At 44.0% G+C, this 72089-nt stretch overlaps 1 protein-coding gene across 1 annotated transcript; it reads right to left on the minus strand.

Annotated features, from left to right (window-relative positions):
- Positions 1-7672: 7672 nt before the first annotated feature.
- Positions 7673-32657, minus strand: LOC115458924 (neuromedin-U receptor 1-like). Its single transcript, XM_030188778.1, is given in 5 exon segments — positions 7673-8223; positions 24988-25671; positions 25674-25721; positions 25724-25922; positions 32610-32657. Coding segments are annotated over 4 exon segments (1308 nt in total). The 5' UTR covers positions 25905-25922; positions 32610-32657; the 3' UTR covers positions 7673-7828.
- Positions 32658-72089: the final 39432 nt, after the last annotated feature.

Raw genomic sequence — 72089 nt, forward strand, 5'->3', positions numbered from 1 at the left:
CATTAAGAAAAGACAAATAATAGCATCATTTGCACAGTCATTCATTGGGCCGAGCAGGAGCCAATTTGCGATATCGCCCTGCATTTTACAAAATATGCATGTACATGCTTAGAGTACGACCACATATTTACTCCTCCTATGGAAAAGTTGTACATTTGTGCACTACTAAGGGTATTTGTGTCACTGGTCTGGGAGACTGAGCCCTTAGGCCCCAGCCAGGCAGCTGTTAGGTGAAAGGAGTCCCGACTGGCACAGGCAAGTCACCCCTGGAAGCGAGGAGGTGCTGAGTGGCCCTGAAAAGAGGTTGCTAAGGGGTAGAGCCAGGGCCCTTGGGGGCAGGTCTGGCGAATCAAGACCTGGGTGGAGCTGGAAGCAGGACATAGAGCAAGACTGGAGGCAAGGACATTAGTCAAGACTGGAAAGAGGACACTGAGCAGGGCTGGAGACAAGACACTGAACAGGTCTGGAAACAAGAAGTAGGTCAGGATTGGAGGCAGGTCGCTGTACAGGAGCAATATATTGCAAAGGCAGTAAATGCGGAGCCCTGTCACCCTAAAATGGGGCGGGAAGACCTGACGTCGGCAGGGAGCGCCCAGCCCGTCTTCCGCCGCAGGACTTCGAAGGCTCCACTGGCGCACGCATGCGTGCCTAGAACCGCCGATGGGAGGATCTGCCGCTCCAAAGTATCAGAGGCTGTATCATTGTCAGTCCCCGTGTCGGGCCTAGGACCTGTCCCCACCTCGCCTGCGGGTAAGTCAGACTGTGGGTGCAGGGCATGGCCCAGGGCCGTGACAATTTGTAGGAGTTTAGTTTATTTTATGAAAGGGTTTTTCACAAGTCACAAGAAATTAATTTTCAAAAAACTGGAAAGTGGAGCATGCCGGCTGCACAGGTATTTAGCTCATTGTCCCAAACCAGCCACCATAGACTTACTGGCTGTAGCCCTGGGTAAAGAAAAAGGTCTTCAGTGCCAGATTTGAACTTGTAAGTGGAAAACTCAGTACACAGATGCAGTGACGACAAATTCTGGACTGAAGTCCTTAAATGGGTGAATCCAGACCAGGAGGTAATCTTCAAATCAATAACCACTGCAATTTATCATTCAACGTTCTCTTTTGTAAAGGCTCATAAGCATCATTATACGAAATTAACCCCTATCCTCCTCCCATATGCAATGTTTAGCTATTGCAAACTTTGATGTGACATTTATGCAAAAGTAGATAATGAACTGCATAATTATGTAAACCAGCTCATTGCCTTTATTCACATATGCCAAAATAATGTGCATTAAAATGCATGAATGTCAACATAAAGCTGAACTACACCTTAGGGAGATTTTCTTAAGCTTTTTTTATGATAATGGGCACATTAATATGAAAAATCTAAAGTATGTTATTTATTTATTAGGATTTATTTACCACCTTTTTGAAAGAATTTACTCAAGGCGGTGTACAGTAAGAATAAATCAAACATATGCAATAGACAATTACAGCAGTAAAAATATTCAAATAATGATACAAAGTATGGCATAGTGTGTACTCTGAGCTTATTTGCCTGTGATTACTGTCATCAGACGTTAATTGATCAGGATTAGACAATAGCAGGCTGAGATCCCACTGCTGCTCCTTGTGATCTTGGGCAAGTCACTTCATCCTCCATTGCCTCAAGTACAAACTTTTACGGGGGGGGGGGGGGGGGGGGGGGACGACGACACGACAGGGAAATACCTGCTGCTGTACCTGAATATAACATTCCTTGAGTTATTAATGAAAGATTGACGATCAAGCTTCCTTCCGCAAACTACTAAAGACTCACCTGTTTGAACAAACTTACGGAAAGAGCCAACTCACATAGAGTCCATACTCACTATTCATCAATGCAATTTACATCCACTTTGATCCCTCATCCCGCACCCCAGCCTATCACGCACTTATCCACGGAACTATGGACACCATATGTCTTTGTCTAACACTACCCTCTAGCTTCCCATTGTCCCCTCCCAATTTTCTATGTTGATGTCCCCTTGTCATATTCCAAATTTGATATTTGAATGTCTCGTATATCTTTGCACAATGTAATCCATAACCAAATTGTAACAAATGTATTTCTATTATTCATATGCTATTGTAAGCCACACTGAGCCCGCAAAAAGGTGGGAAAATGTGGGATACAAATGCAATAAATAATAAATAAATAAATAAAGGGAAAGGGATGGGATTTGACATACTGCCTTTCTGTAGTTACAATCAAAGCACTTTACATATTATATACAAGCACTTATTTTGTACTGGGCAATGGAGGGTTAAGTGACTTGCCCAGAGTCACAAGGAGCGGCAGTGGAAACTGAACCCAGTTCCCCTCAGGAGGGTAGCCAGATAGCAGATTTTGGGTGGGCCTAGTCAAGAAGTGGGTGGGCACCAAGTGTTCTCCTCCCCCCCCCCCCCCCCCCCCCCCCAATGCGATGAGGCCAGTATCAGCAGCTTAGGAAGCTTAGACTGCTGAAGTGGAAAGCAGTGTTTTCAGCACCATCAGGGGGAGGTCTTCAGCTGGCGGAGCTTGGGATCCCCACTAGCTAGCACTAAATATGTGCTCCTGTTAGGTGGGCCTGAGCCCTAAGTGGATGGGCCCTGGCCCACCTTTGGCTACGCCACTGGTTCCCCTGGTTCTCAAGTCACTGCACTAATCATTAGGCTAATTCCAAGATCCCCTTCTCCTAGGCTTATATGAAAGGTATTTCATTCATTCCTCTCATCTGCAGGTGGGGCTGGAATTTTTAAGTGTGGAAAATCTTTCTATACGCTCTTAATGTGTATGTTACAGAAGGCCACAGGTACATGATGATACCCTTAAGCTTCTTTTTAGGTCATTTAAGAACATAAGTATTGCCAAACTGAGACAGACCGAAGGTCCATCAAGCCCAGCACCTTTTTCCAACAGTGGCCAATCCAGGTTACAAGTACCTGGCAAGATCCCAAAACAGTACAATACATTTTATGCTGTTTATCCTAGAAATAAACAGTGGATTTTCCCCAAGTCCATTTTAATAACGGCTTAAGAACTTTTCTTTTAGGGAGCTAGCTAAACCTTCTTTAAACCCCGCTAAGCTAACTGTTTTTACTACATTCTCTGACAACAAATTCCAGAGTTTAATTACATGTTGAGTGAAGAAACATTTTCTCTGATTCATATTAAATTTACTACTTTGTAGCTTCATTCCATGCCCCCTAGTCCTAGTATTTTTGGAAAGAGTAAACAAACGATTCACGTCTACCCGTTCCACTCCACTCATTATTTTATAGACCTCTATCATATCTCCCTTCAGCCTTTTTTTCTCCAAGCTGAAGAGCAAGTTAATGCGAGCAAGTGTGTTAAGCCTCGGGAAGTAAAGGTAACATTCCTGCCAGTTGCAAATGTCCATGATTATACAGTGGCGTACCAAGGGGGGGGCGGTGGGGGCGGTCCGCCCCGGGTGCACGCCGCTGAGGGAGGGGGGTGCCGCGCGCCTGTCGGCTCTTCGTTTTCATGCTTCCTTTGCCCCGGAACAGGTTACTTCCTGTTCCGGGGCAGAGGGAGCATGAAAACGAAGAGCCGGCAGGTGCGCGGCCCCCCCCCCCAGCGGCGTGCACCCGGGGGGGGTTCTTTCGCCGGGGGATCGGGGGTTCTTTCGATGAGGGGGGGTGTCGCGCTGTTCCAGGGGGGGGCGGGGCGCATCGGCGATCCGCCCCGGGTGTCAGCCCCCCTAGGAACGCCACTGCCATGATACCATGAAATCTCCCACGAAATGCTCCGTCTGCCACCTTCACATCCCTTATTCTCCTCCTTTACCTCCACACTTTCGTTAGATTGATTTTTACGAGCTGGTTATATTTCTGGTCATGTCAACTTTTGTGAGGTGGGGAGGAGGGGGGCGGAGTGTTAACTCCCAAAAGCCCATCAACAAATGTATTAAATCAATTCAATCAAAAGATAGTTCTGTATATTTGTTTTGGGGGGCACCAAAGGAGGAATGTAATAAGGGGATTTGGGTGGGGGGGGGCTATGCAGGATATTATTCTGGGGGTATGGGAGGGTACTTTGAGATTGCATAATTTTCTGAGGCAGAGTAGACGACTGTTCCCTACTGCTGAGGGCCTGTTGTGTTGAGTTTTTAGGAAGGGCACCAATTGCCCAGACAGATGTATAATGTGATAACAGACCATAAGCAATTGCTCTGCAAGAAGACAGCGATGTCACTAATATTATAGTGTGCAAAGAAAACGCTGTATCTTCTTTTTCCCAAGCTGCCAGTGGAGAGTACACAGCCCCTGAAGCTGCTGCCCTAGGCAATTGCCTAGTGTGTGTAATGCTTACGTAGGCTCTGGCATAAGACACACAGAACTGAAAAAGTCATCAGTACATCATTTTACCAGTAGAGAGGGCAGAGAATTTCCAAATAACCCATTAACTCAGGTACATGGCTTTGAAAATTACCATCATGAATAAATAAATACACACACACACAGTTCAATGGGCTAGATTCAGTAAATGACGCTCTGAAAATAAAAATCGGCACTGAACAGTATTCTATATAGGTGCTCCGGGATGGGCCTTCCCCCCCCCTTTAAAGTGCAAGAATCCATGCCCAAACTTTTACAGCATTTGAAACTGGGTATGAATCCCACGGTGCCCGTTGAACGTGGATCCCCTGAATTCTATAACACTGTGCACATTTTAAGGCAACGCCCCTGACCCGCCCATTGTTACACTTCCATTTCAGATCCGCGTGGAAACGCTTAGGCAGTATCTTATAACAGGGTGAATTAGCGCAGTTCCACGCGGATCTGCCGGTTTTATGCCATTTCCACTCCTCGCTTCTATTAAACGCTTTTCCGCGCCAAAATAGCACATAACGCTAGGCACAATATATACAGTTCCCCAGAATATGTCTAATTTGAGACGGCCTCTACTTCAGGAAGCACGTGAAAGCCTGGCTCTTCCCCCCAACCCTTTAATAGATGTGGCGACTGACTATCCACTCAGTCCGCACCTGCTACACATACAACAGTTCCTCATATCTTGTTTAACTACACATAGAACTTGCCTTGAGTTACAGCCTGACGAAATTTCCACTTCGCATTTGGCACTGAATGCAAGGCCGATACAGAACCTCCTCTTCCCCATGATCACTTTCCACTCTGTGCCCCCCCCCCTCCCTGTGATCACTCTACACCCGGGGCCTCCCACCTACCACCACCCAAAGGCACTCCCTATGCCTACCTTTAAACCTCCTGGTGACCTATTGGGTCTTCAGGGCAGCAGTCGCTTTTGCCCCCGTGGGCTGCAGGTCCCGGCAGCCATTTTGAGACTGGAAACAGCATAAGTCCAACATGTGCTGAACCCTTCAACAGTAACAAATGTAGACAGATTCACATGACAGCTGTCTGGAGCCAGAAAAGCACCAGGTTTGGGCTGGGTATACACCTTGCAATTCTGCTGAAGGGTGTGGTATAATTACACGGGAGAGGAATGAGGTTCTGCCCTGTCAAGAAAGATACTCCCACTCTCCAGGAGTCAAATCTCTTTATCAAGTGTATGTATATAATCTCAAAAAGAGAACAACATTTTAAATACTGTACAAAATGCAGCACTTCACAGTGATCCCACAGATTCACCCACAATCCTGACAACACGTAAATCCTGAAAGCCATGTTACATCATTTCAGCACTAAGACATTCATCCTCTCCTGTTTATCCCGCAGTCAGATTTCTGCCCCTTTGACAGTGCTGGGGCTGTCTTCATGCAATGGGAGACTAGAAGGTGATGCAGTCACAGATCTCAGGTCTGGGACAGTGTCCCTATTTCCATGCTCGCTCTTGACTTGAAGTGATTTAGGATTTCTGCAGGCAATCAGTCCTCATCTATTTTTCCAGGAAGCTTCTCAGACCCCCTGCTGCACAAGCTAACCCCACCCGCCTGATCTCCAAGTTGCACATGCAGAAAAACTGTGAAAATCCTCTCCTCTCCTTCAGCTTTACTAATTCTCATCTGCTCTACAAGTAAAACCATTTCAAGCTTTTTAACTTAATGAAGTGTTGTTACAGAAACTGGATTATTACCACAAATGAGTCTATGCATGCTGAAGGCTAAAGCTAGGACTGGGTTAGTTTATATTGAAAAGGTGGAACCACTTACTCATCCTACTGAGATTGCAACGGGCTGAGGGACACCAAGCAGCTCCACTTTGTTCAGGACAGGATTAGACACTCCTGGTTTTCACCCACTGCAGACAAAGCATTGCACATATCCATTTCTTAAGGAAATCAGAATTATGAGTCCATGCAGACTTAGCCATAAAACCAGGAAGGGAGCGCTTTGATTTGAAACAAATAAACCCATTGGTGATCCTGTGCTGAGGGCTAAAAAAGCAGGAGGACAAAGCATTGGGAGGGGAGGTAAAAAGCAAGAAGCATGATACCCAGAATGCACTGGGGGGGAGATTGAAAGCAGGAGGATAAGGTTCAGAATGCACTGGGGTGGGGTGGGGAGAAGACCAAGAATGCACTGGGGGGGGGGGGTGTAGAGACCAAGAATGCATTGGGAGAAGAGATTGAATGCAGGAGGATAAGGCTCAGAATGCATTGGGGTGGGGTGGGGTGGGGTGGGGAGAAGACCAAGAATGCACTGGGGGGGAGATAGAAAGCAGGAGGAGATAAGGCTCAGAATGCACTGGGGGGAGGGGGGAGGAGACCAAGAATGCATTGGGAGAAGAGATTGAATGCAGGAGGATAAGGCTCAGAATGCACTGGGGTGGGTGGGGAGAAGACCAAGAATGCACTGGGAGGGGAGATTGAAAGCAGGAGGAGATAAGGCTCAGAATGCACTGGGGGGAGGGGGGAGGAGACCAAGAATGCATTGGGAGGAGAGATTGAAAGCAGGAGGATAAGGCTCAGAATGCACTGGGAGGGGGGAGGGGACGGGAGGAGTCCAAGAATGCATTGGGAGAAGAGATTGAATGCAGGAGGATAAGGCTCAGAATGCACTGGGGTGGGGTGGGGTGGGGAGAAGACCAAGAATGCACTGGGAGGGGAGATAGAAAGCAGGAGGAGATAAGGCTCAGAATGCACTGGGGGGAGGGGGGAGGAGACCAAGAATGCATTGGGAGAAGAGATTGAATGCAGGAGGATAAGGCTCAGAATGCACTGGGGTGGGTGGGGAGAAGACCAAGAATGCACTGGGAGGGGAGATTGAAAGCAGGAGGAGATAAGGCTCAGAATGCACTGGGGGGAGGGGGGAGGAGACCAAGAATGCATTGGGAGGAGAGACTGAAAGCAGGAGGATAAGGCTCAGAATGCACTGGGGAGGGGGAGGGGACGGGAGGAGTCCAAGAATGCATTGGGAGGGGAGATAGAAAGCAGGAGGAGATAAGGCTCAGAATGCACTGGGGGGGAGGGGGGAGGAGACCAAGAATGCATTGGGAGGAGAGATTGAAAGCAGGAGGATAAGGCTCAGAATGCACTGGGGGGGAGAGGAGGGGAGGAGTCCAAGAATGCATTGGGAGGGGAGATAGAAAGCAGGAGGAGATAAGGCTCAGAATGCACTGGGGGGGGGGGGGGGAGGAGACCAAGAATGCATTGGGAGGAGAGATTGAAAGCAGGAGGATGAGGCCCAGAATGCACAGGGTGGTAGGGTGGGGTGTGGGTATTAGAAAATAGGAGGCCAATACCAAGAATGCGCTAGAAGGGGAGGTAGAGAAGTCACACTTGGGTAACACCTCATGATATCAAGAAGGTTAGATGCCAGTGATATCCCTGCAATGATCAGTTTATCTGGTGTCTTGGAGCCCAGATGTTAGGAAAAGGAAGTTTCAATTTCTTCTACATTCTCACACTCCAGGTACACCTCGTACTCTTCCACATCGGAGAGGGGCAAGCCGTTGTTGGGCTGCTCAGAGACGGTGCTGCGTGTAGTGATCCTGGTCACGCTGGAGGAATACTTCCGGGACGTTGACCTCTTTACCCGGCCACGGCACATCACTTCCTTGAACATCTCTCGGAAGCGTGTGGACATCAGGTTGTAGAGAACAGGATTAACAGCCGAGCTCAGGTAGAAGAAGACGCCGGAGATGACATGCACAAAGCCGAATATCTCGTGCTCCTCGCCTGTCCATGTGTCGATAAAGCTCCACATGAGACGATCTGTGTGGAACGGAGCCCAGCAGATCCCAAACATCACCACAAGGATAACTGAAAGTACAGGCACAACACAACGTTAGTGTAATAGTGTAACAACAATTCTCCAAACACGGAGTCGAAGACTCCCTCAAAACCAACCACCCCTCCGGGACTCCTGTTCCCCAAAACTGCCACACGTAGCTTCGCTCTGTGTTCTGCCATCAGATTTGATGTTTGTCATTAATTAGTGAAGTCGTAAGGAAACAGAATACAAACTGGGCTTATAACTCCAGTATCATTGTGCAGCAAGTGGAAAAAAAATGATCAGAAGGAGATTAGGGGACATTATAACACAGTAGCATCTCTAGACAGAAATATCTGAGGCGGCAAGCTATGTACTGGAAGGGTGGGGGTGGGGAGCTAACCAAAGTGCCATTTCCATACAAGGTCCCCCAAGGATATCTATGGATAAAGAACTCCCTCCCAATTAAGCTGAGTAAAATTAGCATTATCATCGATAGCACACACTTAGAATCCTAGTTCATACATATATGTGACCTCATGTCATATTATTGTTTAATGCTTATTTTTACCCATATGAAATAAAATCATTCATTATGTTTTTCTATGTGGAGAGAAGTACATAAGTACATAAGTAGTGCCATACTGGGAAAGACCAAAGGTCCATCTAGCCCATCCTGTCACCGACAGTGGCCAATCCAGGTCAAGGGCACCTGGCACGCTCCCCAAACGTAAAAACATTCCAGACAAGTTATACCTAAAAATGAGGAATTTTCCAGTCCATTTAATAGCGGTCTATGGACTTGTCCTTTAGGAATCTATCTAACCCCTTTTTAAACTCCGTCAAGCTAACCGCCGTACCACGTTCTCCGGCAATGAATTCCAGAGTCTAATTACACGTTGGGTGAAGAAAAATTTTCTCCGATTCGTTTTAAATTTACCACACTGTAGCTTCAACTCATGCCCTCTAGTCCTAGTATTTTTGGATAGCGTGAACAGTCGCTTCACATCCACCCGATCCATTCCACTCATTATTTATACACTTCTATCATATCTCCCCTCAGCCGTCTCTTCTCCAAGCTGAAAAGCCCTAGCCTTCTCAGCCTCTCTTCATAGGAAAGTCGTCCCATCCCCACTATCATTTTCGTCGCCCTTCGCTGTACCTTTTCCAATTCTACTATGTATTCTATAGAGGAATGGACAGAAGTTCAATATAGAACCTGCACCCACTCCACATTCCCTCAACAATGAAGATAATAAACTCAATATAGAACCTGCATTGGATCCACATTCCTTCAACAGTGAAACTAAGATTCTCAGTATTTTGATTTTGCTGGACGTCCATTTTCGGTGTTAAAATATTCAATCATTCTGACTTCAAAGGTCTTACGTTCTTGTATGGTTTTAAAGTTACCTTTGAGGATTCTCACTGTGAAATCACTGGTACAGTGTCCTGGTCCTGTAAAATGTTGACCAACAGGCGTGGGAACCCTGCTGGCACCAGTATTGTTCATAAGATGTCTATGTAAATTGAATCTTGTCTTAAGCATCTGTTTCTCCAATATAGCATCCTTCGTTACATTTTTTACACTGAATGATATTTCACAGGACCCCAAAGTCATCCACAAAGGAAAGATATTCAACATAAAGGATCTTTCACTTGCTCATCTTCCAATGTGGTATATATCATTCAGTGTAAAAAATGTAACGAAGGATGCTATATTGGAGAAACAGGCCTGTTGGTCAACATTTTACAGGACCAGGACACTGTACCAGTGATTTCACACTGAGAATCCTCAAAGGTAACTTTAAAACCATACAAGAACGTAAGACCTTTGAAGTCAGAATGATTGAATATTTTAACACCCAACAGAAAGGACTTAACAAGGATCTGGGGTTCCTAGCCCATTATAAACCATAAAGCTGTATGTCTCTGTTGATCACCCTCCCCTCACCTATCCACACCCACCCTGTTAGAATATCAATGATATGCTTTGATGTCCCCATGCATACCTCCTACCCACCCCCATCCTCCCACCCTGTCAGACTGTCACAGTAATGCTTGAATGTTTTCACTTATAAACACTGTCAGCTAGCACATTTGCTTATTTCCGATCTGAGGAAGAAGGGCAACCTTCGAAAGCTAATCAAGAAATGTATTAAGTTATGTCCAATAAAAAAGGTATCATCTTATTTTCTTTTCCATGTTTTATTTTGTTTGATTTCTATTGACTCCCTTTTGTACAACACCCTCTTTCTATTTTCACTCCTCTGACAAGTATATTCTCTCTCGTTTTCTCTCACCCCTTCCATCCAGGATGTCCTCTTTCCCTCACCTCCATCCAGCATCTCTCCCTGACACCCTACTCCCCTCTCATATCCAGCATTCCTCTGTGTCCTTCTCTCCTTTCCATATCAGCATCTCCCCTATATCCCTACTCCTCTCATGTCCAGCATTCTCCAGCATCTCTCCTGTCTTCCTACTCACCCCATGTCCAGCATCCTCCAATATTCCTTCTTCCTTCCAACCTGGTCTAGCGTCATCTCTTCCCCCCTCTTCCAAGCCAGCATTTGCCCTTACTCAACAACCCCTTTAGAGTCATGTCCCTTTCCATCCAGCTGGACACGGGGGGGGGGGGGGGGGAGGAATTAAAAAACAGCTGTGCCTCGCCAGAGCCCATTACAATGAATTGGATATCAAAGATGGATTCAGGCCTTTCCTTCCCTCATTCTGCACTCTGTCACGGGGGTCACCTCTTCAGAGGTGATGATGAAGGCTCCGGCTATCATGAGAACCCAGTCTTGTGTGAGAAGGAAAAAAATCCTACAATTGGAGAGCTCCAGCCCCACATTCATCCTTTGTCTGTTCCATTAGGAAATGAAGGTTTCATAATTAAATCTCAATCCATTATTTCATTTTAATTTTACACTTGATTTTAACTGGTATATTTGTTATTGATTTATTAAATGAAAGTTTTAGTGCTGGTCAAAAAGTATTGGATTGACATGGAAAAGCTACGTTAATTCAGAGAAAGGAAAAAACACACAGGCACAGACACACACCAGGACAAGTACAGAACCAGCCAGCTGCCTGCTCATTTATTGTTAATGAGTTTTCTCAGCTGCAGTTTATATTTCCCTCTGTCCTGTCTATTTTAATGGCATTCCCTTTCTTACTTTTATATGTAGCATTTGGAATTTAAATTTTAAATCTCTCCTTCTCTCTCCCCTCCTTTCCCTTTCCCCCTTCGTGCAGGTTCAGTTTTGCAGTGGAGGAATCGTGTGTTGGCCTTACTGAGGTGACATCAAAACTTTAATATAATTTAGTTTTATTTATTGGGATTTATTAACTGCCTTTATGAAGAAATTCACCCAAGGCAGTGTACAGCAGGTACAGTTTAACATAAAACTTACAATTTTGTTAACAGCATAACAATAGTAAAAAACCAAGAATAATATAAATACAATAAATGAGGTAAAGTTGAAAACAGTAAATTGAAACCTAATAATAGAAGTACCATGAAACAGTATCCAAAATATTCACATTTAACAGCTCTGGAATTCAAATTCCAGCGATATAATACAATGTTAGTATAATACTAATGATACACCTAATAAGCATTATAATATTCAGCTAACATAGATACGATGCTAAAGATTTTCTACATATATAACTGAAGGTGCAAGATCAGATATGATGGGAACAAGATGGGTGGTACAGAGTCAGTTGGGATAATTGATGGTTAGTTAAAGTCAAGGCATGTTCATTGTACAGTTAAGGAAGGGATAAGGAACTGATCTAGGTTACAGTGTGTGTTGCAAGTTAGTCCAGGTGGAGAATAAGTGTATAGTCAGTCACCCTATGTATTAAAGGCTTGGGAGAAGAGCCAGGCTTTTACCTGCTTCCTGAAGTAGAGGTAGTCTCGAGTTATACATAGCCCCTCTAGGAGCAAATCCCAGAGCGTGGGGGCTACTCCTGAGAAAGCTCACTGGTGGATATCACATTTCTTGTCATAATATCAGAGAGGATTTCAGAACATTTTGAGGGATCTGCTTTATGTTGAGATGGTGTCTGATCAGGGGTAAATTATGAGACACACTGCCTTATGAGGGATCATTAAATTCAGCTGAATTGTTTACATAATTGTGTATGTGGTTGAAGTGATTGAGTTTAAAATATGTAAAGAGTCACCCAAGATACAGAAATCCATTTTTAGGAGCATATGAAGGCATTACTTGTCAGTTAGCCAGAAACCCTTCACCACTATGCCAAATTTATAGCGCTGAATGCACTGTGACTGTGAGACCACCGCAGAGCACAGGCACGAGCAGGGCTGCTTCTATACACTGAGACTGGACTCAGTCAGGTGCTGGAGGAGATGAGAGAGCACAGGACTAGGAGGGAATAGAGTTTTAATGAGAAGTAGCCTTTCTCCCACAACAATATATATAATTCAGTTACTTATCTAAATTCATAGAGCATAAAATCAATCTTAAGACGAAAATCTTGGATTGAACTGGCTCCCAGGAGACTGTAGGCCACATGGCGCATATTACACGTGAAACAATTACCTTATAAAAATTACAGCCGTACTCCCTGTCGCACTGCCAAGTCGTGCTTCTTCTTGTACTTCCACTGCGAGGTTTTATCCTTCGGTCCAGTCCACTTCAGTCACCAGCCCAGGCAGAGGATGTTGTGCATATGAGTTTACAATATCCTTTCTGGCAAAAATAGTCCCGCATCAACACACCCCCCCCCCCCCAATCAGGATTCCCTCCCTGAGCCTAAATCAAGGCCTCAAAGATCCAAGAATTCAAGTAGTGGTTTACAGGACCAAAACTAGCTGAGACACCTAAATTCTGCCTGCAGGAGGGGGAACTATTTACCCATCTTCCATCAAAACGATTCCTTCAGCTGTGCAAAGCAAGAGACTCTAATCAGAGGCATAGCTGGTGGGGGGGGGGGGGAGGCACAAGAGGAGTGGCCACTCCTGAAAATGGATTGTGAATGTGGATCGGCCTTCAGCCTGGCACCGGCACCGGCACCTATTCCCCCCCCCCCCCCCCCCCAATACCCTGCTACGCTTCTGATTTCAATACTCCCTTCTGTCTTCACTAGGGGCTGGCAATTACTGAACCTGAAGTCGACAGTAAGGAGTGAGGAAGCAAAAAAAGAGGAAACCAAAGCCAATCCAATAATTCAAGTCTTTATTGCCTCAAAAATGATGTAAGCCAATTGCCAAAAGCCGTTGACACAGCCATGTTTCGGAAGACGTGCCTTCGTCAGGAGCCTTATCTTATTGACCACATAAACAAAAGTCTAAGAATGATGACTGATACAAATGTAATACACATAGGAGAAAGCTACTTCAGGCGGCTCTACCAAGCTTCAAGCTAGGTTAGCGGCAAGCCGTGGGTGGAGTCATGGTGGAACGGCAACTTATCTAGTTGGTGCTGATATTTAGTCTGGTAAACGGCTACGTACACAGATGTCCCAACTTTATGCCCCCAGTTAACCAGGCACCAGTCTGAATATCAGCCGGTACCCAGTTAATTTCCAGGTCAGCGGACATATCCAAACATTCCATGCCAAGAGTCGCACATGCCCCAGTACTGAAAATCTGGAGTTAGGTCAGCCTGTGACTGGAAGCGGCTCCTCATCCACATTCCACCATGGGCTAAATATCACCCTTAACGTGTTGCCATTTTAGTCCCCTGACCTAAGCCTCCTGCAACCCATAAATCCTCTGTACATACAAAAAAAAAAGAAGGAAAGCACAGATTTGCAACTTGTTACTGTTTTTCATGGTCATCAAGATCATGAGGTGTGTTTTGAAAAAGGTGATACCACCCGTTTTCGAGGGTCTGTCTGACAGTCCAGCCATCTATCAGTACGCACAGCTTTCTTTGTGCCTAGGGAGATATTAGGAAGAGAGGAGGAACCAGCAGTAGTAGAAGCAGCAGAGGACGTGTCACTACGGCCTCGCTTGCTGTATGCATTTCTGTCACTACTCTGAAAGAGAAGGAACTGCATGTTCTTCAAAATTGTTTTTCTTGGAGTATTAAACACTCAAGTACTGGATATACTGTTGGAAGACTCCTGAAGAAGGTGCTACGTCGCCGAAACACGGCTGTGTTGAGTCGACCTGTTATAATAAACATTATACCTTTTTCAAATATACGTCTCCCTTATTGATTGGAAAGAGCCTATCTTCCCCCACTCTTCTCTTTTTTCAACTAGCAGGGCTAGACCCAAAGCTGAAAAAAGAGGAAGAGACGGACCCACAGCGGCACAATTTGGAAATCAAGTGATGGTGGGACTCTAGGCCCCTGCTGGCAGGAGACAAAAATGCAGGACCTGTGATGTCACAACTTGGGTTACTTCCTGTTCCGGGACAGAGAGAGCAGTGAACCAGCGTGGAGCCGACACACCCCAGCAACGTGCAGTCGGGGCGGATTGGCCCTCCCGCCCCTCCTGCCCCTCCCTCGCTGCAGGTATGCGCTCCGGGGGGGGAGGTATGCGCTCCGGGGGGGGGGGGGGGTGCGCTCCAGCGGGAGGAGGGTGCGCTGTGCTGCACCCAGGGGGGGTGCGCAGCGGCGACCCACCCCGGGTGTCAGCTCCCCTCACTACGGCTCTGCGCACTCTGAATTCAAGCATGTGACTTACAGAATACAGATTAAGGGTGGCAATTATAGCCAATAATTGGGTGTTAATGCCAATCAAGTATATTGAATTAATTTACATGCACATCTGACCTTATTCTATAACTTGTGTTTGCAAATTTGCACACTAGTCGGAAATGTGAGCGGGCAAGTTATAGAATTTGGGGTCACACCCCTTCGTATGCGACTTTGCAAGAGACTGCGGGCAGAGCTGTTTGAGATAAGTCTTCTTTTTATTGTTTGTGTTTTTTTAATAGAAAGTGAAGGATGTGTAAATTTGAACCAGTAGAAGTTGTGTCGGGGTCACGGACGTTATGGCCCACTTGCTGATGCAAATAAATGTTTGCGGCAGCAACTGGGAATAACAATACATTGAAGGCAAAAAGTAGGTATACGAATTGGATTGAATGATGTTAGAATTGGTGTGTTAAATGCACGGTCAGTTAGAAATAAAATGACACTGATAAATGATTTGATTATAGAAAGAAAATGATGTGCTTTGTGTGACAAAGTCGTGGTTACTGAAATCAGACTTGGTAATTGTAAGACAATGTTGTCCAAAAGGTTTTGAATGTGGAAGTTATAAGAGAGAGAGAGTGGTATAGTGATTTTCTGTAGAAAAACTGTGTGTTTTAAACGAGTTCTGACAGAATCTACTGAATATACAGATTTATTGGCGGTAAAAAATGAATCATGTGTCTTGCATAAGTTATTGCAAGATTGCTCTCCAGTTTTGGAATTCTCATCTTATTTAGATACAGAATTGTCTAAAATGTGTAGTCTTGGAGTGGAACGGGTAGACATGAAGCGTCTGTTTATGCTTTCCAAAAATACTAGGACTAGGGTGCATGCGATGAACCTACAAAGTAGTAAATTAAAAACGAATGGGAGAAACTATTTCTTCACTCAACGTGTAATTAAACTCTGGAATTCGTTGCCAGAGAATGTGGTAAAGGCGGTTAGCTTAGCAGAGTTTAAAAAAAGGTTTGGATGGCTTCCTAAAGGGAAAGTCCATAGACCATTATTAAATTGGACTTGGGGAAAATCCACTATTTCTAGGATAAGCAGTATAAAATGTTTTGTACTTTTTTGAGATCTTGCCAGGTATTTGTGACCTGGATTGGCCATTGTTGGAAACAGGATGCTGGGCTTGATAGACCTTTGGTCTGTCCCAGTATGACAGTACTTATGTAATGTTCCATTTGACAATACTTTGTATTGTAAGCACCAACCCGACCAGATTGGTTGACAATTTTACATAATAAACAAATAGTAAATGGGATTACACATCGAGCAAGACACATGTTAGATCTTGTATTTTTATTTCAAGATTTAATTTATTAGTGGCTATTCCAGAAATTAGGGAAGTTGGCTTGACAAATCATCATTTATTAACTTTCAAAAGACATTACTTTGCATGAGAAATATGAAAGTGTGATAAGGTCTCCGTTTGAATTATGCCTTTTGAAAAAAAAAAAGGGAGAAAAGATTATTGATTACAGATGTTTAACTCAGATGATTGATGTTTGGAACACATCTTTGTCGACTTCATTAGACATTATAGCACCTGAGAGAAGTGTGGTATTAAAACAAAGAAATTTAAAAGATAGGTGGCTTAATTCAGCACTGAAAAGTGTACGAAGTGATGTGAGAAAAGCTGAATGGAGTTAGAAGTTACAGGACAGAGATGATCGTGATTGTTCTTTATAAGTACATAAGTAATGCCATACTGGGAAAAGACCAAGGGTCCATCGAGCCCAGCATCTTGTCCACGACAGCGGCCAATCCAGGCCAAGGGCACCTGGCAAGCTTCCCAAACGTACAAACATTCTATACATGTTATTCCTGGGATTTGGGATTTTTCCAAGTCCGTTTAGTAGCGGTTTATGGACTTGTCCTTTAGGAAACCGTCCAACCCCTTTTTAAACTCTGCTAAGCTAACCACCTTCACATTTTCCGGCAATGAATTCCAGAGTTTAATTACACGTTGGGTGAAGAAAAAGTTTCTCCGATTTGTTTTAAATTTACTACACTGTAGTTTAATCGCATGCCCCCTAGTCCTAGTATTTTTGGAAAGCGTGAACAGACGCTTCACATCCACCTGTTCCACTCCTCCACTCATTATTTATATACCTCTATCATGTCTCCCCTCAGCCGTCTCTTCTCCAAGCTGAATAGCCCTAGCCTCCTTAATCTTTCTTCATAGGGAAGTCGTCCCATCCCGCTATCATTTTAGTCGCCCTTCGCTGTACCTTTTCCAATTCTACTATCTTTCTTGAGATGCGGCGACCAGAATTGAACACAATACTCAAGGTGCGGTCACACCATGGAGTGATACAATGGCATTATAACATCCTCACACCTGTTTTCCATACCTTTCCTAATAATACCCAACATTCTATTCGCTTTCCTAGCCGCAGCAGCACACTGAGCAGAAGGTTTCAGTGTGTTATCGACGACGACACTTTGTTGAAATTGAATGAGTTTAGGATCATTTGTGAACAAACTAAGAATCAGTATTATCAGGATAAGATCAAACTGGCTTTAAATCATCCTAAAGAATTATTCAATACAGTAAATGTTTTAGTAAATGGTGAAAGTAATGGCGTTAACAAGGAGAATTTAATGCCTCCGGTTTATGGTGATTGGTTATCTAAGAAGTTGTAAGAAAAGGATTTAAAGGAGATTCTTTTGCAGAATGATCCTGAATCACAAGGGTCCAATTGTCTTTGGAGTGAATTTACTGTGGCCGCTGTCGGTGACAGGGTGCTGGGCTCGATGGACCCTTAGTCTGTCCCAGCATTGCGATGCTTATGTACTTATGATAATGGATTCGGAAAGAGAAAAACTACTCAGTCAGTTTCTGATCCTTGTTCTTCAGTTTTACTTCGTTCTGTGTTAGTTTCTCCGTTGACTAAAATTGAGAACAAGTCATTAATTGAGGGAGAGATGCCAGAGAATCTAAAAGTAGCAACTGTAAAGCCCTTTACTAAAAAAGGGAGTAGGGGATTTCAATGATCCAAAATGTTATAGACCAATTTCAGTATTGCCATTTTTGGCAAAAAGAGAAACTTGTATTGAAACAAGCAAATATTGAATGATTTTCAATATAGTTTCAGAGAAAATCTTAGTGTGGAGTTTTTACTCCTATCATTGATTAATGAGTTGAGGCTTGGAATAGAACACAAGAACTCTTATCTACTCTTCTGTCCGTTATTAATCAGAATCTATCCTCAGGGCAATTTCCAGAAATTTGGAAACGTACAACAGTCCGTCCCATATTAAAGAAACCTACATTGGACCCCCCCCCAATCTGCAGTCATTACCATCCTGTGACCAATCTCTGTTTTGTGCCAAAAATACTTGAAAAAAATAGTCTTTGATCAGCCGAGAAAACGTTAGCCCTTCACCCGAGACAATCCGGTTTCAGAAAACATTTCAGTACTGAAACAATTATGACAGCCCTCATCAGTGAACTCCACACACACTTTGAACGTCACAAAGTTGTTCTTGCAGTTTCTCTTGATCTGTCCCCAGCTTTCGACCTTGTGAATCATTCTTTGCTACTTTCTCATCTTGCGGCTCTCGGTCTATCAGGCACAGTTATATCATGGTCCACTTCATTTCTGTCTCACCAGTCTTTTCAGGTAAATATCTCCGATTCCATCTCTGCTAATAGGAATTGCATTGTGGTGTCCCTCCAGGTTCTATCCTCTTACCCTTCTTTTCAATCTTTTCCTTAGCCCATTAGTTCCTTTGATTCAATCTTTTGGCATTTCAGTCCATGTTTACGTGAACGATATTCTTTTGCTTTTCCCTACATTCCCACTATCCCTTTCTCTAACACCTTTGCAAACTTGTCTAGATTCAGTTGCCTTGTGGTTAGTACTGACAAAACAGTTGCTTGCTGGTTCTCTGGTGCTTTAACACCACCATCTACAATTATCCAGCTGTTCGGAGCTCTTATCACCCCTGTACCCAGCTTTCGTTACTTAGGTGTCATTCTTGACTTGTTCTTGTCTTTCTTTCCACAAATTTCTTATCTATCAAAGGTTAGTTTTGTAAATTTCCAGAAACAACGGGCCATCCGCCATTTCTTTGAAATTCATCAGCTACGTGCACTCATATTGTCTTTTTTCACGTCCAATCTGGATTACTGCAACATCATTTACGCAGGCTTACTACATCCCTAAAGAAATGACAAACCCTTCAAAATACAGCAATTCATTTACTTTGCCTACATGCCATTATGATCATACGTCACCATTATTAAACCATTGTTTGCCGGTTCACCAACGTATTATCTGTAAGGTTGCCACTCTAACTTTTAAAGCTTTTCGTGTAGGATCACCTGACTATCTTTTTTTTTCCCCTTACTATCCTATACTCTACAGCTAGAGTCTTCCGTTCAGTCAACAATCATCGTCTGATTCTCCCAAGTCCGAAATTTGCCTACTTAGAATCCACCAGAACTGGTCTTTTTTTCTCTCGCCCCACATCTGGAATAATCTCCCACTGTCCCTCCGTAGTACCACCTCCTTTAAGCAGTTCAAAGTTGAACTTAAGACATGGTTATTTTTGCAGGCTTTTGGAGTACCAGTTGCTTAAGGTGTGTCTCTGTTATATTTTTATGGTGTTTGCCCTGTCTCAATACGCTGTCTTTCTGCACCTAATGTTTATGTCTTAACTCTGTGTGAACGTTTGAATTTTTCTATCAGAAAATGTAGTTCTTTTCTATTTGTATTTTGCAGTATGTACAGTGCTTAGTCCTGAATTGTCAGTCAAAAACGATATAGAAAGCATGAATTACTTTAAACTATAAGATTGGATTTGTTTTAGTTACACTGGATATTGCTTCAGCCTTTGATGCTGTAAATTACAGATTATTGTTTAAAAAACGAGTTTGGAATTGGTGGCCAAGTGTTTGCAATGGTTTCAATCTTATTTCAGAATAATCATTCTTGGTGAAAGTAGGTAGTTCATTGTCTCAAGGGTATACAGATAAATCACAGTGCTCCTCAAGGTTCAGCCTATCTCTTTGTTATTCAATGTTTGTATATCATCTCTAGGTGAGGTTTTTCAAAGGCTACGTGGTCATTCTTATGTTGCTAATAAAATTCAGTTTTTTCTTTCCCATTCCTGAGAATTCTGAGAAAATTGAAGAGAAATAGTTACATATAGTAGCATAGTAAATGATGGCAGATTAAAGACCTGTATGGTCCATCCAGTCTGCCCAATAAGATAAACTCATTTACCTGGTATGTGATACTTTATGGATGTATCTCAGATTGGATGGAATCTCACGATTTATTGTAGAATTTTTTTGAAGACTGAATTTATGTATTGCTGGAAAAAAAAATCTCGATTCTTCATTGCCTACAGTTTTAAAACATCGAGGAATGAATTTACATATGAGGTCGTGATTCGAAATTTGGGTGTAATGTTAGATCATAATTTAAGCATGCAATCTCAAATAGATCATGTTATTTCTACTGCTTTTTTTCAGTTACGAGTATTGATACCACTAAAAGATTTTCCTATAGTTTTGAGAAGTCTAGCACTTCTCCAATTAGATTATTGCAATTCACTTTATTGGGTCTGAACTCAACTAAAATACAAGCTTTACAGGTTGTCAGAATGCAGCAGCTCGTTTGATTATGGATGTAAAAGGATTTGATCATGTTCTCCACTCTGTTTATATTGGCTACCAGTGAGATTTCATATACAATATTAAATTTTGACTTCGATCCATCAACATATATATGGTAAGACTCCATAATATTTTGTGGCTTCTTTGCTCGTGTATGAACCACAGATTTACGTTCTATAGTAAAGAGATAGCTACAAGTGTCTGTAGTTTATCAGAAACAAGGAATTGTGTGTTTTCAATAGCTGAAGGTTATTTGTGGAATCATCTGCAAGGTTATTTAAGACTTTGTGCAGATTATTAGAAATTTAAGGTAATCAATAGAAAAAAAACAAAATAAAACATGGAAACGAAAATAAGATGATACCTTTTTTATTGGATATAACTTAATACATTTCTTGATTAGCTTTCGAAGGTTGTCCTTCTTAGAAATTTAAGAAAATTGTATTTTGTAAAAGCGTATATGGATGGAAGAAGATTAGTCTATCTTAGCAGCTCTTCCTGCATGTAAACAATGTTTTAGTTTTATGAGATTGTTTGTTATTGTCTGATGGATTTGTTTTTCTATTGTGAATTTTTTTATTGTAACCCACTTTGATTTTAAAGCAGGATATAAATTTATGAAATTAATAAAATAAATTTATAGGTGTGTGTATGTGTATAATGGATGAATGGGTGGGTATAATGTGTGTGTGAATGTGAGAGTATGCATGTGTAAATATATATATGTGTGTGTGTGTGCAGGTGTGGGTATACCCCCGGATTAAATGTTACATGCGCAAATATGTTGTATTCTGGATTTGTGTGTACAACTTAGTTAACAAGCCAATCAGCGCCGATAATTGCCACTTAACAAGTATTGGCATTAACCCTTTAGTGTCCAATGTTCCTGTAATAAGCCGCATGGGAACAGATTGATGGGAACATTGGACACTAAAGGGTTAATTAGAAATTATGCGCAGAACTGTCTAAACGCATTCTATAACGTGATGCATGTAAATTCTAAGCCTCATAGTTGAAAGGAGGCGTAGCCATAGGCATGGAATGAGCGGGTCGTGGGCATTTCTAAAATCTATGCGTGTTATAGAACACACCCAGTCTGCGCCTAATTTAGACATCAGCATAAGTACCCATGACTAAATTTAGTTGTTCAGAAAGGCACTCGCCGTATTCTATAAACTGTGCGGAAATTTAGGCCTATTCTATAAAGGATGTCTACATTTAGGCATATTTCATTTTGACACTGATTTTTTTTTAGGCATGATACATAGATTCTAGTCCATAATGTATGTATCTATGAATGTGTATGTAAATGTGTGTCTATATGTGTGTGAGTACAAGGGTATCATGTGTGGGTGTAGATACATGAGAACATAAGAGTAGCCATACTGGGTCAGACCAATGGTCCATGAAGCCCAGCATCCTGTTTTCCAAACAGTGGTCAAGCCAGGTCACAAGTACTACTACTACTATTACTACTATTTAGCATTTCTATAGTGCTACAAGGCGTACACAGCGCTGCACAAACATAGAAGAAAGACAGTCCCTGCTCAAAGAGCTTACAATCTAATAGACAAAAAATAAAGTAAGCAAATCAAATCAATTAATGTGAATGGGAAGGAAGAGAGGAGGGTAGGTGGAGGCGAGTGGTTACAAGTGGTTACGAGTCAAAAGCAATGTTAAAGAGGTGGGCTTTCAGTCTAGATTTAAAGGTGGCCAAGGATGGGGCAAGACGTAGGGGCTCAGGAAGTTTATTCCAGGCATACGGTGCAGCGAGACAGAAGGCGCGAAGTCTGGAGTTGGTAGTAGTGGAGAAGGGAACAGATAAGAAGGATTTATCCATGAAGCGGAGTGCACGGGAAGGGGTGTAGGGAAGGACGAGTGTGGAGAGATACTAGGGAGCAGCAGAGTGAGTACATTTATAGGTTAGTAGAAGAAGTTTGAATAGGATGCGAAAACGGATAGGGAGCCAGTGAAGGGTCTTGAGGAGAGGGGTAGTATGAGTAAAGCGACCCTGGCGGAAGACGAGACGGGCAGCAGAGTTTTGAACCGACTGGAGAGGGGAGAGGTGACTAAGTGGGAGGCCAGCAAGAAGCAGATTGCAGTAGTCTAAACGAGAGGTGACAAGGGTGTGGATGAGGGTTTTGGTAGAGTGCTCGGAAAGAAAGGGGCAGATTTTACGGATGTTGGAAAGAAAGAAACGACAGGTCTTGGCAATCTGCTGGATATGAGCAGAGAAGGAGAGAGAAGAGTCAAAGATGACCCCAAGGTTTCGAGCTGAGGAGACAGGGAGAATGAGAAAGCCATCAACAGAAATAGAAAACGGGGGGAGCGGGGAGGTGGGTTTGGGGGGGAAAATGAGAAGCTCGGTTTTGGTCATATTTAATTTCAGGTGGCGTTGAGACATCCAGACAGCAATGTCAGACAAGCACGCTAAAACTTTGGTTTGGATGCAAGGTGAGATATCAGGGGTAGAAAGGTAGATTTGGGAGTCATCAGCATAGAGATGGTAGGAAAAGCCATGGGATGAGATTAATGAACCAAGGGAAGAAGTGTAGATAGAAAAGAAACCCAAATCGTGGCAACATTCCATGTAGAACCCCAAAGAATAGCAAGATTCCGGAATCCTAAACAGTGACAACATTCCATGCAGAATCTGAGTAGCAACATTCCATACTACAAATCCCAGAGCAAGCAGTTGCTTTCCATGTCTGTCTCAATAGCAGACTAAGGACCTTTCTTCCAGGAACTTGTCCAAATTTTGTTAAACCCAGATACCCTAACCACGGTTACCACATCCTTCGGCAGAGTTCCAGCTATTCATTGAGTGAAAAAATATTTCCTCCTATTTGTTTTAAAAGTATTTCCATGCAACTTCCTCGAGTGTCTCCTAGTCTTTGTACTTTTGCAATGAATAAAAATATCAATGTACTTCTACTCGTTCTACACCACTTAGGATTTTGCAGATCTCAATCATATCTCCCATCAGCCATCTCTTTTCAAAGCTGAACAGTCCTAATCTCTTTACCTTTCCTCATGAGAGGAGTTCCATCGCTCTTCTTTGAACCTTTTCTAATTTCGCTATGTTTTTTGAGATACGGTGACCAGAACTCAATGCAGTACTCAAGGTGCGGTTGCACCATGGAGCGATACAGAGGCATTACAGTATTTTCAGTCTTATACATCATCCTTTTCCTAATAATTCCTAGCATCCTGTTTGCATTTTTGGCTGCCGCTGCACACGGAACAGAAGATTTCAGAATATTATCTACAACGATACCTAGATCTTCTTCATGAGAGCTGCACATGGGTGTGTATATGTGTGATTTATACCAGTAATACCTTGGTTTTCGTTGACTTCGGTTATCGTTGGTTTCGGTTTTCATCGATTTTTTCTGCGAAAAATTTGTCTCGGATTTCATCGGTTGCCTTGGATTTAGTCGGCTTGCCCACACATGATCTCGCTGCTAATTTTGCGAAAACAAAGGGCGACCCGTGCGTTCTCCTGCTCAGTGTGGCGTTGTTTCTTATTTTGTGAGCATCACCTCACTAATCTAGCCAAACAATTCCATGTTAAATGTTCATTGGATTTACATGATTCATATGGAAATAATTGCCTCGGTTTTCGTCGGTTTTGGATTTCGCCGATTGTTTTCGGACGGATTAATCGACGAAAACCGAGGGTAGCACTGTATGGTGCTTGAAAAATCAGCGCCGAAAATATTCCCACCTAGGCATATTCTGTATACCCCACCTACATTTAGGCGTGGTTCTTTATAAAATACACCTAGTGGCCAAGCCTGCGCCTAATTCTATGTGCGTCTATTTATGCCAGGTAAAACTTGGAGTAAAACACCGGGTGTCTAAGTCAGGCGCAGAGCAGGTGTATCCTATAACCGTATGCGTAGATTTTTGGAACGCCCACAGCCTGCCCATTCCACGCTCATGGCCATGCCCCCTTTTTGACAGCACGCATTAGAAGTTAAGCGCACCACTTTAAAGAATACACTTAGCGAGTTGCGCACATCAATTCTAATTAAAGCCAATTAGTGTCAATAATTGCTTGTTAAGTGGAAATTATCAGCGCTGATCAGCTTGTTAAGCAATTAAATTGTGCGCACTAATGCAGAATATGACCAGATTTGCACACACAATTTCGGTCATGCTATATAGAATTTGGAGGATAATGTGTAGTGTGAGTGTGTGTATCTGTGTGGGCTTAATATGTGCATGAGTCTTGAGTGAATTCCTTCAGAAAGGCAGTAAATAAATTCTAATAAATAAATAAATGTGTGGATGAGTGTGTGTAGCACGTATGTGTGGTATATAATGTGAGTGTTGCACTTTTCTGTACAATTCGTATTCATGCTGACTGATTTATTGCAAATCATTTCACCAGCATGCCTTTTCTAAGTTCAGCCTGATCCTGAGAGCCTTAGCTGGTGACGGCTTTTCCTAGCCCCCCCCCCCCCCCCGCCAAGAAGCCCTCAGAGCTACAGACTTACATAACATCTTAGTGACCTGCCGTCTTCTGCCCTTCTCCTGCTGGATGCGGACAGTCTGGTAGTTGTCACCTTCTCCACTGGTTTTGGCCTCCAGCACCTGCAGCAGCTTCTCCTTCTTCAGTTGCAGGCCAATGAGCAGGTAGAGGACACTGATGGTCCCCATTGGCAGGAAGAAGAAGAGGATGGTGGTGATTTGAATTAGAAGATTGTACATCCAACGTGGTTTCACTAGGGTACAGGTGGTAGAATCTGGGACCACACCCCTGCCAGGTACATCCAGGTGGGTGATGCCAATAAGGGTGGTATTAGGAATGGAGCAAAGAACAGAGATCATCCAAATAGTAAGGGTGACCCTCTTGGCATGGTTTCTAGTCACCACGTATTTGGCCTTGAGTGGGTGGACAACGGCAATGTAGCGCTCCACACTCAAAGCCGTTACGTTCAAAATGGAGGCAAAACAAACGGTCTCAAAGAGTAAAGTTTTAAAGTAGCAGCCCCCAGCCCCAAAGAGAAATGGGTAATTACTCCACAGTTCATACAACTCCAAGGGCATCCCCAAAAGCAGAACCAGCAGATCAGACACTGCTAGACTAAACAAGTAATAATTCGTTGGTGTCCTCATGATCTTGTGTCTGATGATCACAATACACGTCAAAGTGTTTCCAACGGCCCCCACTACAAAATGATAAGGTAGATGACACAAATTGGAGTGAAGAAGTTGGATCGCCTAGGCCTAGGTATTTGAACTGCAGCTCCTCTATGGTAAGATTAAAATCCTCAGGTTCTGGAAAATCATAACCAACGCCAAGGTCTTGTTGGCTTCTGTTGCACTGGTCTTGATAGCCCTGCCTGTGTGTGAGCTCTCTCTGGTGAAGTAAAATTTCCGTACTCGAAGAGTTGGTAAACGAGTGCATCATTTTCACTAGTTATCCAAGCTGCAAAGAGAAGAGGGTGGATTCCATTAGAAAGATGTATCTATGAGCGCATTACTGTCACCCTCCAATTGCAAAGTCACTCCAGCATCACCTCCACCATAGCTCTATTCTATCAATGCTAATTAGAGCAACGTCAACACACTGTCACAATAACTATCGGCACATAGGTAATCCGTGTTTGCCGGTCTCTTTTTAATATATAATTAACAAGATATTGAACTTCCTGTTCCCAATGTAATTACTGTCCCCACCACCCTGGATAATGTGAATCTACCTATCATCACAGTAATGACGATGAACTCCACGAGACACTCGGCCACTCCTGTCACCAACGGCCAACATAGTGTCTATAGACGAAAGGTGCCCAAAATATTTTCTCCTCTTTTGCCAGCTTTTGTCCCTTCAGCCCACTTGAATAGTTTTTTCCTTTTCCCACGCTTTTGCCCCCTGAATATTTTATTCATCTTTCCTAGCTTTAATCCTCCCTGCCCCACAAATATTTTCTCCTCTATGTTTCCCTGCCTCGATGCCCTGGAATATTCTTTGCTTTCAACAACCTCCCAACCCCCCCCCACCCCTCCGCACCACCACCCCAATGGTCCAACATATCTCCTTCTTCCTTCCCTTCCCTCCCCTCCCTAATGGTCCAACATGTCTCCTTCCTCCTTCCCTTCCCCATGGTTCAGCGACCATGTCTCCCTCCCCCCCATCCAACATTTCTCCTCTCTCCCAATGGACCAGCATTTGCTTTCCTTCCACGTCTCCCCCCCCCCCAATGACCCTACATCTCTGAGTCCTGTTCCCTCCTCAGGTGGCAAACTGGCATCTCCTTGGCCTTTCAAGGCCCCCCCACCCCGCCCCCATGTACCTATTTAAAAGTTTTTTTTTAATGCTTGGAGCGGCCGTGGTGGCTAGCAGTGATGCATACTCACTCTCATGTACTTCCCAGTCTTCCCTTTTTCAGTTCCCGCCTATGTGGAAACAGGAAGTTATCAGAATGAAGACTGCCGGCCGCAACTCCAAGCTTAAAAAAAAAATCTTAAAAGGTACACCCGGGGTGGTGGGGAGCTTGAGAGGCCAAGGGAGATGACAGATCACTGGGGAGTGGCATCACTGCAACTGAGAGGGAGCTGGGAGGAGATCCAAAACCAGACTGGTTTTTAATCTGTGCAATGCTAGGTAAGCTTCCTCTGTCTCTGGGGAATCTTGGCCAGCTTAGCCTATGGGCTGGTGACGTTACAGACCCTGGTGTTTGGTACCCTGGGCCAGAGCCTCACCTGGTTCACAGGTTAAGCCAGCCCTGAAATAAACTATCATTCACCATTTTCAGGATGCCAACGTCAGCAGTAGACCCTATACAAGGATGACCCCTGTGGAGCCCTGAGTCACAAGACTAAGAAAATAGTCAACTCTTCATAAAGGCACTTAATACACAGATTGATAGTAAATTTAGAAGAGGCATTACATACACATGAATGCATTTGACAAGGATGATTTCAGGGGAAAATCATTTGGGCAAACCTTAGCAATTTGGGCTAAATTCAGTACATGGCACCCAAGATTTGCATGCTGAAAAAAATGTGTGTGAAGCAACTATTCCATAAACAGTGTCCAACTTAGACCACCATTTATAGAATCGCTTCTAGCGCTGGGATCCACGCACCAGCTGAAACCTGGTGTAAATCAGGGCTGCTGGGCAGGGGGGCAGGGGGCCCTGGCTGGCAAGCTTCTTCCTGCCTGCCTGCTTCCAGGTCTGTCTCTCCTCTCCTGCTCCTGTGTGCCGTGGGACCCGAATGATTGTATTAATCTGATACCCCGGGTTGATGCAGTCATCCAGGTCCTGCAGCACACAGAAGCAGGAGATGACAGACCGAGGGAGGAGTAGTCAGACACAGGAAGGTAAGAGGGCAGGCAGGGGTGGCAGTTTGAATGTGGGTGGTGGCCCGAGGGGGGGGGGGCGCAGTGTGGCAGCCCAGGTGGGGGGAGGCGGTCAGCAGTCCTGACCCGGGCATAAATCCTCGTGCGTAAATTAAGCACAGATCTGCTGTATTATATGACACTGCGTGCAAACTGTAGAAACACTCCTGACCTGCTTATGCCCCTCCCATGGCCATGCCCCCTTTTCAGATCCGCACTTACAAGCATACACGTGCACCGTTTTAGATTCCAGACTAGGAAGATGCACGCGTAAATGCTATGTGTTGCCTCTAATTGGTTGCTAGCAGCAAAATTACTGGCGCTGTTTGGCTCGTTATTCCATTAAATTGTTCCTGCAATTCTGAGTGCCATTTGTAGAATTTGGGGGTTGATGTGTATTCCATATTTTCTAATTGAATTACACCAATTCATCAGTCTTTACACCTGCTCAGAGGTGCGCATGATGGTCAGCTAACTGCTCGCTTTGGACCTGGGGCTTGGAGGAGGGAGCGTGTGTACCCCCACCAGCCAAAAACTGCAGGTTGACTTTGGCTCCTCAACTGGGCTGCCTCAAACATGCATTTTTGCACGCTCAGCTGCTTACATGGATAAACACTGCTCTTGCACACATGAGGCTCCTGCATGTAAACGTGCCGTGTCATAAATAGCTGTTCCCACTCTGTGCTGCCACTTACACATGTCTTTCCTGTCCTCTTATGTATGTTTTACAAAAGACTTCACATTGCATTGTGAAACCCAACCTCGCACATCCCTGTTCTCGACCCAGAGGACCTGTACAAAACTGGGATTTCAATTTGTGATGTATAAGAGTTACAGCTCATCAGCAGATTACAATACAACATTTGAAATAAGAAAAATCCACATTTAAGCTGTAAATCCAACATACACAACTCGAAAACCAAACATGTTCTTACACAGGAACAGGAATGCAGTATCACATTTATCCTATACAAATCTTGCTACAGTGTTACCCAGGATTATTGCAACATTGTACGAAATGCAGATCATCCAAGCAGGAAATCCACACTACAATGCACCAAACCCGGAACATTGCCATAAAAACACTGCACTAGTGTACCTCAAATCTTTTTTAACCAATAAATCTAACCTAGATTGTAAGCCCTATGGGGACAGTGAAATACGTGGAATAGGCTGTTATTTGCAACCGCATGGGAAATGTCAGTGTTTTTGGCATGTCATTAATGAATGTACATGAGCCAAAAAAACACGTGTTTTTTCATTTGTAGATAATGGTGCATTCTCTTTCAAAACTTGTGCACAACTTGGAGAGAAGACACACTTTTCCCGGTATTGCATCCTTTCAGATCATTGTGCATGCATGAGCCACTGCACATGGGAAAAGAGCGAGTCCTCTTTTGAAAGGTGTGCACTCAACAACTTTACTCCATGACAAAAACAAAATGGTCCAATGAAAGTGAAGGAAACAAACAACCCCTTAAATCAGTGGTTCCCAAACCTGGTCCTGGAGGCACCCCAGCCAGTCAAGTTTTCAGTATATCCACAATGAATATTCATGAGATAGATTTGCATGCAGTGGAAGCAGTGCATGCAAATCTCTCTCATGAATATTCGTTATGGGAATCCTGAAAACCTGACTGGCTGGGGTGCCTCCAGGACCAGGTTTGGGAACCACTGCTTTAAATGACATGAGAAAGCTCAAGCTTGCCCGTCCTGTATTTGACTATATCTTGCCTTGTAAACTCTTCGTTCTGTGTTATGTCTGCTGTGGTGATCTCTGTTTCTTGTCCTGTGCTGTCATCTCTGTTACTAATGTTGTTCCTGCTTGTCTCACCCCCATTTTCTTTTTAACATATGCAAACCTCTTAGATTTTCAATGCATAGAAAGGTATATCAAATAAACTGGACCTACCAGTAAAAGGCTGTGAGCTAAATCTTTAATAAATGCCTTTACCCACTTCTAGCGCCATGAAACTGTAGAGAAATCTTTTCACCCTCATGAATACGATGAATCTCTCTTCCCCGCAAGGCAAGAGGAGCAAAGTTCTCCTGATGTTTTGGAAGTTTGCAGTTTATTTCTGCTTCAGTTGATCTTTTGTGGATTTTCTTTGCATTCACTAAACTGCTGAACAGAAGGGCAGTGAGGTAACTCACCATTTTTGGTGACTGACCTCTGTAGAAGCGTCATTTTTTACGACCAAGAGACCCCCTTGCACCCTAGCATGGACCATGCTCAAGGGAAATAAAGGAAGCTTCAGAGACACCCCTTCCTCTGTGTCTTATTGTGCAGAAATCAGAATCCCAAAACCTCTCCTTCCTTCCAGCAAGGCGGCATGGATTAGCACATCGGAATCCCAGTAGAATCTTTTATAACACAGGAATCTTTTAGTCCTCCGTTCCTCCTGCTGTATGGAGAAATTTTCATGCGTCCCATCTATTAATGAACTACAAACTGCAGAGATCATAACCAGTGACTCTTACCAGTGGTGAGCAAGTCTCCAGTTCCTTAATTAATCTGTGCTGCATCTCTGAGAAGGGTCAAGAATAAGACCGTAGACAGCTCAGTATAAGACGCTCAAACGCTGCAATACTAACAATGGTGACATAACATCATTAAGCTTACAGAGCGTTCCGTCTCCAAAGCACCAGTATTCAATTATTTACCCAGTTAGAGGTGGTACTCAGTTTATTTACCTCAAAAGAAGGTGTTTTTCATGCAAACATGCACTATACCACATTCCAGGGAGGATGCCAGTCTTCTGATATATTCACACTGATCTGGAGTTCAAGGAAGCTGAAAATAAAGAAAGATAAATAGAGATAGGGAAGGACAAGCTTCGAGGCTCATGCAGTGACTGTCGTGCATCGACATGTGAAGAATCTGGGTTCAATAGAAGGAGTCATGGTCATTGTGCTTTGCTGACACCTAGTGGTTGGATTTAGTGCCCACACCCTGCACATTTTGCAAGGTTCTGCTACTTGGTCCCTGACTGCAGATATCAAAGGACTGCAAAATCCCCAAATACTTCCAACCAAAGACTCAATGCCAGGTCCCAGTCCTGGTTCTGACTGAGGTAGCAGCCCAAAGGAACATGAGAAAACTGGGGGAATAACGAGACAAGGCAGCTGGGATTGGGAAGGAATTGTGGATTTAGCTCACAACTTCTCAAGAAAAATTTAAGGCAAATTCCATTCGGGTACAGGAGGTATTTGCCTGTCCCTGCAGGGCTCACAAGCTAAACGTTTTGTACCTGATGCAGGACAGAGGGTTAAGTGACACATGCAAGGTCACAGGGAGGCTCCAGCCAGATTTAAACTGGGCTTCCTTGGCTCTCCACCCAGTGCTCTAGTCATTAGTCAAGGGGAGGAGAGCCCTGGTCTCAATAGCCAGAGGTGCCAGGTTCAAATCCCACCACTCCTCCTTGTGATCTTGGGCAAGTCATGGTCTGTTGCCTCAGGTACAAGCTTAGATTGTAAGCCCTTCTGGGACAGGGAAAAAACCCAGTGAACCTGAAGGTAACTGACCTTGAACTACTACTTAAAAAGGGGTGAGCAAAATCCAAATTAATAAATTAGCCTCTTCCGTTCCTGCTGTACTAAGACTAAAAGCTCATGCAGATAATGATTTAGATATATTCGGTTAGTGTGGCAGACTTTCCCCTAACTTTATAAGGAACTTTACATTTTAGTGTTTCACAGATGATTCATCCCTCCCACACTCACAAAGAGTGAAGACACAGGCCACACAGACCATCACCCAGGAACAGTCTACTGACATGACATTATTTTTCCAGCTGTCATTTCTAATTCATTTTTCTTTAGTGACAGGCATTATGTTTACAGAGAGCCGGTATCCCGCTCACTGAAGACGGACAGGCCACATACTGCCCTTCCCCCAAAGTGCACACTGCATATTAAACCATCCAGTATACAATGAGCACTGTGCAAAAGCACTATATATAGGGGAAACACAAGCATGCACACTCACACAATGTACACAGAAAGTATGAACGCTGCACACACACACACACACACACTCATATACAGTGAATGTATGTACACTGTCTTCACACATATAACATGCACTTTCACTATATGTTGCATGTGTGCAGTGCACACTACACACACAGCGTCCACGTAGACATTACACAGTACACACTTAAAGCAGGATCAGATAAGGAGCTAGATTGCAGCTCCTTCAGTCACTGCTGCTGGAGCCTCTCTCAGCTCAAACTGCCTTTTCCCTGCAGAACAACACACTTGGGGGGAGAGAGTAAAAGCCCAGCTCCAGAACCAGAATCCACCCAGCCCTCTGCTCTAGCTTAGCTGTACCCACTCATTGCAGTCTGGAAATAGTGAACCCACTCTGGACTTTTCAGGTGCCCATCTGATGTTCCCAAAGGTATCTGAAAGCAGCTGGTGGCCGGGTACCAGTGTGCCAAGCATGAGAGCCCAGCTTCCAGCTTCAAACAGTGTTTACCAGCTACTTCTTTAGGTGGAAACATGGGTAAAAGTCAGCAATTTAGCAGGACACAACAAAAAAAAAACCCCACTTCTCCAGTCAGGTGGTGTCTTGCCCATCTCGGTCCACCAGGTCAGCAGGAGAAACTTTCCCCGGGTCACAAGACACCAACACAAATCTGCAAAGGGGCAAGAGCTGAAGAGCAGAGCCTTGGAGAGGTTCATTTAAGTCTACTTTGCTTTTCTGCAGTCTCTGGGTCCCCATCAAAGTCCATGTTGGCTATTTAGTTATGAAAGAGACGAACTTACCTTCCTGTCAAATGAAATTCCCCTTCGTCTACCAGCTCGGATCACTTGCCATTGCCAGCTTCATGGTGCCCTGGGGGCAGGTGAGCAGCGAAGCCCGTTTCTGTACTGAGTCTGAGCTCAGTGACTGCAGCGGAGAACTCATTGGGAGAGAGAGAGGGAGAGAGAGCCGGGGGTTTCAAGCTGCAGCCGCCCCTAACTTCCACCAGGGGGCACTACAGACACACACACACATCCGGCGTCCCCCCCCCCCCCCCCCCCCCCCTCTCTGCTGCAGCTTCTGGTCCTGCTTCCAAAGCTCTTCTGGTCAAGAACTCAACTCCCCTACACTTACCCATCCCCCCCTCTCTCTAAAAGCACTGAATTTCAAAGGGTTAAAGCCCACAAAAGATGGATAAAAATACAAATCGGTTTAATAGTACAGCTAGCCCTTGATAGTGTGGGGATGCAAGAAGGCTCATTGTTGTACACCTCCCCCCCCCAAATTTGAAGGACCTGTTAAGCACATGTTTTTCAAAAAGGAGTTTATGCTGGAAACAGACTGGCTTCCTTGATAACCATAAGATGTGTGAAATTTGCCCTTTATGATACTAATTGAAAAAAATGTGTTCTTACATCTTACAGTTCTTGAAAATAAAAATGTTCATTTATCCAAAAAACAGCTTTTCACACTTAACAGGTTTCAGAACTCACCTCTTCAATTATTTTTGTAACTATTTATATTTTATACATCCCTGGGTTTTTTTTTTTTGCTTCTTTATTCCTTTGCCATTCACTCCCCCACTCCCAATTTCTCAAGTACTCCTTCAATAAAGAAAGCCTGTATTCTCCTGTGCATCACTCACAACCCCCCCCCCCCATACAAAGCAACAATTACCTTTTTTTATATATATCTGATAAATGATAGTGTGATCTTCATAGACCACTACTCTCCCACAAACAATGCCCCACCCCCCATACACACTTACAGTATCGAGTGGGTCCATGAACATTTACTGATAGGGAAAGATCTCGTTTCCATCCTGTAATCCAGGGCAGCCGGAGATCTCTCAACCAGACACCATTTCTCAGCTTTGTATCAGAGCATCTAGGCTGCCATTTTGAATTTGTGGTCTTGGATGGCATGGTGGGTGGGATCAGGCAGGGGAGTGAGGTTGGGGTGCTGGGTCTTTTCCTAGAGATTTTGGGGACTTCTGTGAAGGGTCCCATACGAGGGTAGATCTGAGTAGGCTGCAGTTTGGTGCATCTTAAGATCAAGATGAAGCACTTAAGTGCTTTTCACTAAAGAAAAGCATCTGTCTGTCCTTCCATATGTAGGTGTGAAGCCCAGTAGGAGGGACCAAGTGACCCAATATCAGCAGACCAGAGTGTGCTGCAGGGATCCCAAGCCAATCCCGTGGCAGTGGCATGAGAAGAAAGAAGAATTTCAGTCCAAACCGCTGCAGCATCTGCCCAGGGAACCAAACCTCTGCCAGCAGAAGGAAGAAGAGCCCCTCTCTGCCTGGGAGATGAGGACCTGCAAAGCAGTGGTGGGGGAGCGGGAGGGAGTTTAAAAGGAGGAGTGAGGAATGGGAAAGGGAGGAGAGTGTGTGCCAGGGAAAGAGGGCATGGAGGAGAGGGAGATAGAAGGGAGAGGATTGTGCAAGGGGAAATGAGAGCAGGGAGGGTGCATGGAGGGAGGAGGACAGAAGCACCTATATAGGAAGAGGTGTACACCCCTGCCCTTCCTCACAGCCCAGATGCTGTCCCAGTGGAGGAGTAGCCTAGTGCTTAGTGCAATGGACTTTGATCCCAGGGAACTGTATCGGGCAATCAAGCCATTGTGACATCACTGATGAGGTTGGCTCTTATTGGTGGAATGAGTGGAGGAGTAGCCTAGTGGTTAGTGCAGTGGACTTTGATCCTGGGGAACTGTATCGGGCAATCAAGCCATTGTGACATCACTGATGAGGTTGGCTCTTATTGGTGGAATGAGTGGAGGAGTAGCCTAGTGGTTAGTGCAGTGGACTTTGATCCTGGTGAACTGAGTTCGATTTCCACTGCAGCTCCTTGTGACACTGGGCAAGTCACTTAACCCTCCATTGCCCCTGGTACAAAATAAGTACCTGAATATATGTAAACCGCTTTGAATGTAGTTGCAAAAACCTCAGAAAGGCGATATATCAAGTCTCATTTCCCTTTCCGTACACTGAGTCATCCTCCACACACCCACACTCTCAAGCAGGTACAAATATACACACAATACCACTCAGGGCACACCTCATACAGCCCACCCACTCACTCCCACTTCTGCCACCTTAACAAGACACAATGAAGAGATCTGTGAGGTTTGTGAGAAAAAGACTAAAAAAACAAGAAGAATCCAGTGTGTTTGAAGCCACCAAGGGAAGAGCACATGAGCTCCCCTCCCCCATCATAGATATAAGAAATTGAGAGGAGAGCCTGAGGAGAACGTAAGGACTGAAGGCACAATTATTTGGTCTGAGAAAGGTTGCCATCTGGATCCATATTAATCTGACAGGATTGATCCAGTCCTGGGTTTACCCCATTGCATGTAGGGACTTGTAGTCTTGCTTTTCTTAGGGAATGCACTGGGGAAATCAGAACTACAAGTCCCTGCATGCAATGGGGTAAATCTGGATGTGGATGGAAACCCTATGCTTGATGCAGCCTGTCCTGCTCATTCTCAGAGATTCAAGAGAGGAAGAGGGTCAGGAAGAATCAGTGGAGGCCAAAGAAACAGCAGAAGACATCACGGGAAGAGCATGGAAGGAGGTCAAGAAAGATTCAAGAGAGGAAGAGGGTTAGGAAGAATCAGTGGAGGTCAAAGAAACAGCAGAAGACATCACGGGAAGAGCATGGAAGGAGGTCAAGAGAGATTCAAGAGAGGAAGAGGGTCAGGAAGAGTCAGTGGATTTCAAAGAAACAGCAGAAGACATCACGGGAAGAGCATGGAAGGAGGTCAAGAGAGATTCAAGAGAGGGTCAGGAAGAGTCAGTGGAGGTCAAAGAAACAGCAGAAGACATCACGGGAAGAGCATGGAAGGAGGTTGAGAGAGATTCAAGAGAGGAAGAGGGTCAGGAAGAGTCACTGGAGTTCAAAGAGACACCAGAAGAGATCACGGAAAGAGCATGGAAAGAGGTCAAGAGCCGAAGAAAGTCACTACTAGCTTTGAATGGTTTTAGTGACATATCACCAGGAGGCAATGCACTTGCATCGTGACCTCGTGGACCCTGAAGCTATTCCTTCTCTCCCCTCCATGTTGTTAGGGTGAGTAGTGTGAACAGCTTCTGTGAAGGTAGGATGTGCAAATGAAGGGTCTTGGAAGCCATCTTCTTCCACCCCCCCATTTCCACATAGCCCCAGGGGTCCTGGAAGCAAGCAGAGCTCCTTCACCCACACTGCGCCTGGATCCTGTGGAAAGTGGAAATGGGGGGTGGAAGAAGATGGCTTCCAAGACCCTTCATTTGCACATCCTACCTTCACAGAAGCTGTTCACACTACTCACCCTAACAACATCACTGTTCATGCAGGGCTTAGCTGAAGAAGGGAAAGAACTTCAATGAAAGAAATGGAAGAGTTAAAGCAGAGTAGGGGGAGATCAGAGATGGGGGTCCCCTGTCAGCCATGTCGCTAAGCACCCCCTGATTGAACACATTTTTGATACTTTTTGAAAATGGTGAAACTCGAGGGACAAGGAGGACTTACCCAGCCGAGTCCTCTCTAGGCACTTGGACAAAGCTGAAAATTATGCTAAACACCTGAATATGACATGTATACATTTTCCAGTATTGCCTTGACATTCTCCAGCTGCTTTGTTTAAAAAAATATCTTGTGGGAATTTTGTCTAACCCAGAAATGCTATTCTACAGACTTCTAAACTTTGTAATTTGCCTTTTAAGAACCTGCAGCTGATTTGCCTGAGAACATATGGGAGGGTCAATGGGAATCTTTGGAAGACGGTGTAAATCTGACCCAAATTTTGGAGGATTCTCAAGTTGAAGGACAAACCAAAGAGCAACTCTCCCGGTTGCTTTACTTTTGGAGCCAGACAAAACCTGGTTATTGAATTTTACTGGAAAGGAACCAGTATCAAGTGATCAGTCACCACATCAAGGTAAGATGCTCCAAAAGAAACCTTTATTATGACCCAACACGGTCTGTGTTTCGGCTAAAACGCCTTCCTCAGAGGTCTACAAAACAATCGATGAGTGCTCAATTTCATATCGATTGATGGAGATTTAAAGTATCTTGACAAGCGTCTTGTGTAACGTGCTGTCAGTACAAAGTACTTTTTTTTAGTCTTTGTAGTTGTATTGACAGCACGTTACACAAGACGCTTGTCAAGATACTTTAAATGCTCCATCAATCGATACAAAATTGAGCACTCATCGATTGTTTTGTAGACCCCTGAGGAAGGCGTTTTAGCCGAAACATGGACCGTGTTGGGTCATAATAAAGGTTTCTTTTGGAGCATCTTACCTTGATGTGGTGACTGATCACTTGATACTGGTTCCTTTCCACCCAATTTCTGTTTGTGTTCCGTTTCTGTGGAAGGTGTGAACCCCATCTGGCTGTGTGTCTATTGAATTTTACTTCCAACAGAAAAGGCAAAATGGTTTATGGGTTAGAAAACTTGGGGTTTTCCCGGCTGTTTCCTGTGTTACTCAAAATAAGTAACCGATTTCTTTCTCTGTGCCTTGAAGCTCCAGGGCCACATTTGTTTTTGTGGTTTCCCTGACGGTGTTCAATATATTTTCTATGATTCTAAGCAACCAAAAAGCTTCTTGAACACAAAGGTCTCTTCAGGTATATAATCTTTGGGTGCCCTGGTGTTTTCTTTTATGAGTTATTTGCTATTTATTTATGCTGAATAAGCATAAACATTTGTTTAGTTAGTGATAGTGGAACGATCAGGCCTCTTTTCAGTTTGTCTCTGTGACATTTGGGCTCAGAGAGACTATTATGATTTCTTTTTATCTGTATTTATTTACTTAAACTGGGTTATCGCTAACTTGGGCCTAACACAGCTAAAATAGCTTAAAACAACGACACACTAAAGCATTCTGCATATGCTAAGCATGTGTGTGTGTGTGTGTGTGGGGGGGGGTTTAAGAGCGGGGCGTGGAAGTTGTAATCAATTAACGCGTGCTAACTGGTTACTGCAGGAGTATTGTTCCTATGTTAAATTTTTATTTTAATGATGACATTAGCATATGGACATAAATGAAACAAATGCAAAAGGAAAGCTTTTTTACAGCCATGCAAGAAAGGGGCTTAGCTCACGCCAAAGACCTGCGCAAGGGTAAGTTAAAGCCCATTTAGCCCAGCTTAGTAAAAAAAACAGCCCCTCCGTTTCTTATTATTTGATCTGTTTCAGGACTTCAAGTTCCCTTTGCTTAAATGTATTTGAAACTATTGTAAACATTAAAGCAGAAGATATCCAAATAGTTCTTTGAAGTACATAAGTAATCAAGCAGGAAGTGATTCTCTGCTCTTGTTCCTTGAAACAGGCTGTTCTGCTCTCTTCAGCTTCTGGAACAGGACAGACTCTTCTCTCTGCTCAGACCCATCCAATCCTTCCTTCGTGTTTTAGGCTGTGAGAATCTCCAGGGACAGGTGAACACAGACGCTCTTCAACTTTTCACTTTAAAACTCAAGAGTTCAGTCCTTCAAGCTCATGGAGCCACTAGGGAATCTGTGTGGACAGATCTAAAAAGACAGGGACAAAAACCCGATCTAAGAAATATAGAGGGCAAAACTCAGCAGTAGTCAGCTTGTATGGGTCAGCATTTCTTTAAACACTGGCTGCTATGCGGACTGTGAAAAATTGCAGGAAGACCTTAGGAAACTGGAAGACTGATGGCAGATGAAATTTAATGTATCATCATTGGAGGGAGATGAGGATAGGGGGAGGGATGCAATCCACACAAAAATTCTCTTCTGGGGGAATATGGGTAGGAAAGGGCCAGGAGGGTACATGGGGTATGGCAGGACAGTCACAGACTAGGGTTGGGAGAGTGAGGGGCTTTGGTGGTCACCATAGCTGCCGAGAGAGGAGACAGGGGGACAAACTTCCTGGGGCCCGGCACAGGGTTCTCTTTCTCTCCTGCTCCTCATGGGACCCGGGTGATCGCGTCCCGACGGGAGCAGGAGACAGAAAACTCAGGCGCTGGGCCCATCTTGCATTGCCTGCCTAGCAGCTGCTGGGTCCTTAGGCTGTGCATGCTCAGTTGTGAGACTGAGCATGTGCGACCTGAGGAAAGCAGCTGCGGGGGCAGGCAATGCTGGGCAGAAGAAGGAGCCGCACTGCCCTGCAGCTGGCGGGGCCAGCCAAGGCACTGTGGGCGGAGGCGGCTGTGGCGATGATGATTTTGAGGGCCTGGTTCAGTCTCTAGGCAGCCCTGGTGGTCACAGACTAAGAAACTTGATCATCTTATGGAGAGTCAAGGGCTGAAGGTCTATCATGATCCCAGGGCAAGGAGAGCTGCCCACTATTTCTGCAAGGGGAGGGACCAGTAGCAAAAATATCAGGGGACTGCGATAATGGAGGCTATTGGCAGAAAAGTTAAGTCTATTAGAATATACAGGAAATGCCCCATTTCAAGGTGGATTACAGAACAAAAATCTCATAACAGCTTTCCTTCAGATAAAGAAGGAATAACCGACTCTTGTCAACATAAGAAAGCACATTAACAGTCGGAGGACATTACACAATGAATCAGGACAGCAGCTGACCCTTAAATACAGCTTCAACTCTCTAGTCTCTGAAATTAAAACATTTCCCAAGAGATGAGAAAGCAGTCAACCTTACAATGCGCAGGATCTTAAAGTCGCTGCAAACCAAACTTAATACACAGGAGATAAACTCAGTCAGAGCTCAGGTGTGGACAATAAACCAGCCACCCACACAGAGTAAGACACGTGGGAGAAACGCGCAGATCGCTTTACGTATTAAGACACTGCATTATCTTTGTTAGCAATTTCATGTCGATCAGAACCTGATGAAGGAATGGCTAGGGAGAGGTGAACTGAAACCTAACGAGGGGAGATTGATAATTGTGACACAGGGCAGATGGTTCACAGCCAGCACAGAAAAAGCTAGTAAAACTGATCAATCCGTATTCTGTGAAAAAGAGACCTGGGTGTGACGCGCTGATGTCAGAAGGCCTGTAAATCATACAGCACACCTCAACCCCTGGAAACGGTGTAAACAGTCTGGCCTCTCTGTACAGGAACAACACTGGCATCAGAACCCAGACAGCAAAACGTTCTGATCACCGGCGACATTCCTGTTGCAATCAATAAAAAGTATCAGGTCAATATTTCAACCCCACTGCCAGGACTTATTGAAAAAACATTCATATGTAGTTAGCGCCATGTTACATGTAGTCAGTAGCTCTGAATGTACATGTAACCGCTGAGCTGTACGGGTAGTGCTGATATTTCGCTCCTCTGGTGGCAGTTTCACAACTGGTCACCTTCCTTTTAGGCAACTCTGGTCCCCGATGCTCAAAACTCCAGCACTGTAGTGAATAGCGCTGTAAAAATACCATCGGAACAGCACAGAACAACGCCCTAATGCTCAACGTTAATGAGATGCAAATATATGCACGCTCATAGCGTTGAGCATTAAGGAGTTCAGCAAGAGGATTGTGCTTGGCGCATACGCAGAAGAGTTCCACAGTAAGATCAGCTTGGAAAAAAAAAAGACCGATGAGGGGAGATATGATTGAGGTCTACAAAATCCTGAGTGGTGTAGAACGAGTAAAAGTAAATTAATTCTTTTACTCATTCCAAAAGTGCAAAGACTAAGGGGCACTTGAGGAAGTTACATGGAAATACTTTTAAAACAAATAGGAGGAAATATTTTTTCACACAACAATTAGTTAAGCTCTGGAACTCTTTGCCGGAGGATGTGAATCAATAGAAATCAAACAAAATAAAACATGGCAAAGAAAATAAGATGATACCTTTTTTATTGGACATAACTTAATACATTTCTTGATTAGCTTTCGAAGGTTGCCCTTCTTCGTCAGATCGGAAATAAGCAAATGTGCTAGCTGACAGTGTATATACAGTAAGTGAAAACATTCAAGCATTACTATGACAGTCTGACAGGGTGGGAGGAGGGGGGTGGGTAGGAAGTATGCATGGGGACATCAAAGCATATCATTGATATTCTAACAGGATGGGTGTGGATAGGTGAGGGGTGGGGTGATCAACAGAGACATACAGCTTTATGGTTTATAATGGGCTAGGAACCCCAGATCCTTGTTAAGTCCTTTCTGTTGGGTGTTAAAATATTCAATCATTCTGACTTCAAAGGTCTTACGTTCTTGTATGGTTTTAAAGTTACCTTTCAGGATTCTCACTGTGAAGTCACTGGTACAGTGTCCTGGTCCTGTAAAATGTTGACCAACAGGTGTGGGAACCCTACTGGCACCAGCATTGTTCATGTGATGTCTATGTGATGTCTATGTGGTAACTGCAGTTAGGGTATCTGGGTTTAAAAAAGGTTTGGACAAGTTGCTGGAGAAAAAGTCTATAATCTGCTATTTATTTACTTATTTATGGCATATTATCCCACATTAAACATGAATTAGATTGGAACCTGGGATCATTTAATTTTTTTTTTCCTGGAGAGAGTAATGCATTGCCCCCCCCCCCAGGCTCTCTCCCCGGCTATAGCCAGCTCTGCAATTTTGAGGGGGGGCGCAGAGGTGGACCGGGGAGAGAGCCTGTTGTTAAACATTTACCAGCAAACCACTGTCTAGTGCCCACCCATCCAACCTGTTGGCCCACCCAAAAATTGACTTCCGGCTACGCCACTGGCTTATGCTCGTATTAAAAAGAAGCTTTTGTCCACTTTTTAGGTGGACAATAACAAAGAATAGATGTTAAAGTATCTAATAGCGAGGAACCTCTCATTTGACCAGCCAATATTTCCAGTTCTGGAATGGTAAAATGTTAAGTTAATGGAACATCAAACATATCCTTATAAACAAGAGCAATGCCTCCTCCTTTCTTGCCAATCCTAGATACTGAAATAACGTTATAGAGTTACGTTGGTCTGTTCAAAAACATGTACAGTTTAAAATTATTTCTCTTTTATTTATTTATGCGTTCTTGTCTCCCACTGTTATCAAAAATCAAGTTTCAGCTCAAAGTGGCTTACAATTTATATTTTGGTTGACAGTTACAGTACATTAGTGTTTAACTGTTATGACATGGAGAAGATATCACTAGTCTGTTGAATTTTCTGAGGGGCTGTTTTGGAGGAGGTAGGACTATAGTTTATGTGAATCAAACTCTGAGGGAGTTGGGGAATTACTGAAGTTTCCATCTTATGGTCGTAAACTTGGTTTCTCTAGAACTTTATGTTTGGGTTTTCCAATATATAAAGATGTATGTTAAAAGCTAGAAAACAACTTCACTTCTGTTTCAGAAACTTAAAAAAAACATATATATATGAATCTTAAGTTGAGGATGTTTAGTTTGAGAGACATATTATAAAGATCCATTTTCTTACCCGTTTTCACGTTGTAACCCCCTTCTCAAGAGAAGAGTTTTATTGTTAGATTGCACACTGACGCGAAGTCCATTATGGATATTTGAGTGGTATATGAGACAAATATAGCATAGCATTTCTCCGATGAATGGAGTTCCTGGAGAGGAGTGTAGGGAGAGATAAGAGTGGAGAGATACTGAGGAGCTGCAGAGTGAATTCACTTGTAAGTCAATAACAGGAGTTTGAACTGTATGCGGAAACGGACAGGGAGCCAATGAAGTGACTTGAGGAGAGGGCTAATATGAGCGTAGCGACACTGGCAGAATATAAGTCGTGCAGCAGAATTTGAACAGATTGAAGGGGAGAGAGATGGCTTAGTGGGAGACCTGTGAGAAGCAAGTTGCAATAGTCTAAGTGAGAAGTGATAAGAATGTGGATAAGGGTTTTTGTAGTGTGCTCAGAAAGGAAGGGTCACATTTTGGTGATGTTATAGAGAGAGAATCAACAGGGCTTAGCAGTCTGTTTGGACATGTGCAGAGAAAGAGAGAGAGAGAGAGGAGTCAAAGATGACCCCAAGGTTACCAGTTGATGAGACAGGGAAGGATAAGCCACAAAGAAAGAGAATGGGGGAAGAGGAGAGGTGGGTTTAGGGGGAAGATAATAAGCATGTTTAGTTTCAGATGGCCGTAAGACATCCAGGCAGCAATGTCAGACAAGCAGGCTGAAACTTGGGCCTGGATTTCTGCAATGACTTCCAGAAACTTGCATGAGATACAGTGGAGGACATTGTCTCTTGTGGTGTGAGATTCTGCAGGAATTCAAAGAAATTTGCATGAGATATAGTGGAAGACATTGTCTCTTGCTCTTCCCAGGCCTTTTTTTTTGGAAATAATTACTTCAGCTGTACCAATTAAGAATGAGTTAAAAATTTATAAAATTTTGTAACCACATTATTTCAAACTAAGCAGCTAGAGCACATGAGTAATTGAAAAATCTTTCTGCTCTGTGGTTTGACAGGTGCCTGTGTCGCTGAAGACACCACTAGGGATTTGATTTATTCTCCACTGCTGAGGAGAGAGATGAAAAGATGGAGTGACAGGCATTAAAGGGAGAGAGTACCAGCTCCACACGACTAGAACAGCTGTCCAAGAAATACACCAAGAAATACACACTGTGCCTCAAACATCTCTCTCACAGATTCGGCCTGTAGGCCCCTGTCAGGTAAAATCCTTTCAGATGTACGTACAGGAGAATTCGGACAGCAGCCAGGGCTCTACTAAGGGTGGGGCAGGAAGATTAATGGCCACCCTTGAGGGTGCCAAGCTGCTGATTTCAACTTAGTATCTGGTATTTTACCCTGGCCCTGGAATTTTGAACTGTGGCACATTCATCAAATGTGAATGTCCTGAAGTTGAAAAAAAGGTTCCAGGCTGGCGACCTGACATGACACAGCTGAAAATTCCAGACAGCCTATATTATTATGTCCAGGTGTGTTAGCATAGCTGAGTACTAATGTAACATGCATGGCAATGAGACAAATGTATGCTAATGGACTCATTATGTATTCAATCAGGCCACTTAATGCACTGGTTGTTAGGATGAAAGAATCTGTGGGCCTATTACATTTAAAAATGATAAAAAGATTTCAGCCAATTGAATAGGGAAGAGGATAAATCAATACAGGAAATGATTGAGCATTTCCAACAATCTCTTTGAAGGTTCCAAGGTGAAGCCAGGTATCTGTGAACAGCCGGCAGAATCTTTTGCTAATAAGCTGGCTTTGTAGCAGTGTCCCACAATGTTCCTCTGGGTAGAGCAGGGGTCCTGAACCCAGTCCTCAGGAAACAGTGCATGCAGTTGTTCACATGTGTATTCATTGCATGAGTTCATTTCCCCCCCCCCCCCCCCAAGGCGTTACCTGTGCTGCTAGTTCAGGGCGTGTCCCTTTCAGAGGGGCAGATGCAGAAAGGTACCGCAGCAGAAGTGCGAGTTTAACTAGCATTGTGCAAGCACATTACTAGCCGCACACTGCAGAAAGGGGTTCATTGCAGCAGTTAATTCACGCAGTAGACACGGGCGTACAGAAAATGCACAGGAGTAAACAGGGGATTTTAACATTCACACAAAGCAAGAAATTCACTGCAGCGTGCAAGGGTTTTGCCGAGAGGATTTCGTACCAGTTTTGTCTTTTTTTTTCTGCAGCCATATACCTTTCAATTTTAAAAGAAAGAACGGAAGCTGAGTGCAGAGGTGCGAGGCTACTATTTATGCGCAGATTTATTTGTTACATTTGTACCCCACATTTTCCCGCCTATTTGCAGGCTCAGTGTGGCTTACATAGTACCGTAAAGGCGTTCACCAGTCGGTAGATAACAAATACAGGTTGTATAGTGGTCGAATGAGGTAGGTGTGTGTCAGACACCTTGAAGGTCAAAAGGGGATGAAGATTGTATATTGTCCATTACGATCACTGGCTGGGTGTTGGGAGTTATGTTGGATCGGTGGCACTTTCGTTTTCTTTGGACATATGCACAGTGAAGCCGCCCTTACTGCAAAATACTTGTGTGCATGTGTCCGGTCGGCTTTCCCTAATTAGCATGAAGTTTTGCACACTTAATTTACATCTGCGCTTACTGCATCACTCCGGGATATTTTCTGGGTAATTTCGTGGTAGAAGCTTCACACCTAGCCGTCAGTGCGTGGCTTTCTGAAGGAGGGATATCCAGCAGAAAAAGTCTCACTGAGCACAAGGACAGCCATTCCTTCCCCAGCTGGTGAGAAAGAGATCTTGGAGATGACAGCAGGCACATCCCAGACAAAATCCTTGTGAAACTAACATCTGAGCAGCAGAGGACATATTTCTTTCTTTATTTTTTTATTTGTTGCATTTGTACCCCACATTTTCCTGCTTGTTAGTAGGCTCAATGTGGCTTACAAGTACCGGATAGGTGGTAAGGAATCCGGAATTATACTAACAATAGGATATTACATGAACAGATAAAGCGAATGACACATACCTGTAGCAAATGTTCTCCGAGGACAGCAGGCTGATTGTTCTCACGGCTGGGCAACGTCCACGGCAGCCCCCCCCCCAACCGGAAGAAAAGTCCCGCTGCAGAAGGAAAATAAATACATTTGGGGAGCTGCCTGCCAGTGATTCACCCAGCATAGCCCCAGGAACATGAGGGATGAGGCGAGTAACCGTAACCGGGTCTAGGCAGCTACTGGAGGACCACGAGAAAGCATCTTCGCTATATCTGGTCCAGTCTAACAGACTGCAACAACTGATGCTAGCATCACCGTTGCAAAAGACAATTCGAAATTAGAAGATTTTCAGCTCTCTATACCCCATTCCTGGAGTCAAAATATGGAACTCTCCACCTATTGCCATCAGAACAGAAAACAGCTACCTCAACTTCAGGAAGAGGCTAAAAACCTCCCTCTTCCCAAAGACTGCTTCATAACAGTCCATTGACTTCTACCTCCTAATATCATCCATTGTCCTTTCCTTAATGTTTTTAGACTCATGCATTAATCCAGTGGTCTCTAATCTTTCTCAAACGTCACAATAACACTATTTGCTTTTGTCTCACCTAGAACGTAAACAGCATTGAACCCTAGAAAGGGGATATTAGCAGTGTACAAGGATTGAATTGAACATGAGGGGAACAGGGACCAGCTATCCCTGAAAGCATCCACAGCCCAGATTTTATTCCCAAGGAGCAGGTCAGAGAGATTTAATACAGCAGCTAATCGGAGCCCCCACTGTTTTGGGGGAGTTTACTCCTCCTGCTGGTATTTTTATTGCAAATCCTAGTCTTGGCCAGGGGACTGGGTTTCAGTTCCTTCACATAAGTTTCTGGAAGGAAGGGTCAGCCTGGCTTTCCTTGTATTCCGATCTCAATCCGGACAAACCAAAGGGATCTTTGCCTTGCTGATACCCAGAGGATAATTCCCCCCTATGTCACTGCAGCAGGTCTCAAGCCTCAGCTCCCAAAGGTGGTAAATTCAGTCTCCATCATCCCTGACAAATCTATGGAAAGAAACTTATCAGAAGGACCTTCAGAGCAAGAGTAAACAGAGTCAGGGAGGGAGCACAAAGCACATAGCCATCTCAGCAACACAGCAACAATTCACACTCACCATCTGCTCATGACACACAGGAGCTGAGACTGCCAGAGACTTCACTGAAACACACCACAATCTGGGATCAGAGAGAGCTAGATTAGGAACCAAAAGCTATGGCAGTGGACAAAGGCACCTTTTACCTCCTCAACCTAAAAGGAAAGGGGATGGGACTTGATATACCACCTTTCTGTAGTTACAATCAAAGCAGTTTGCATATTATATACAGGTACTTATTTTATACCTGGGTCAATGGAAAGTTAAGTCAAAAGGAGCTGCAGTGGGAATGGAACCCAGTTCCCCAGGATCAAAGTCCACTGCACTAACCACTAGGCTACTCCTCCACTCATGCCACCAATAAGAGCCAACCTCATCAGTGATGTCACAATGGCTTGATTGCCCGATACAGTTCCCCAGGATCAAAGTCCACTGCACTAACCACTAGGCTACTCCTCCACTAGCAACATTCCATGTAGAATCTCAGATAGGGAAAGGGAAATGGGACTTGATATACCTCCTTTCTGTGGTTTTTGCAACTACATTCAAAGTGGTTTACTTATATACAGGTACTTATTTGTAGCTGGGGCAATAAGAGTTAAGTGACTTTTCCAGAGTCACAAGGAGCTGCAGTGGGAATTGAACCCCAGGATCCCCCCCCCCCCCCCAACTACACCAGCCACTAGGCTACTCCTCCACTCCTTACTTTTTGTGATTCTGGAACTTGCTATTCTTTGGGGTTCTACATGGAATGTTGCTACACTTTGATTGTGACTGGAATCTTGTTAATGGGACTTGATATACTGCCTGTCTGTGGTTTTTGCAACTACAGACAGGCAGTATTTCAAAGCGGTTTAAATAGTATATACTGGTACTTATTTGTACTTGGAGCAATGGAGGGTTAAGTGACTTGCCCAGAGTCACAAGGAGCTGCAGTGGGAATCAAACCCAGTTCCCCTGGCTCCCAGGTCACTGCACTAACCATTAGGCTACTCCATTGAATAACCCCCTTCCCCCTGACTCCCCCCCCCTCATTCCCTCCCCTGCATAGCTCAGACTGCAAAGAGGTGCAGGTGAATCCGCAGTCACTCCTGCCCTGGCACTGTTGGCATTTCTATAGCGCTACTAGACGTACACAGCGCTGTACACTTTGCAGCTCAAGTATCTGGGAAATAGGAGAAAGTATCTCTATAAACACAAAATACCGCCAACCCCCTCCCCTCAAAATTATCTGAAAAATAAAGACTTAAACTTACAAGTCCTAAACAGTTAAAATTGGAAGTCCTGCTAATAAAACACTTTCGGAAACAGATTCTAAGGAAGGTCTGGGAGCCAGGTTGGTCCTCAACCTTTTCCAAGCTGTGAGACCTTCTATCAGATCAGTATGGAATGAGCTTTTCACACGTCCCATCTGCAAGCGTGACTGAGTCTAAAGAACTGAAATAAATATCTTACGAGGGTCCTTCTAGAGGGGGGGGTCACATAATGGTTTGCAGTTCTGCTAATTGGCCCACCCTCTATGGACTCAGGCCCACCCAGTAGCAGCACACCTATGATGTGGCTGGCAGGGATCCCCAAGCCCCACCAGCCAAAACTCCCAACAACTGTCCTTCCTGCATACCTTGTAAATAGCAGATCTTCACCTGCAGAAAGCAGCAACTGATATGTACTCTTCGCACCGACCCCGCAGCCTTCCCTCTGATGTATTCTCGCCTATGCGGAAACGGGAAGTTGCATCAGAGGGAAGGCTGTGGGACCAACATGAGCTGTGTGTATTAGTTGCTGCTCGCTGCTGGTGAAAATATGTTACTTAAAAGGTATGCGGGGGGAGGGGGGATGTTTGAGAGCCCATATGGCATGCAGGCGAGAGAGGAAGAGACAAAATCACTTGTGGGACAGGGTGGAGTTCTGCCCACCCATCTTAGGCTCAGGCCCACCCAAAATTGGGTGTCTGGCTACGCCCCTGCTCTGGGTCACAGTGACATGGTAGGGATATTACATCCCTATGAGCAGTGGTATGACTGTATCCGATTTCCATGAAGGCACGGAGTAGCCATCACACCCTAAGCAGCAGTGGTACGGATACATCAGGCTTCTAGGAAGACATGGTCGTGAATTGCGTTAAGAGGTGGTTGTGAAGCTCAGCAAAGTTTCTGGGGTGACCTGCAAGGAAGGGCCATGGTTTAAAACCAAATTTCAAAGAGCATGGAGCGACCGGATAATTTGGACAAGGCCTGAATAATTTTGGGAACTGTGGAGATTATTAGAAGATTTGGTAATACATGGGAGAGACCTGGCTGTTGGATTAAGTACTGGGCTTGTAAGAATCAAAGATGAAGATGAGAATGGCTTGTGTGCAGAGCTGGATAAGGCTGGTGTTTTTTCAGATTTGGGGTTTTCTTGGAATGGATATGGAGGGCAGTGGTAGGAAAAGGGCTGAGAGGCCTCGTAAAAGACAAAAGGATGAGGAGTAGCATTGGGTTGCATAGAAAACTCCACCTATATATCTACCTGAAATGGACAGACTGACCTTTTTCTGTCATTATTTATCCTATTACTGTGTTACCAGAACCTCAGTGGACCTGAACGGGGAAATTAACTGCAAGCAGCTGCTCCTTTCAACAGGATAAAGAGAACCATGTGTGGCTATGCAGGCGCAGGGCTAGTGGTCCACTACTGATATGTGAACTGTTAGACCCGGGAATCGAATGCAAGGTAACTGGATCAGCCTGTTAGACTTTGAGTCCTCCGGAGACGGAGAAATTACCTACTGCACGTGAACATAACTCACTTTGAAAAGGCTTGAGCTGAACCAGCACCTGGTACTACTTTTGAAAATTGACCTCCCTGTGTTTCATATCTGGGGGGGGGGGGGGGGGGGGGGGTGGCAGGGGGGAGGGAAGGATTGGGTGTTTTTAAAAAACTTTTGGGCCTTTGAAGACTTCCCTAATTGCAAGGGCGTGAAATACAAGACGTTACACACGTCAACCTTTTCTCACACGAGCACGCAACTTTGGAATACACTGCCGCGCAACTTAAGAACGATTTACGAACAAGCCTCCTTCTGCAAATTACTGAAGACTCATCTGTTTGAAACAATTTATGGAAAGAGCCAAAACACATAGAGTCCACACTCACTGATCATCAATGCTCCATACATCCACTTCTAACCCTCATCCCCCGTAATTCCACATCACTCATACATTTACTCACAGGAATATGTACACCATATGTCTCTGTGTCTTAACACTGCCTTTAAGCTTCCCATTGTCTCTTTCCAACGTTTCAATGTTGATGTCCCATTGTTATATTCTTAATGATACTTCGATGGTTTCACAAAACTTGTACAATGTAACCTATAACCAAGTTGTAACAAATGTATTTCCATTACTCATATCTTATTGTAAGCCACACTGAGCCCGCAAAGAGGTGGGAAAATGTGGGATACAAATGCAATAAATAAATAAATAAAATAATTTTAATGCTAGATTAGCAGGTAGAGCCTGGGAGGACAGACCACTAGAGATAAGATGTGCTATTTTGTTCCATAACTACAGTAGGCTACGCTTGATACATTCCAGAGGTTGAGTGGATTCAGAACTTATTTGTGTGAAGGCAGCAAGATAAAGGATTGAACAATAGAGGCACCAAGACCTGTGGAATCAGGGCAGAGGACGTAGGGGATTGTGTTGACTGAAAGACCAACTGGAGTTTAACAACAGCCATAAGAAATAGATGAATTAATAGATCAATAAACAGAGAAAGAATTAACTATTACTCTAAACAGATCCGCTGTTATCCCATGATAAGAAGCAGAAGATTTTATAACATTATAAGCATTGCCTGATACTGAATCAGCTGAGGGTCTTGTTCTTTGTGTGTCTTTAGAAAGGCCGCTGCATCCCTGTCTAAGGATTTATCAAAATGAAAAAAAGCGCATCGAAGGAAATTAACTTTTCTAAAACAAGATTTTTCAAGGTTGAGAACAGAAAGCTCTCTGCTGTTCCTGGCCATATCGTGGTTGATTATTAATAATATTAAATATCTTCTTTTTATTTAGGTTTGATGATGCTTAGCTATTTTTACAGTTGATTGAAACCTTTTCTCTAGAAGTAATTCAGATGCCCTGTTATTAAATTCAATGCCAGATTAAAATCCTTTTAATTAAAAAGTTAATCTTTCTTTCTATTTCATAACTTACTTACTGGCTGATTTAATGCCCAACAAATTTAATTTTTGGAGTCTATTAGGCGAGTCTTCTGAGACCTGTATTATATGTATCCTTTCTGATAACAATATTAGGTAAGGTACAATGAGCATCAAGCCGTCAAAATAGTAAATGAATACACACACACACACTGATACACAAAAAGTATGATTACATCACTTCTGGGAGGTGAGTGTACGCACAAGTGAGTCTTTCCCTGCTTCCTGAAAGAAAGCAAAGCAGTTTCATCCCAATTCGCAAAGGGAGGTGTATTCCAGGCCCTGGGCACGCTCACGGGTCATCTTTTTACATGCCACTTCTATGGCAGAAATCCCTGCTGAATTGAACAGAGAATCTAGCCTGCTATTTCCAAAGTCCAAAGCAGTTTTAGTAAAACAATTATCAACATAATGGGTCTAACACCAGCTCTGGAAGATGTACGTTCCAAAAAAAAAAAAACTGGCATATTCTAACCACTAAATAAAAAACAAAATAAAATTCTCTCTTCTGCCTTTGTTGTCTGGTCATTTTATTTTTCTAACTGCGTTGGTCCCAGTCTCTGGTTTCTCCTTTCCTCTGTCGTCTCTTAACTCTTGCCAGGGTCTCCTTGTCCATTTGTTATTTTTAATTCATGATATTATGTATGTAAGTTGCTGCGGCTTCAGGCCAGGATGGGGCCTTTCTAGTGTGTTAGTCATCGATCAATAGGGTATTCCACACGATAGGGGCTGCCATGTAGAAAACATGCTCCCTAGTCTCACAAACTTACTGATGTGTGGGGACAACCAAAAGACCCTGATTTTGTGATCTCAAGGTTCTTCAGGGACAGTAATATTAACAGACTAGCAAATGGCTACTGGAGCTTCACCATTCATCACGTTGTGCACTGACCTAAAAATTTTAAACTTTATATGTATACATCATTCAGTGTAAAAAAAATGTAACGAAGGATGTTATATTGGAGAAACAAGCCAGATGTTAAAGACAAGATTTAATTTACATAGACATCACATGAAAAATGCCAGTGCCAGACAGGACTCCACCCCTGTGGGGCAGCACTTTACAAAACCAGAACACTGTACCAGTGATTTCATAGTAAGAATCCTGAAAGATAACTTTAAAACAATACAGGAACGTAAGACCTTTGAAGTCAAAATGATTGAATATTTTGACACCCACCAGACAGGACTTAAAGATCTGGGCTTTCTAGCCCATTATAAACCATAAAGTTGTATTGCTCTGTTTGTCACCCTCCTCTCACCTATCTACCACTATCACTGAAATGCTTTGATGTTCCCATGCATATCTCCTGGTCTCTCACTATCCACCCCCACTCTGTTAGACTGTCACTGAAATGATTTGATGTTTCACTTACATATACTGTAATCTACCAACTTTTGCTTATTTCTGATCTGACGAAGAAGGGCAACCTTCGAAAGCTAATCAAGAAATGTATTAAGTTATGTCCAATAAAAAAGGTATCTTATTTTATTTTCCATGTTTTATTTCTATTGAAATGTTATATGGAAAGCAATTGGTAACCAATGTAGTTTAGGCAAAAGAGGGGTAACTGAAGTACAATGATTTGCTTCCATTGAGACACAGGCTGCTGCATTTTCAGTGTAACTTGAAGGGACCTCAAAGTGGACTCTGGAAGACCTACTATTACAGTAATCTATGAGATAAACAAAGACTGAAACACTGTACAAAGATTATGCAACTTCAGGAATGGTTTAAGATGGCTAAAGAACTTGGTCTTCACAACTTGTGCCATCTGGGCTTTCACAGACAAGTCAGAATCTATCATGACTCCCAAATTTGTAAGTGAATGTGCAATCAGTATCAACCCCCCCCCCCCCCCACCCCCATCTATTGAAAAATGAAAAGGCGGCTGCAAGGCAGGTGAACCTTGAAATGTCATAACCTCAGTTTTTTGTACGTTAAGACACATACCACTAGCAACCATAAGTACATAAGTAATGCCATACTGGGAAAAGACCAAGGGTCCATCGAGCCCAACATCTTGTCCACGACAGTGGCCAATCCAGGCCAAGGGCACCTGGCAAGCTTCCCAAACGTACAAACATTCTATACATGTTATTCCTGGAATTTTGGATTTTTCCAAGTCCGTTTAGTAGCGGTTTATGGACTTGTCCTTTAGGAAACCGTCCAACCCCTTTTTAAACTCTGCTAAGCTAACCGCCTTTACCACATTTTCCGGCAATGAATTCCAGAGTTTAATTACACGTTGGGTGACGAAACATTTTCTCCGATTTGTTTTAAATTTACTACACTGTAGTTTAATCGCATGCCCCCTAGTCCTAGTATTTTTGGAAAGAGTGAACAGACGCTTCACATCCACCTGTTCCACTCCACTCATTATTTTATATACCTCTATCATGTCTCCCCTCAGCCGTCTCTTCTCCAAGCTGAATAGCCCTAGCCTCCTTAGTCTTTCTTCATAGGGAAGTCGTCCCATCCCCGCTATCATTTTAGTTGCCCTTTGCTGCACCTTTTCCAATTCTACTATATCTTTCTTGAGATGCGGCGACCAGAATTGAACACAATACTCAAGGTGCGGTCGCACCATGGAGCGATACAACGGCATTATAACATCCTCACACCTGTTTTCCATACCTTTCCTAATAATACCCAACATTCTATTCGCTTTCCTAGCCGCAGCAGCACACTGAGCAGAAGGTTTCAGTGTGTTATCGACGAAACCATCCACTTTTCAATTGCTTTCAAGCATACTGATGCAAAAAAAAAAAAATGGAGAGATTGATTTATGGAAGGTTTGAATAGGTACAAAGAATTAAAAGTCACCAGCATATATCTTATACAAATCATCCAAGCCAGAAAACGTTCAGCAAAAGTTCTATAAATAGATATTAAATAACAAGGAAGACAGTGACGATCTTTGTGGAACCCCCCGTTGATAGTTCAACCCAAGATGATTAATCATCATCCGTGTGTACTTGTTGCAGATGGCCTGATAAAAAAAAAAAGAAGTAAACTATTTCAAGACAATACCGGCTATTCCAATATTAGCCAAATCACTGTGGCAACAGAGTGGTTGATTGTATCAAAAGCATCACATGATCTTCCCACATCAAAACCAGAGTAGACAGTATCAAAGCTAGATAACAATAGAGTTTCGATATAGTGTTTGGCATGGAACCTGAACTGGTGTACATCCAAAACGTCTTCACGGTTAATGAGGTCCTAAAACTGATCTAGTACTACCTTCTCAATGACTTCAGCAAGAGAAAAATCAGTCTATAATTATTCAGATCTGACTGATCCGCAACATGCTTCTTTGTTATTGGTCCATGTTCCTAGTCTGTGCTGGGTAATGTGATGAAATGGAGGCTGGGCCATAGTGATCTCTGTTTGGTTTTGGAGGGATCCATAAAAGGCCCTGGTAATGTGGGCCTGGGGGGATTTTTGCCAGTATGGGTAGACTTAGCTGTCAGAGACCAGGAAAAGCAGCAGAGAGTTGCATAGGAGCCAACTTTTCAAAATAATTGAGGTTGTTCAATGAAACGCAAATATTCCCTCCCTGGACACAGTGAAGGAGCTTGTTCAGTATTTGGGATGCTCAGCACCCACAGCTGGATCTTGCATGGCCACCTAGGGGTCTCCCAGGCTGACTTGGTCTAATGAATAAAGAAGGTGCTGAGATGAAGACCCTGGAAAATTCTGGGGAGAAGTGAAGCCCAGCTGGATTTGGAAGTGAAATGCAACACGAATCCTGGAGGACCCATCACAGGGCTACCTGAGGAACGCAAGCAAAACAGAACTGTGATATACCTGAGAATATTTGTGGGACCTAGAGACTGGATCTCACCAATCCAACTCCAAAGCTCCAGCCTAAAGTGCCAGGGACCAGACAAGAGTACATGCCAAGCAGGAAAGAAGGAAAAATTGATCATTTCTGTGTATTTTCCGACTCTGGGAACTTTGTAGGTCCTGTACGTTATGTCCAGGGGCAGTGAGATATTCAGAGAGAATTTTTGATATTTAAGAAAAGATCCAGAGCAGAAGGCAAAGCTAAATATTTATCCTAAAGGATTATGAGACCATTGTGAAGGCATTTTTTAAAACTTGTTTTCCAGAGGCAAAATTGAGTAGAAGGAAGGAGTCTGTCCTTTCAGAAGACAATAAAGAGTCAGAGGAGCAGCCTGCATGGAGACTGAGAATTCAGGGACTATTCCACAGAAAAGAAGGACAAATGGACATTAACAGGATTTGGGGTATTAAGTCAAGTGGTCCCTGCCCTTTTTAAGTCATTGTTTTTTCTATTACTGTGTGCGCTCTGGATTTTCAGGATCTCGCCAAATACAAGTGATTTTAAGGAAAGGCAAACGATGGGCTGCCCTGAGTGTTTTTCCTCTCTTTTTGTGATATTAAGTAAATTGTAGTGTTTTTTTTGTCCTGCTTTTCTGTCAGACAGTGAGTGAGGGGCTGCCTCCCCCTGCCTACCAGGACCCACCTTTACCCACAACAGTAATCCCCAAAGAGTGGCCCAAAAACCCATGCAGGGGCTTAGGTTAAGAGAAAGGCAACCAATGTGATGTTTGTTTTGAATTTGCTGAAGAACTTTCTGCGATAATTGGAGTCCTTCATAGAAGTTACAGTAATCAATTACTGGCAAAACCATGGCCTGAAAAAACGATTGAAAAACAAGAGGGGGGGGGGGTCGAAGAAGGTCGTGGAATGCCACAGGAGGCAGAGCTTGTAAATTGCACTCTTCACCACACTCTTGATGGAGATGCATTCACAGCCTAGGACCAAGAATGATACCAGCGTATCGAAATCTGAGATCAAATGGGTTTGGTGATATCAGAACATTATGTATACGTCAATGGTTTTTTTTATAAAAAATAACATTTAAGGAGGAAAAATACCTTGGAGGGGCTTGCGGTAGTGTAGGCGGGGGCGCGTCCATTTTGGGTCTGAGACCTTACCGCCAGCTATTTACCTAGCGGTAAAGACTCACGCGGTAACCGGGCAGTAATGACCTACGCGTACCAAATGCCACATGGTGCATGTCTGTTACACGCGCCAGAAAATAAAAAATATCTTTCAGATGCACCAAAAATGAAATTACAGCAAGAGCCACGCGGCAGACGGGTAGTAACTCCATTTTGGCGCACATTGGGTGCACGTAGACGCTTACGCGGCTTAGTAAAAGGGCCCCAAAATTTACTAGCAACTACAATTTATTATACTCACAGGTCATAAAACCATTTCCTGTTACAGTTATTACAAACTCCAATTCAATTCCAAAAATATTGTTTAACTCGTATATCAGCATGTTCTGAACATATGTGACCATTTCTGGAAAAGTGATTAAAGTAGCAGATCCAAAATGCTGAGATTGGACAATTTTTTTTTTTTCAAGTCATGGGTCCACGGTACAGAAGATGATCTGATATGGGAAGACACTGATGGTGACCGATTCCAAGAGTGATGAGTCATCAGGGCTTTGACAATGACGACTCAGCTGCTACTAATGATACACAGTGATTAGAAGGTTTTACAATATTATATATTAAACCGTAATGAGAACTGATAATTCTGTGGGTCCATAAGCAGTATGAAAAGGTTACATGTTTGAACTTCTGTAACTTTTTTATTTTTTCACATACAAGGATGGTGTTTAGACTGTTGAATTATAAATTGTTTGCTCTCACAGAATTCAATAAAACCTAATTTTTTGTTTCTGGTGACTTTAGTTACCTGTTCCCAGAGATAGTCCCAGAGATAGTCAGAAGCTTAGCCAAAATTGGGTGGCAGAGCAGGTGGGGGAAGAGGGGTTGGTGGTTGGGAGACGAGGATAATGGAGGGCAGACTTGTACGGTCTGTGCCCTGAAAAAGGCAGGTACAAATCAAGGTAAGGTATACACATATGAGTTTATCTTGTTGGGCAGACTGGATGGACCATGCAGGTCTTTTTCTGCAGTCATCTACTATGTTACTATGTATGTGAAAATTCCTTCTTTCACCTCACAATGTCCTCAGGGGTGGAATTCTGAAATTAAGATACCATATTTCTTCGATTCTAAGATGCACATTCGTACTCATTTTAATGTGCTTGGAAAATAGATACGGCTTACATTCGATGGCGTCTTAGAATCGAGGACAAAAAGTTACAAATCGTGTGGCCTTGAGGCGCCTAAATGGAAATGGTATTTGACACTCTCCTTAACAGTTTATTTTCAAAATACCGTATTTCTTATACTGTTAAACAGCAATAGATCAGATCAGGGACAAACTTCATCGTGATCATCGATTTTTCATCAAGAGATCTCAAAACGTGCAGTGTCAGAACACAAATACGGTAGAACAGAAATACCGGTAGACGTTAATGGTAGCATAAAGAGAGTCAGACTTGTGCCCTACTTACACTAAGATCTTAAAGAAAAATCAAGTACGGTATTATCATTAGGAAGAAGGAAAAACTGCAGCACATGGAGTGGATCCCTCAAACGTCATCTGACAATACCCTTTTTTGGCATTCACGGTTTGGCATCCACCTGTTACATTATAGAATAACTTGTGTCATCAATATTCCAAAGGCACTGTAAGACCTATCCAGTTTGGGCTTGGGCCCCCTCCGCAAGCAAAGATTACAGGAACAGTAAAGTGATTAACAGGCTAGCGGGGGGGGGGGGGAGGTACAGAGAAAGAGCACTGCCCCCCCCAAGTCTACTCCTAGACCCCCCCCCAACTGAATCCTGCCTACAGGGTTTCTACCGCTACTCTGCTCTGCTGCGGGTCTGTTTTCCTGGTGTTTCCAGTGGTAACGGTACTTTGAACCTTGAACAGCGAACATTTGATACTGTATTACGCTTAATATGTAAAACATGCAAAGATCATTAAAATTCTACAATAAGAGTGCATTATTTATTTATTAGGATTTATTTACCGCCTTTTTTGAAGGAGTTCACTCAAGGCGGTGTACATTAAGACTACTACGGCGTAGTCCCAGGATACATGACAGACCTCATAGACCTACCAACTAGAAACAGACTCAGATCAGCACAATCTTACCTAAACCTACATTACCCAAACTGCAAAGGGCTAAAATACAAAACAACTTATGCATCCAGCTCCTCCTACATAAGCGCACAAGTATGGAATGGACTCCTGTATGCTATGAAAACAATCCATGACCATCTAAACTTCAGGATATCATTAAAAACCCACCTCTTCAAAAAAGTCTACCCCACACCCAGCAACACAACATCACCAATGATCATACTGGACAATTTACTATCCTCATTCCCATTGACCCCATGACGCCTGAACCACATCTACAACACAATCTTTTATTTGTTATCAACCGTAATGGCAAATGCCTTTACGGTACTTTGTAAGCCACATTGAGCCTGCAAAAAGGTGGGAAAATGCGGGGTATAAATGTAATAAATAAATAAGAATAGATCAAACATGAGCAATAGGCAATTACAGCAGTAAAAATATTCGAAAACAATACAAAGTATGGCATGGTATACTATTTGCAATGTCAGTACAAAAGATATGCCAAATCCAACTGCAAACTAGACATATGCCCAAATAACCTCATGAAATCAGCTCCTCAATAATTCATAATAGACCTAACGAACCACGTAAACTTCATGCTACAAAACGGACTCTTCCCAAAAGAAAAAGGAAAAATTTTACTCACTCCAATACCCAAAGACACAAAGAAAAGCGCAAGAGAAATAACCAACTACAGACCAGTAGCATCCATACCACTAACAACCAAAATAACCGAAGGAATGGTAACTAAACAACTCACCAACTATCTAAACAAATACTCAATACTACATGATGCCCAATCAAGATTCCGATCGAACCACAGTACAGAAACAGTATTAATTACCCTCATGACTAAATTTAAACAAATGATTGCAACCGGCAACAATATACTCCTCCTACAATTTGATATGTCAAGCGCCTTCGACATGGTTGACCACGGAATCCTATTACACATACTTGAATATTTTGGCATTGGAGGAAATGTCCTAAACTGGTTCAAGGAGTTCCTAACCCAGCGTTCATACCAAGTCACATCAAATTCAGCCACGTCTGCCGCATGGACACCAGAATGTGGAGTACCACAAGGATCACCTCTCTCACCAACCATCTTCAACCTAATGATGATCCCCTTGGCAAAGCTCCTATCAAACCATAACCTCAACCCATATATATATGCCGATGATGTAACAATATACATCCCTTTCAAACAAGACATCAAAGAAATCCTCAATGAAATCAACCAAAGTCTACATATCATGAACACCTGGGCAGATGCAGTTCGTTTGAAACTAAATGCAGAAAAAACTCAGTGCCTGATACTTACCTCCCAATACAACACGAAAGAATTTACCGATATAAATACACCAAAACTAAACCTTCCAATCTCAGAGACGTTAAAAATCCTTGGAGTTACCATCGACCGCCACCTAACACTCTAAACCCATGCAAACAACACAACCAAAAAGATGTTCTACTGCATGTGGAAACTGAAAAGAATAAGACCATTCTTCCCAAGATCCGTCTTTCGCAGCCTAGTACAATCCCTCGTACTCAGCCATCTGGATTACTGTAACTCACTGTACGCAGGCTGCAAAGAGCAAATCCTGAGGAAACTTCAAACAGCCCAGAATACAGCAGCCAGACTCATCTTCGGAAAACCAAAATATGAAAGTGCAAAACCCTTACGAGAGAAGCTACACTGGCTCCCACTCAAGGAACGCACCACTTTTAAAGTATGCACATTAGTCCACAAAATCATTCACGGCAAAGCCCCAGCCTACATGTCTGAGTTAATCGACTTACCACCCAGAAACGCTAAAAGATCATCCCAAACTTTCCTCAACCTCCACTTCCCTAACTGCAAGGGCCTGAAATACAAGGCGCTACATGCGTCAACCTTTTCCTACATGAGCACGCAGTTCTGGAACACACTTCCGCGCAACCTGAAAACGATCTACGAACAAACCAACTTCCGCAAATTATTGAAGACACATCTTTTTGATAAAATTTACGGAAAGAACCAAAACACATAAAGTCCACACTCACTGTTCAGTAATACATCAATACATCCACTTATGAATTCTCAACCCCCGAAATCTCACCACACTCATACCTTTACTCACAGAAAAATGTATACCATATGGTTTTTGTTATTATATATTGCCCTTTAATTTCCCGTTGTTTCCTTCCAATGTTTCAATGTTCTTTTCCATTGATATATTCCTTAACGATACTTTGATTTTGTCTCGTATAACTCTTCACAATGTAATCCATAACCGAATTGTAACAAATTGCATTTCCATCATTCATAATGTATTGTAAGCCACACTGAGCCCGCAAAAAGGTGGGAAAATGTGGGATACAAATGCAATAAATAAATAAATAAATAATAGAACATTATAATTGGTAGTGAAGGGTAAGGCAAAGCTGTAACATATAGATGAGTAAGAAAGTAGGAAGAATTAGAAAGTAAGGTGACTGATTTGAAGAAAGTTGCACATTATGATGCAACAATAAAAAGGCAATTTTATACACTGAATAGAATGGGAACAGGGCTGCAGAGAGACAATTTGATATTAGTGAAGCAAATATTTGCCAATGGCAAAAATGTCAAGATTTGGATTTCTGCTAGGCAGTGGCGTTCCTAGAGGAGCTGACACCCGGGGCGGATCAACGATGCGCCCCACCCCCCTGGTGCAGCACCCCCCCCTGGTGCAGTGCAATCCCCCCCCCCCGGTGAAAGGACACCCCCACCCCAGCAAAAGAACCCCCCCGGGTGCACGCCGCTGAGGGGGGTGCCGCGCGCCGGTCAGCGTCGTTCGTTTCCATGCTCCCTCTGCCCCAGAACAGGTTCCTGTTCCGGGGCAGAGGGAGCATGGAAACAAATGACGCTGACCGGCGTGCGGCACCCCCCAGCGGCATGCACCCAGGGCGGATCGCCCCCACCGCCCCCCCTCCTTGGTACGCCACTGCTGCTAGGTACTTCTGACCTGGCTTGGCCACTGTTTGGGAAAATAGGATACTGGGCTAGATGGACCCTTGGTCTGACCCAGTAAGGCTACTCTTATGTTCTTATGTAATTTTTGTATGTAAAAGCTATAGCAAAGTGCCTTATGGGTCAAAAAAAAAAAAAAGGACGACATCCCAAAATTGATTAAGTAGTTTTACATATAGGCACTGAAACAGGGGGAGCCTAAGTGCTATGGCATCCCCAAAATGTTGCTACCCTTCCTCTCTCCCCATAAGGCTTTTCTTCTCTTACCTTGCTTCTGCGCATACTCAAGGCTGGCTGGACAACTTCTGTCCCCTCAGAAACAAAGTTCGGAGGAGTAGGAGACTGTAGGCTTTGAGCATCTGAAATCCCTGCATCAGGTCAACTATGTGATGTATTCAATGAAGCTTACAGAGTTGCCAACCCAGAGGATCATGGCAAGAGAATAAATACCTCATGGACACAGCAGAGAAGAGGAAAAATGCTGAAAATGGCAGGGGGGGGGGGAGGTTTGAATGAAGGACACCACAGGTCGAGGGGGGGTGGAAGAGAAGGAGAGAGATGCTAAAGGGGAAGGGAAAGAGAGAGATGCTGAAAAGAGGAGGGGGAGGGGAGGGGGAAGGGAGAGATGCTGAAGACCGTAGGGAGTTGAGAGGGAGGAAAGGAGAGAGATGCTGGAGACCATGGTGGGGGGGGGGGGGGGGTGAAATGATGAACACCACAGGAGGGTTGAATAATGGACACCACAAGCAAGTGGGAATGGTAGGAGACAAATGATGGAGACTCTGGGGGGGATAGAGATGCAGGAAAGAGGAGAGATGCTGAATACCCGGGGGGGGGGGGGGGTGGAATGATGGACACTAGAGGCAGGAGGTGGGAGAAGGAAAGGAGAGAGATACTGGATAAGGTGGGGGGAAGGGAGTAGTGAAGAAGAGAAATGCTTGACACCATGGTGAGGGGGGGGGGGGGAGGTTGAGAGGGACAGAGGGGAGATATGTTGGATGTCTTAGGAGGGGACTAGGCTTGTATGGGTTGGGGCGGAGCTTGGGCACCCCCAAACAAAAAAAAAAGTGTTCCACTGCCCCTGGTTTTACAGTACATAACTGATGCACAACGTCAAATCACATGCCAGTCATTTTAAGGCAATGGAAGCTGCAAATTCATATGGAATAAATTTTAAAGCTTCAAGAGGATAGTGTGATTGATTTATGCATAGGGAAGGATTTGCATTAAGGCGACGAACGTCAGTCTACCAAAAACGTCTTGCAGATTTCGAAGAAAAACTCACAAGCCTTTCAGAGTTACATTATTCAGTTACAAACTAAAGAAAGATACTAATTCAGTCAAATGGACGATGCTGATGGAACCCCTGTGTTTTTTGATATGTTGCATAATTACACTGTTAATCCAAGAGGTTGTAAAGAAGTCAAATTTAAAAATACAGGATATGAAAAGCAGAGTATCACTGTTATATTATAAACAGATTGCAGAAAACTTGCTCCTTATTTGATTCTTAACAGGAAAACCATTCCAAAACCTGAAACTTTCCCAACAGACATAATTAGGTATACAAAAACACGGTTGGATTATGGCTGAAATGATGGAAGATTGGGTGAATGTTGTCTGGAAAAGACGGCCAGGGACTCTTCACACACCACCTAACGTGTCCTGTCTGAAAGAATAAAGAACAGACTGAAACAGAACAATTGTGATTTGGTAGTTATTCCAGTGCTATGACAAGCCAGTTAAAGACTTTTTAAGAGAAGAATATGAGACCCGGTTATTTTCTGACAATCTTCCTTTGACACCTTCCAGGAAAATCAAGAGAACCACCTTCTTCAAAAATTGCAGTGTGGGCGTCAGCTGCATGGAAAAAAGTTACAGAAAATATAGCGCAGCACTTTGTTTAAGAAACAAGCTTTGATGGTACAGAAGATGATCTGATATGGGAAGACACTGATGGTGACGGATTCCAAGAGTGATGAGTCATCAGGGGCTTTGACAATGACGACTCAGCTTGTGAGGAATTGGCTGGTACTAATGATACCAGTGTTTAGAAGGATTTACAATGAGTGGCCTAGTGATTAGGGTGGTGGACTTTGGTCCTGGGGAACTGAGTTCGATTCCCAGCACAGGCAGCTCCTTGTGACTCTGGGCAAGTCACTTAACCCTCCATTGCCCCATGTAAGCCGCATTGAGCCTGCCATGAGTGGGAAAGCGCAGGGTACAAATGTAACAAAAAATAAAAAAATAACACTACCCCGTTCCTGTTTCGATACAACTAGGACCAAAAGTTTAGGGTTACCATATGGCTCCAAAAAAAAGCCAGTCTGGGTTTTACTTCCATTGCTTTCAATGTAATCAATAGAAATAAAACATGGAAAAGAAAATAAGATGATACCTTTTTTATTGGACATAACTTAATACATTTCTTGATTAGCTTTCGAAGGTTGTCCTTCTTTCAATGGAAGCAAAACCCGGACTGGATCAATGTGTCCTCCTTTTTCTGGAGCCATCTGCCAGTCTAGTCTGCTTTCCCTCCTGCCCTAATGCCAGCTCCCAGCGGGCATAGGGTTTGGCAGTGTGCTGTTTTTCTGAGTATGGGGCAGCTTCGGGAAAGAGCACATCAGCATATATAGCAAGCTATTTGCATTGATAGGGCTGTGCACTCGTTCATTTCCGCTCTCCATAGCTTTGAACATTCAGCGCCTGGTAAATGCTGGCGCCAGTCCTGCGCTAATAGCCTCTTGCTCCCGCGTTTACCTTTGAGCATCGGGGCCTGAGAGACACGTTACGGCAGCTTCCTTGCCCATGTTTAGTAGGTTGGCTTGACCCATCCTATCATGCTGTGAAATTGTCTCAAATACCTTTTGCAAGTCTAAAGTTTAACAATAGACTTAATTCTGCACCTTCCCTGGTGCGAGACACAATAGGCTGCTTTTTTTGAACCAGGTACAATGGGCTTTTTTTTCTCTCTTCTGTGCTGACTGGTTGCGTTTTCTTTTTGTTGAGGAATATGGCAGCGACTCCCCTGGAGCAACTGCCATTGTGATGCGGAGCTTCCAGTTAATGTAATTATTTGAATTTAGTCTCAGAATCACATGTATTGCGCTGACACTGATTGACTTTGAGCGGCAAAGTCTGTAGTTATTCTCTCCTTTAGTAACAGCCTCTGTACTTTCTGAGAATCTGTTTTTATGTCCTTGCCATGCTATAGTAATCAGCCTGTATAACACAGGGAGCCAAGCATAGCCGCCGAGAGGGGGGGACAGGGGGGACAAAATTCCCTGGCCCGGGCCTCCGTCGTCAACCGTCTGCCACCAGGCCGGGCCCCCTGCATTGAAATCACAGTGCCTCTCACCTCCATGTGAAAGCACTGCAGGCAGCAGATCGCCTCCCTTCAGGCCGCCTTCCCTCCCTGTGTCCTGCCCTTATCTAACGCAACTTCCGCGAGGGCGGGACACAAGGAGGGAAGGAGAGCTGAAGGGAGGCGATCTGCTGCCCTGCTGCCTGCAGCGCTTTCACATGGAGGCGAGAGGCGCTGCGATTTCAATGCAGGGGGCCCGGCCCCGTGGCAGACGGAGGGGGGCCCGGCCCAGTCTCTCAGCGGCCCTGGGGCCAAGACCCCCCCCCCCCCCCACACACACACACACACACTCAATCTTCTCTGACCCGAGGAACCACTTATACGGTCTGTGCCAGAGCTGGTGGTGGGAGGCGGGACTGGTAGTTGGGAGGCGGGGATAATGCTGGGCAGACTTATAGGGTCTGTGCCGGAGCTGGTGGTTGGGAGGCGAGGTTGGTGGTTGGGAGGCGGGGATAATGCTGGGCAGACTTATAGGGTCTGTGCCAGAGCTGGTGGTTGGGAGGCGGGGATAGGGCTGGCCAGACTTATACGGTCTGTGCACTGAAGAGGACAGTACAAATAAAAAAGTAGCACATATTAATTTATCTTCTTGGGCAGACTGGATGGACTGTGCAGCTCTTTTTCTGCCGTCATCTACTATGTTACTATATTCACACTGACCCTGGATGTGTATATGGCAGACTTAATATGCATCTTTAATAAAATGTAAGCGAAACAATAATAAGGTACCCAAGCTAGCAATACTCAAACATCTGCAATAACCTCTGGGAGCCAGCAGGGCTGCTGTCACTTTCACTGCTCCCTGCACATTTGGGCCTCCCACCGCGGAGCAAAATGGCTGTCTTTAGTGATTCAGAGGCCCAATGTGAGCCTCATAGTATTATCCTGTGGATCCCGTCCAAAACGGGCACCCCTTCCACTTTAAACATCAGTCCCTGAATCATAAGGTTCAGTTCTGGCTCGGGTCACCCGCTTACAATCACCCCCTGAGTACATGGCTGGGTGAAGACAGCCGTTGTGGAAGACGACCTCACTTTCAGGGGCCAACCCTTTCACACTGTGTCCAGTCTATCCCACCGCAGACATGGCGAGAATCATTGATCTCGGCTCCTGTGATACAGGAGAGTTGTGAGAGAATGGGGAGGGGGGGAAGGCCAGGGGGCATGGCACCGTGTTATGATTGTCTGCCGCACACCTCAGCTCCTCCTCCTGATTTTCTTTGATCGGCTTTCTCTGTAGGCAGTTTAGATCTTTCAACAACTGTCTGGCTCATAACCCTTGATGGGTTAATTAGGAGGAGCAGATTCACAATGTCAATGGGTGAAAAACAAATGAAACAAAAAAATATAAGTATACAAGAAAGATTATGGGTACAACAGGCACATGATATCCGAGCACGGTAAGCACTGAACCTTAATAGTCTGGAACTGTCATCGGGGCCTGACGGTTGGAAGGGGACCTCAAAGCCTGCTTGCAGGCTGTCCCTCTTTCAATTTCAGGCTGTGTCTCGCTGTTTTTTCCTCATATGTCATTGAGTATATATGCCTGTGTTTTTCTCACATGCCACTATCTGATGCCCTGTGTCTCAGTGTTTTCCATCACATGTCATTGAGTATCTGATTCTCTCTGCTTCCTCACATGCCACTGAGTACCTGATACCCCATGTCTCGGGAATTTCCCTCACATATCATTGAGTATCTGATACCCTGTATCTCAATGTTTCCTTACATGTCATCGAGTATCTGACACCCCATGACCGTAATTGCACACAATATTCAAAGTGCAGTCACACCATGGAGCGATACAAAGGCATTACAGCGTCCTCATTTTTGTTTTCCATTCCTTTCCTAATAATACCTAACACTCTATTTGCTTTCTTAGCCGCAGCAGCACACTAAGCGGAAGGTTTCAACGTATCATCGACTACACCTAGATCCCTTTCTTGGTCTGTGACTCCTAATATGGAACCTTGCATGACGTAGCTATAATTCGGGTTCCTCTTTCCCACATGCATCACTTTGCACTTGCTCACATTAAACGTCATCTGCCATTTGGATGCCCAATCTCGTAAGGTCCTCTTGCAATTTTTCACAATCCTCTTGCGATTTAACAAGTTGTGTCATCAGCAAGTTTAATGACCTCACTAGTTACTTCCATCTCTAGGTCATTTATAAATATGTTAAAAAGCAGCGGTCCCAGCACAGACCCCTGGGGAACCCCACTATCTACCCTTCTCCATTGAGAATACTGACCATTTAACCCTACTCTTTATTTTCTGTCTTTTAACCAGTTCTTAATCCACATTGGGACATCACCACCTATCCCATGCATTTCTAATCTCCTCAGGAGTCGTTCATGACGTACTTTGTCAAATGCCTTTTGTAAATCCAGATGTACAATATTGAATGGTTCACCTTTATCCATAAGTTTATTCATTCCTCACATTATGCAGTGTTTCATTTCTATATTATTGAAAAATGTGATAGTGGAACAGCACATCTTAGAGGGAACTGTATCACCGTGTCTTATTGTTTTCCTGGTTCTGCTTCTGTATATTTTTGTGCATTTGAAAGGGCCCAACGAATGGGTGAACTTTTATCCTAAAACCGGTCTGCCTCCTTCAGTTGTTCTCCAGTGTGTGTCATGGGCAATAGTAGATGCCCCTGATGGTGTGGATAACATGAGGAAGGACATAGCAAAGCTCGAAGAATAGTCAAGAATTTGGCAGCTAAGATTTAATACTTAAAAATGCAGGGCTTGGCATTTGGGCTACAAAAAAAACGAGGGACAAGTACAGTTTAGGGGGGCGAAGAACTGTTGTGCACGAAAGAGGAGCAGCAGGACTTGGGTGTAATCGGATGTGATGATGTGAAAGTGGCCAAACAGGTAGAAAAGGCAACGGCAAAAGCCAGAAGGATGCTTAGGTGCATAGGGAGAGGAATGGCCAACAGGAAAAAGAAAGTGATACAAGTCTCTGGTGAGACCTCATTTACTGTGAACAATTATGGAAACTATTCCCTCAAAAAGAAAAATGGGATGGAGCTGGTCCAGAGGGCAGCTACTAAAATGATCAGTGGTCTTCGTCTAAAGCATACGGGGACATCTCATTAGTTGATAAATGAACCAACACTAATTTTCTCAAATTCAATAGACAGAAAGCAAGAATAGTTTGGTTGGGGGATTTTGAATCTGTAAAAGAGAGCTAACCTTATCTACTGCTACTTACTACCAGTGGCGTAGCCACAGGTGGGCCTGGGTGGGCCAGGGCCCATCCACTTAGGGTTCAGGCCCACCCAACAGCAGCACACGTTTAACGGTAGCTGGTGGAGATCCCAAGCTCTACCAGCTGAAGACTTCCCCCTGATGGTAATGAAAACGCTACTTTCCACAATACCGGCACCTGCGCATGTTCAGTTTTGAGCGCATGCCTGCTGCAGACTGCCAAGGTGGAAAGAAGCATTTTCCTGCCAGCTGAGATGTCTTTTTGTGGTGGTGGGGGAGAACATTTGGTGCCCACCCACTTCTTGCCTAGGCCCACCCAAAATCTGTTGTCTGGCTACGCCCCTGCTTACTACTACTACTTAACATTTCTAAAGCGCTACTAGGGTTACGCAGCGCTGTACAGTTTAACAGAGAAGGACAGTCCCTGCTCAAGGAGCTTACAATCTAAAGGACAAATGTACAGTCAGTCAAAATGGGACAGTCTAGATTTCCTGAATAGAAGCATAAAGGTTAGGTGCCGAATGCGACGTTGAAGAGGTGGGCTTTGAGCAAGGATTTGAAGATGGGCAGGGAGGGGGCCTGGTGTATGGAATCGGGGAGTTTGTTCCAAGCATGGGGTGAGGCGAGGCAGAAAGGGCGGAGCCTGGAGTTGGCGGTGGTGGAGAAGGGAACTGAGAGGAGGGATTTGTCCTGTGAGCGGAGGTTTCGGGTGGGAACGTAAGGGGAGATGAGGGTAGAGAGGTAATGAGGGGCTGTGGACTGAGTGCATTTGTAGGTTAGAAGGAGAAGCTTGAACTGTATGCGGTACCTGATCGGAAGCCAGTGAAGTGACTTGAGGAGAGGGGTGATGTGAGTATATCGGTCCAGGAGGAAGATAAGACGTACAGCTGAGTTCTGAACGGATTGAAGGGGGGATAGATGGTTAAGTGGGAGGCCAGTGAGGAGTAGGTTGCAGTAGTCAAGGCGGGAGGTAATGAGAGAGTGGACGAGAGTTCGGGTGGTGTGCTCAGAGAGGAAAGGGCGAAATCTTACAAATTAAAAATAACGCTAGGGTGCTAGGAATAATCTTGGACTCCAGACTTACGTTTGAAGCCCAAGTAAATGATCTGGTCTGGAAAACTTGTTTAATGTTGCAACAACTTAGGGCTGTATGCTCTGACTTATGGCCAGAAAAATTCAGAACAATAACACAATCCATTCTACTATCACAATTAAATTACTGTAATCTTTATACAGCAGTATTTCAACTAAACTGCAATACAGATTTCACTTTCTCCAGAATACTTTTGCAAAATTGGTCTATGGTGTTGCAAATTTGAAAGACTCTCTTTTGTTAAGGAGTCTAGGTTGGTTGCCTATCAAACTGCAAATTGAATTTAAGATTCCATGTTTAGTATTTAAATCTTTGTACGGTTTTTTGTCCCATTGAACTTGCACAGTTACTAAATGTAGCTAGCAATCATTTAAATTCTCGTTCCTTAACGCCTTTAAAATTAGGTTGTCCTATTGTAAAACATATTTGGTTGAAATTAATGTTAGAACATTCATTTGCTTATCAAGGTGCAAAATTTGGAATAATATTCCATTACAAATTAGACAGATGCCCTCGTATTTTCAATTTCAGAAAGCTTTACAGGCTTATTTTTTATCTGCATTGGAGGCCGTATGATATAAATTCACATTATAGGTTTATTATTGTACTATCTCTTCATTCTGTTGATTTCTTATTCTATAATCTGCCTTGAATCTCAGTGGAAATAAGGCAGAATATAAGTCAAAGACTAGAATAAAACAGGATGGGATCTCAGTAATATACTTTGGAAGCAAGGCGGGAGGAGGAGATATAATAGAGACATTTAAATATCTATGCGGCATAAATTCACAGGAGGTGGGTCTCTTTCACTTGAAAGGAAGCTCTGGAAAGAGGGGGCATAAGATGAAGATGAAAGGGGATACGAGTATCTCCTCAGAACTTAGTAACCTGAGGAGATACTTCTTCAGGGAAAGGGTGATGAATTCATGGAACGGCTTCCTGCTGAAGGACACTGTGTGACCCCGGGCGAGGGTTATGGGTTTACAAGATTGTAAACATGAAATAGGTACTTTTATTAACTTAAATATGAGGCCTGTTCCTTCACAGGCCTAGAACAAAAGAAAACCCTCTTATCTTCAAAAGGGGAAAAGAGTTTGTATGGGCCTGTAGCCCACAGGGCCCAAAACTAGGGTTACCATATGGCTCCAGAAAAAGGAGAGCACATTGATCCAGTCCAGGTTTTGCTTCCATTGAAAGCAATGGAAGTAAAACCCAGACTGGTTCAATCTGTCAATGGAGCCATATGGTAACCCTACCAAAACACAGACTATGGCCTGGGACAGCCACGCCCCAAATACAGTGTGTAGGTTCTCTTTTTATTTCTTTGTATTTCCAGGTCTGGCACCAGCCAGACCTCAGAACAAGGATCACAATTCTCCAAATAAAAGATTGGCATACCTCAGCCAGCTAGACTTGTTCAGTAACGGCATATGCTGGGGTTTCAGTTCTTCCTTCCCTGGACCTCCTTACCCTCAGCCTGGCCCTGTCTTTTAAACTTCTCAGGTATTGATTCCAGCGGCATAGCGAGGCCGGCTGACACCCGGGGCGGGTTGCCGCTGCGCACCCCGCCCCCCGGGTGCAGCATGGCGCACCCCCCCTCGGTGCAAGCAACCCCCCCCCCCCCAGAGTGCATCTTTACCGCTGGTGCTCCGCCCCGCCAAGTGCACGTCGTCTCTGGGAGCTGCGTCGGCTCCGTTGAATCCCTGCTTTCTCTGCCCTGGAACAGGAAGTAACCTGTTCTGGGGCAGAGAGCAGGTAATCAGCGGCGCCGACACCCCCCCAGCGCGTGCACCCGGGGCGGACCGCCCCACCGCCCCCCCCCTTCCTACGCCACTGATTGACTCTGCCCCTCCTGGCTCACTTCCTCCCAGGGTGGGATCAGGACTCTTAATGTGGCCCAGGTTAGTTATAGAGAGGGACTTTTCTTAAGGGCGAGGGGCAGTGTCCTATCAACCCCGTCACAGGGACAAAGTCTTTATTTGAATTCAAGCAAGCTTTGGACAAGTACATAGGATCTCTAAAGGAGATGGTATGGATAGGCCATATGGTCTTCGTCTGCCTTTGTTTTTCTATGTTTTACGATGATTATTCTGTTCTGACCAAGAATGAACACATTGGAATATTCGCCATTTATTCTCTGATAGCAAACTATTACAGATCCTTTATCACCCATATTGTAAAAATTGTTTTCAATGATTTCACCACAAAATTGTCTTCAATCCATTTAATTTTTGCCTTCTCATTCGGCCAAATTTGTCTCTTTTGTGTGCATTTATGAGGGGCCCATGTGAATCCTAACAGAATAATCCCTCATTCCTACCTCTTCTCCCTGTGTTGAACATCATCTCTGTATCCAACACTTCCCAGATCCTCTTATCCAGCCCTGAAGGCCCAGCTGACATAAGCTGAACTTTCATTGATGTGGGAGGTTTCCCATGGCCCCAGCAGCCTCCGCCCAGTTATCTCTTCCCATCACTCGACAAATCCTGCAGCATGTTCTTTGAATTGTGGTGGGAGTCAGAACACTGCATGGAGAAGTTTTCAGCTGTTGCAATCTCACAACACTGTATTTACACTCAGGAGGAGGGATGCCAATAGACTCCGTTGGTAACAAATCTCTACCTGAGGAAATGCATCTCAGCCTTCTCCTGCAGGAATGAAAATAAAAGATCATAAGAATAGCTGCACTGAATAGCCATACTGGGTCAGACTGATGCTCCATCTAGCCCAGTATCCTGCTTCCAACAGTGGCCATCCAGGTCATAAGTACCTGGCAGAATCCCAAATAGTAGCAACATTCCATGGCTTCCCCATGTCTATCTCAATAGCAGACTATGCACTTTTCCTCCAGGAACCTGCTGTTACCACATCCTCTGGCAATGAGTTCCAGAGCTTAACTATTCATTGAGTGAATAAATATTTCCTCCTATTTGTTTTAAAAGTATTCCCTTGTAAGTTCGTTGCGTGTCCCCCTAGTCTCTGCACTTTTTGAAAGAGTAAAAAATGGATTCACTTCCACCCGTTCTACACCACTCAGGATTTTGTAGACCTAAACTCTTTAGTCTTTCCTCATACGAGAGAAGTTCCATTCCCTTTATCTGTTTGGTCGCTCTTCTGTGAACCTTTTCTAATTCCGCTATATCTTTTTTGAGATACAGTGACCAGAATTGAATGCAATACTCAATAAAGAGGCATTTGCAATATTCTTGATCTTATTCGCCATCCCTTTCCTAATAACATAGAAAATGATGACCAATAAAGAACATACGGCCCATCCAGACTGCCCAACTACACCAAGTATTAAGCTCTACAACCCCTTCCATTCCCTCAGGGATTCTCTGTGCTTGTCCAATACTTTCTTGAATTCAGATAGAGCCCTCATCCCTATTCCCTCCACCAAAAAGCCAATCTACACACCCACTACCCTTTCTGTGAAGAAGCCTTTCCTTCATCCTATGCCCTCTCATCCCAGAGCTTGCTTTTAATTGAAAGAGACTCATCCCCTGTGCATTTATGCCATGGAGATATTTAAATATTTGTATCATATCTCCCCTCTCCTGCCTTTCTTTGATGACACTGTCCTCAGGGCATGTTCAGACCTTTAATTACATAAGTACATAAGTATTGCCATACTGAGAAAGACCAAAGGTCCATCAAGCCCAGCATCCTGTTTCCAACAGCGGCCAATCCAGGTCACAAATACCTGGCAAGATCCCAAAAAAGTACAAAACATTTTATACTGCTTATCCCAGAAATAGTGGATTTTCCCCAAGTCCATTTAATAATGGTCTATGGACTTTTCCTTTAGGAAGCCGGCCAAACCTTTTTTAAACTCTGCTAAGCTAACCACCTTTACCACATTCTCTGGCAACGAATTCCAGAGTTTAATTACACATTGAGTGAAGAAAGAATTTCTCTG

This window comes from Microcaecilia unicolor, unplaced genomic scaffold (genome assembly GCF_901765095.1).
Source record: "Microcaecilia unicolor unplaced genomic scaffold, aMicUni1.1, whole genome shotgun sequence".
Lineage (NCBI taxonomy): Eukaryota > Metazoa > Chordata > Amphibia > Gymnophiona > Siphonopidae > Microcaecilia > Microcaecilia unicolor.